Source organism: Pinus tabuliformis, chromosome 9, assembly GCF_031772625.1.
Source record: "Pinus tabuliformis cultivar Carrire ecotype Pingquan chromosome 9, CPIR1, whole genome shotgun sequence".
Taxonomy (NCBI): Eukaryota; Viridiplantae; Streptophyta; class Pinopsida; order Pinales; family Pinaceae; genus Pinus; species Pinus tabuliformis.
Window position 1 is genome coordinate 1,637,382,874 of NC_142307.1, and position 72,089 is coordinate 1,637,454,962.

Sequence of the window (72,089 nt, forward strand, 5' to 3'; positions counted from 1 at the left end):
TTATTGGTAATATAAATTGATAAAATAAATAAATAAAAAGAAAATATTATTAAAACCCTAGTCAAATATAACCATAGAGTTAATAAGTTAATTATATATATAGATTAAATTTAAAAAAAAAAATATTAATTAAATAATATTAGACTTTTTCCTTTTCCTCCTCTCGTCAAATATAGTCGTTTCCTTCTAGCTGTTAGGTTGGCCTATCTCCCTATTTAACCTTCTTCTTGAAGATGAATCACACTTGTTGATTCGAAACACGTCCACCAAAAAATCTTCAATATAACTTCTTCTAAAAAAATATGTATACAAAACTAATTATGACTTATATAATTGATTTAATAATCAATGTTAATATTAAATTTTTATTATATTGATATAATAATTAATATTAATATTAAACTTTATTATATATATAATAATTATTGATATGGTTCATATAAGTTTATATTCATAACATTTATTAATGTAATTGGATATGTATTTGATGTGAAATTGTTAATATATATTTATCACATTTATTAATATAATTAAGCTGCTTTGGAAAATTTGATTAATTCAAAAATATTTTAAAATATTAAATTTATTTATTTAAAAATATATTAACAAATTTAAAAATATATTTGAATTATTTAAATATATATTTTAAATAAGAAAATTCAAAACTCAAAAACATATATCAAGTGGCAGGAAAAAATCAAATCTCAGAAGTCAACGACGATTTCGGAAAATAATATCACTGCTATAAACTATATTTATAATGAAATGTTTATCGTAAAGTGCCCCAGCAATAGAAGAGTGCGATATGGGACGAGATCAAAATCTAAATTAAGAATTTCATATTTGGGAGCTATAATTTTCGGGCCAAATTTCTTCCAATGCTGAAAACTGTAATATGGAGAATATAAATTGACATTTAAACAATTCTTTCTAATAGATTATGCCCATTTTCAGCTCATATAATTGGTTTTGCTCGTTTTTCAAAGGCATTATCCGCGACGACAAAGTGAACTCGATTTTGATTTTCGCAGTCGAGCCACATTATTTATCAGCTGAACGCTCTATTGAAAGTGCTAGGCTTATTGAAAGTTGATTATAAAAAATAATTAGGTGTATAGATTTAATCAAATGAGGTTTATGTCATATTATATGAGATTTTTATTTTTTTTTCCTTTCAATTAAATTGGTAGTTTATTTTTTCTTCCCAGCTTTTATGTTCTTTACCCTTTTGTCTTGTTTCATTTCGTCTTTCTTAACTTTTTTTAACTATCTTTTTTCCACCTTTCTTCTTCATTAACTACCTTTTTCTTTTCACTAAACTTTGGTTTCTTCAAAGTCTATTTCTTCACCACTTGTCAAGGCAACACTCTCACATATCTCTTCGACCCAATATCAACAACTACCTACTATGCTCCAATCACTACATATAACTTTGATTTCTTTTATATATAAAGTGGTTGTCACATTCATAAGTATTACATAATTTTACACACAAAGATATCACATGCAATTATACTCATATAATTAAAGATTTGACAACATAACGTAAACACTAAAGAGCCAACATAAAGAACATCCCATGCAATTGAAGCAAACCATATTAGTGAAAGATTGTCATTTGGAAAATCGAGCCAACCTAGAACTGATTAGTTCACCCTCGAGCCGAGATTTCTTGCCATGGATCAACTACCTCTTGTTGATCTCCTTAACGGGTATTTAATACCCGCATTCATGATATGGTTTCCTTTAGCGACATCCCTCTTTTATGGATCTTTTTATCCATTTGCGTAGCATTTTCCCAAAAAATCTTGCCTTTCTCTCGTGTGAGGCTTTTCCCATAAAAGCTTATCTTTCTCTTTTGCCAGGCTTTTATGTTTTTCTTAAACTTAGCATCTTTCTCCAACTAAGTAACTTAATGGATATTTATCTCCCGTCCATTAAGTTTATCTAGAATTTCATCTAGAAGTCTTATCATGAAAGAATTATCCATTCCCATTCACTAATGGAATTTCATTTGGCAACAATCTCATATCTTGGTGTCTCATTTTCAAGGCGATTAAATTATATTTATTTATTTAATCATAAGGTATTTACTTTCATTGTTACGCCTTATACCTAGATTTTTTGTTACAACTTAGCCTTAGCTTAGTTTTGGCATAATAGAAACAGAATGTTCCATAAAACGGAGGGGTTTTACATACTTCCCCCCTTAAATTTACATCGTCCTCATTGTATTACTCCATATTACAATGTATTTCCTCGTTTACAAGTAGTTGTTTCTGAATTTACAGGTTCCCATGGCTTTTCCACCTGAATCAGATCTTTCGATATATAGGTTACAAATAAGTTCTACTAGCAAATATCCTTCCATTGCTACCTGTAACATTTGTTTCACTCAATTTTGTGAGAGACTTCAGATGCAGAAACTCAATTTTTGTTTACCACAGTTAATGTCATAATTTGATATAACATTACTACTATTGGAGTAACTACGGATTAATGTTTCCCGCCATTTAACTATGATTCCTCATTTTCAATTTCATTGTATTTAAATAATAGGAAGAAACATTTGTTCTTACAATGCATTTGTGTTCTTGCCGAACACTTGCTTCATGCAGTTTCCTTGCATTAGTCACAACAAGTCAAACTATCATATTTAGCCAATCAACCTGTATAAAATATCACATCGAGTTAGCTCAAAACATAACCATCAAAATCGTAAACCATATGTACCCATCATAACTCCAATCATAGATAATATGCAATCATTATGGATTAGAATTGTAAATCATATGTATACTAGAACTGAAACAAAATATCGATACTTATCCTTTAATCAATCCTTAGTTTCCACCTTTTTCTTGCCTCTGTATACACTCTAGATTGGTTTCCACATGAGGGAATCACCTAGTGCGTTCTCCTCAACCATGTGTACAACTCACACAAAGTGTGCACCACACACATAGAGCTATACATGTCATCCAACGTCATGCAATACCTGCATCGAGACTAGTACCTTATGTACTACAGGTACACAATACTACCTATACAATGCGTACACAATACTCAATGTCCATAGCCTCATATGCACGACATATACATGATCCACATGTTTTCAAGAATGTTAGTATTATTATCATAACATCAAGTCAATGTCAAAATTTCTTTTATTTATTCACACTACCTTTAGGCAAGTCAGACCATGCTCAGTTTTTCGATTGGAGAATAACAAATTCATGGACCTATTCATCTTCTACAACTAGAGCATAACTAAAAAAAATTATGTGGATGTATTCAAACACTTTTATTTAACTAATCCTTTTCATGTATCTTGTGGTTGCAGGAAATATCAGTAAGATGATAACATAGATGTAATTATGCATAATACAACTTTACAATCCCAATAGCTTTGAGTATTCAAATTGAATTTTCCCCTTAGACAAGGTTTTAATAAAATCGGAATATGACCTCCACTTAATCATAAACCAGACTATCGACCATGATAATTAGTCTAGTATGGACTTCAATGTTATATTTTATGCCTAATAATAACCTTAACTTTGTTTTTAGCCAAGAAAATAATTGTTTGTTATGCCAAAGTACTCCACACATAAATTGGTTATTTCATATGATTTCTTGTTTTCTCTTTTTAACACTACTTCCAAAAATTTGTTGGCCATTAATAATTCAATGTATATTCCACACCAATGGAACAATAAATATGAAAGTACATACACCTCCCATACATGAGTCATAAAGGAGGGTTACCATAATCCCACATTGGCAAATTGCTTAATTTCCAGGGTACTATGTGTGCCAGGGTGTGAACCTAGGCCATTAACATACCTTAATACTAGATTATGATCTGGTAGAATATAAATTATTTCTTGGAAACAAAATCAATTATGAGATTCTTTAAAATTAATAGTTTATGCAATAATTGTGATATTGTCATATTCAAAACCAAATAACACTATCATTGCAATATGACAGGTAGACTTCTCCCATATTCCTTGATAGAAATAGTGGTACAAAATATACATTTCAGATTGAACGATCGTCAATTTATTTGAATATATTTCTAGATAACTTCTTATCGAACCAATTATCCTTGTGCACAACGATCTCGATTACCAGTACCACTTAGCCATCAATATGGTGAAGTCATCCTATTAATTTAGACACGAGGTATGGCATGGTTTGTTATCCTCTCTCTTGTCTTACTTGATGCATGTATTATTTTACTACTGGCATAAGATCCTTAGATCACCATAAGTTTCATCAATGCAGAACCTTTTGGTTTACCAAAATTTTGTTAATTAATTTGGTCCAGTTATGCTCCGAATCTAGTGTATACTTTTTGTTAGTCATCTCTAAATTACTCTATTTATCCTTCAGGTGCATCTAGCACCACCATACCTAATATGTTTTTCATTTCATAAAGCATGTATATACTTTGTTTATATATAGTAGACGCACAGATGATTTTTATCTTATCACTTCGAATAAGAAGTACATTTGTAATATCTACAATCATTTTACTCAAAGAATCCTCTTCTTGCTACAGATTTGAAAGGTTCCCATTTGTGAGATATTAATAGAACCCCATCTATATCTAGATGGATATGCACATCAAGTTTGTGAAGTTTGAGGTTGCATACTCTGAGTTTCAATAATTTACACATTGAAAATTGAGAAAACATGAGAATGTGTCCTTGATATTGTATTAAATATTTTCTTTCTACTGTTAATTGAGAGGCACTAGGAGCTGCTTTTACGTTCCCATTATGTATTTACACTAGATGTACTTTTGGGTGTCATTCCTATTGACCTTCTTACTAGAGATAAATTATTAATGTATGATGTCTTCTCCAACATGCATATGGTGAGTTGTATTGCATGTGTTCACAGTCTTCAGAAATGTGACCCCAATTCAGTCTATATTGGAAATATAATTTGTGCCTCTTACATATCTCAGTTGCAATTATTGCAATATTTCTTTATTCAAGAAGAACCCTGTAGGTTCCAAACTATGCATGTTGCTACTGAATATCTAAATAATGACCTCGTAAGAATTTTTTCCCTCCACTAGTGTATATTTGGAGGATTTTCCCCATAAGGGTGAATTACACCATTCAACGAGTGGAAAAACCACCTCTAACAATGAACTACATCATTAGATGTAGATGCATTAACTAACACAAAAATATTAAATTCAAAGACAATTTTAAAAATACATAGTCGCATACCACATAAAGAGACCTCTCTTTCATGAGCTTAACGATATATCATGGGAATCTTCATGAATAGATACAATTTAAAGGAAACCTTCAGAATTAGTTCTAGGATGGAAACCAATCAAGTAACCATAAATTATTGCTAATATTGATAGAATGTCATGAACTTCTTTCGTATGATCTATATAGATTCCACCTATATACTTTTATTTGATATTTTTGATATTTCCTCATGTCGGCCATGATCTATGGAAAGGCACTTGTCTATTTTATCTATTTTTGTTTTCCAGTTACCTCATAAGAGTTCAACATTTCTTCCCTTCATATTTCATCCTTTTTTAGGATCTCTATAAGCATAAACTTTATTCCATTATGTTATGTCCTTGATTATACTATGCATAGCAATCGTGCAACTCAAAATTTAATTTTAATATGAGGAGAGTAATATGATGATAGTATGTAAGAAGGGACCTATTGGAATGTATTTCCCCATAGGATTAAAACTTTCCTTATCCACCATTACTCATTTCAATACTTTCTTTCATATTCATAAGCCATGATGACCGCACCACTAAAACTCATCATCCAAACTCTCAATAATCACACCTCACAATTATTTCAAATATGTTCATTCATCAAGCTCGACTATGAGCATCTAAAGCTAGGTCTATCATGTGTAAGGATCTTTAACCAATTTTAAATCATGGTATAGAATCTTTGTGCGGTCACAAGAGCATTTGACAATAACTTAAGTTTTAGGAGAAACATCCACAACATATAATGAAATAAAAATTTATCTTCACATAATCCCCAACACTTAATAAGTAGGCACAATAAAACATTAACCACTTTATGGTTTACCAGTTTTACTTATTTAAAATAATCAATAGGTTAATTGTGATCATTTCTTTGCATTACTCTCTACTCCGTCACAATACTGCAAGGTTGTATGTTATATAACAATACTGCAAAATTGTTTGTTCCAATCTAACCTTACAGGATTTCTTCTCCCATAATGCTATTATAGCTATCCAACACGGTGTATGAAATACCATACTTCGACTTGAGAAATTCAAGTTAAAGTGCATGGATTAAGTCCAACTTGTTCTAAATAATGGAAATTAGCAATAATTTTGAGCCATCCATGCATGTAAGCATAGAAATACAACTCATTATAACCACACAAATGAGGCATACATGCGAGTCATACATATATGTAAGCACATGCATGTAATCACATCATGAGTTTGAGATAGTTTCCACTCATCGTTTGTAACATGAAGTATAAACATACATCCTTCAAGCATCATGTAAATTATTAACACCAAGGAGAAACTATTCATATACTAATGAGATGCTTTATGAAAAAAAAGCTCATATAATTATGCACACACACATACATAAGTTATTTAGTTGAGCAGCAATTAAAAACTAACCTTTTCGAGTAAGCTTGCTAATGTGTGCCCATCGTGTAGAAATGTATATTCTAATTCATATACTAATTTGGAAAGCATCTACATTTCCTAATCGAAATTGGATATTTGAATTGACCACTAGTTTTTTTCGTCACAAAATTCCTAAACATAACTTTTTAGGATCCTTTGCTATGAAAGTCTTTCTCGACACAAAAAAGACTCACACTGTTAGAGAACAAATTTCTAACTAAACTGGGAAACCAATCATGAGAAATGAACTCGATCTCGGTGTTAGAGTCAGTCTGTTCAGCCCTCTGTCAGAGATCAAAACCTCTTTTGTTGCATTTCATTTTAGATGTCTCATTCAGCTCGATCATCTGCATTCCATTAGGAGCATCGATCTTCTGACGGAAGGGTCTTCTCTCCATACTTCCCTCATGTCATGTACCTGCTGGTTCATGTCTGATCATCAAAGTTCATCAAATCAGTTTTACAGTCATTATGGATGGTCTTGTGGTCAGCCAAGAGTCATTTCAGTCATTAGGTCTAGGGTTTAGCAAATTTTGTCTTCAAAGTGTCCAATAATGCCAACAGGCACATGAGGATGTCCCTAATAAGTTTTCATTCCAAAATTTTCATTATCAATAATGCTTGAGAATGACGAAATCGTTAAATTTATTTTTTGTAATAAATATGTAATTTTTAAGGTTTTTCAAGTTCTACAGTTCTTCAGTGCAGCCCTGGTCATCCTTTTCCGAAATCCAAGGCCATCATCCCTGCAAAAAATTGCCAAGAGTTTCATCATTTCAGTCAAAAGTCAAAGGAAACAACAAAAAACAGAGTTTGTATTAGAAAGTGAAAAGTGCCAAAGTGGAAACATTAGAAAGTGGGTTATTGAGATCAAAAATTTAAGTCCAATGGTTATACAAGATATTTTGGTGTCCAAACAATTCATTTGCACACAAGGAGACAGCAAGAAGTCAAGTTAGATTGTGGAAGGGCGGAATTGTGATTTTGAAGGCCGACTGTGTGTTGAATTGTTTGCGTGACGCATTGGGAGGTGGTCGCAACACACTAGGAGGTCGCGGCGCATAGAGCCACCATTCACAGTGTTAAATTGAACATGCGCGGCACATACAGCCTGTGCAGCGCACAGAGTCGACAAGCAAAAATTTCATCACTACTTTCAAAAATTTCAAACCAACTCAGTTTTCCTCACACCAAGTAAGTTTGTAAGGCTATGAATTTCTATTAGCTTGTGTTTGGTGTTGTTTGGAGGGAAGAATATGAAAATTTAAAAGTTGAAAACATAAACCCTCTCATTTTGATAAAAACTGCCTCTTAGGGTTTGAATTTGAGTGTTAAAATTTGATGTTGGTGCCAAGTATTTCAAATCTCATTCCTTTCCTATGGTTCCTTTCCCCTTCACTGTCATATTATCATTTGTCAATCCCTTATTCCCTAACATCCCAAATCACTTATTCCTATGCTCTATTATCCCTATTCTTAAACCCTACCATTCCCTATCACTCTCCTTCTCTCATTTCACTTATAAAATCCTCAAGTCCCCAAGTAGTCAAGTGACTGTCCTCACACTTTAAATCTCACTTGACAAACTCCATCATTCTCACTGCCCATTTTTTCCCACAGTCCCTCATTTGACTTTGGCACATTTGGCATTGAAAACAAAGGCACCAATTAGTCATTCTCAACAAAACAAACATACACCTTACTTGAAACATTATGGAAATAGAGACTGATTCATCATATGAACAAGACAATGATTCTACCACAGAGCTTCATGCACCGAGAAGGCCTTTTAAAGGAGGCAAACATGTTAGAGAAGATCCCACCTCTTTGACTGAATTGCAAGCCTACGCACTTGTCGTGGCATGTTTCCAACAACAGTCATGCTTTCAGTATTGTGAAATGATTGCTCAGATTCAACATCATCAGGAGTTGGCTCAGTTATTTGTTTTTCATTTGCATGATGGTAAGGTAACTCTTGCTGGTGTAAATTTCACCTTAACACCAGAGACCATTTCTCAAGCAACAGGAATACCGAATGTAGGTGAGGAGCGGAAAAAAATAATGCAGGTAGAAAAAGTACATTATGAACCATACATGAGGCCCAGCTATGTGAAACAGCTCAGCAGGGTGTTCCCATTCTGGTTTTTGAAAGAATCCTATGCACTGTTGATGAGACTCATTATTAGATACTTCAGTTGTGAGGGCCGTTTCCCACGCCTCTATGCATACCATATCAGATTGTTGATGCATTTCACGAGAGTGAAGATGATGAACATTCCATATTTCATGTGCTAAAACATCGAGAGGATGACTACTCTTGTGCAAAAGAAGAATCATGAACAACAGTACAATAGCACTTACCATTATGCGCTCATCAAGATCATTGTTGTATATCAGCTTGGCTTGCAGGGTATCACATGGGAAGACTTCATTTCCCATGAGTTCTTCATAGCTTTAGCATATCATCCAGAGGTTATCCATGATGCAGGCGAACCTTCACATCAGCATGGAGGTCGGGAGGCAAAGACTACTAGTGTGCCAACATATGTCACCTATCAGAGAGGCATGAGAGGATTATTTGTAGCAGCCCGCTCCACCTGGGATGGAAGGGGTCTCGTTGCCGTCATCAGTAGTACAGGTACAAGATAGAGGCAAGAATCCTATGCAGCATGAGGACCCTTCAAGAGACCTAGACACTGATTTCATACTCATTGATGATGATGTGAGCTCTCCTAGCTCAAAGCCGAGGGAGGTCATTCAGGAGCAGAAAGCCGAGATAGATGCATTGACCAACGAGTTGCAGAGAGCTCAATGGGTCGTAAAATATTTGGAGTAGCGAAAAAATCAACTAGACGATCAGCATACAGTCATGGAGTTACAAAAAGTTTGGCAAAACCGCCAAGCTGCCCAAAGGAGGAGGATAGAGTTCACTTCATTGGAGCAGGAGATAGAGGCTGATCGAGAGACTTGGCATGAGAGGGTCAATATTCATCTTGAGAAGTTGTTGGCGAAGGCAGAAAAGAACAAGGACATGCTCAGGCACATGAAAAATCATTATTGGGCACGAACTCATGTTTGCAAAGCGAGGATCAAAATCCTGAAGGCAAGACTAAAGAGAGCAATAAAATGACACAAAAGGCATGATAGGCTTTGAATCTTGGCTGAAGCTTCTTTGGCCGAGCATGATATTTGATGGTGCACCTTCAGTCCAAATTTCAACAAATTTGGAGAAAATTTTGTCAATTTTGAATTTTTTTGCTTCAAAACAGATTTTCCTGCCCAACGCGTAGCGCCACTTGGCACACGCTTATAATTGGGAGATCCTCTGGAGGAAAAATTTATATTTCTAGCTTTGTTATGAAAATTTATGCATGCTCATGAATTACCTAAGGATTTCATCAAGTTCTGGGTTGCCCAAAGGGTCAAAAACACACAAAAAATGACCTCTCTGCCACCTTTTGCACCCACAAGAAGCAGTGTTGGATTATTGGATTTTTGGAGTGGCAAATGGAAACCAAATCTAAAAATTATACTTGGGTTGTAAATTCTATGGGCAGGGCTTTCCAACGAGCTATCTTGAGCTCAATTTGGACTTCGAGAAGGGCCTCAAGGTCAGCCTCAAAGTTGTTCTACGCATACAAGTTTTGGGCGCAGCGCATAGAGAATTTTGGCCTATTTTTCACTCTTCAGCTCAGAATTTCGGCCAGTTTTGACTAGTTTTATTTTTTGATGTTACTCTTGATCTAACTTGATGTAATTTCATGACCATGATGTAATTTTGGCACATTTTTACTTGTCTTAGTAGATTCATTCACCAAAAGGTGAAATGTGAGTGAATGAATTAGTTTCCTACATACAGAGGCAAGTTGTTTCATTGCCTATTTTTCAGTTCCTTGTTTAGATATGGTTGAAACAGCTCCTAGAATGATGAGCTCGAACCTTAGAGGCATGGGAAGGAGTTAAGCTTGTCTATATCATGTAATTTCTCAGTCATTTTCAGGGTTGGACACTTGGGATTGCTTGACATTCCATTGTACATCTGATTTCTGCATTTTTGGCAAAGGAAAGACCAGGGTTTTGCAGCACTTTTTGGGATTCCTATGGCTCTGTGTTTTGATGGTTTTCATCTCTATGTAATTTGTGAGTTCACTGAAATTTATGTGCATCATTTTTTTTTCTCTTTGATTCTGAAATTAAACAAATGAGTGATAAAGGTAGAATTCATTAACTTACTGTGCTCTCACTGTTAGTTTTGTTTAATTTTCAATGTTTTCTTCAGTTTGAAGAGGATTATTGATACCCTCTTACCCTCTTCAGCTTCTCACCGGTCTGAACCCTCCATATTTACAAATCAAAGCATCAAAATGATTGCCTTTCTTGCCCCAATCAGAACTCTGCAAAATTTGCCTTCATCCCAGGACCCAAATTTGCCTTTCCCTTGATTCCAACAAAACCACCAAAAAATCAAGTCAAATCCTTGCACTTCATACCTAGCCTAACACCAGAAGATATTTCAGTCATCTCAAGCCCCAATCGATCATCATTTGCTGAGATTGACCCGGAGAGAGCCCTCTCCTGTCCTCGTAGGGCTAGCTACAAGGCTGAGCATGGTTTGATGTTGGCCCTAGATCCTACCTTTCTAGCCTGAGGTAAATCTAGGCTCTAACATAGTGATGACCATATCAGGGAACTAAATTATTTGTTTGTTGGTATTCTTCATTTTATAAACTACAGACGGAGCCTGAAGATTAGCTAGGTAGCCTTCGAAACGCTTTTTCTTTGCGTTAGTGCAAGTAGATAAACGCTACTTCAGTCAATCTCTAGTCTAGTGTTATAAACGAAGTATCTAACTTGCAAATCACCCTAGTATATCTGAGAATTCTAAGCTTTTGGATGATAAGTTTAGGATTTGATAGGCTGAACGAGTTGTTAATGTCCATTTGATTTCTTGAAATAATAACACACTGGCTTCCAGAAGACATACCAGAGCAAATCCGGATCCTGATCCTCCTCCTATCTATGAAAATCCCAATCTTATTCCAAGAATCGTTCGCCAAGGAAGTTCTATCATTCCCGTGTTCAAAGCTCAATCGTGTCCTGTTGGTTTTGAGTATCTTGAGGATCAAGAATTTGATGAGCAGTTTGAGTTGTCTTTGTTTGAAACCAAATCTGAAAGCATTGTCGCTTCCACTGTCTTAAATCCTGAGTTTGTTCGAAATCTTGAAACTGAAAGGGCCAATAAATCCATTGATGATTATATCCTGAATCGGCTCCAGACTTCAATTGTGGCTTCTAATATCTCTGATTTTTTAGAGACTGCTTCTACAACCCTTGGGTCATCCGCAATTGCATCTAGTTCAAGAATTCCCACCGAACCTCCTTTCATTCCTACCCTTCCCCCATAGCCTACTATCTCTGATCAAAAATCTGCAGTTGTATCGCCTCCATCTACTCCTTCTACTCCTAAAATAGCCAAGATTGCTTCACCCCTGCATACACCTCCTCATACTCCCCATACATCAGCTCCACCTACTCCCCAACATCACCAAGACCGATTGCAAATCCACCAAGAGCAACGGCTCATCGTTTTGCACCTCTTGTACTGCCTCAAAATTTGGATGATATGCCCGCCGACTACCAAAGCAAAATTCCTTTGTTTGATGGCACTCCTCATGGTATCACAACTCAGCAACATGTGGACAGAATGACGGATTTATTCGATCTTCATGAGATTGATGTAGAAAATTTAACCATGAGACTATTTGTACAAACATTTGGAGGTGAAGTAAGGAAATGGTTCAGGGCCTTGCCGGCTACAAGCGTCACTACATTGGCTGGTCTACAAAGACAATTCTTAAACCACTGGGAAGTGAAGAAAAATCCCCTTCAGATTCTTTCTGAGTACGAGCACATCAAATGGAATGCAGGTGATTCTATTTAAGGTTACTGCATAAGATTCAATTCAGTTTATAATGCAATCCCTGATCAACCTTGATAAATTTTCTGGATGGTTTTGACACTGATATGGCTTAACAATTAAGAGAAAGAGATCCAGCTACTTTAGAAGACATGCAGAAGATTGCAGTTAGCATTGAAGCAAACCTGCTCGCTAAGAGAGCTAGAGCAAGAGCTGAAAAGAAAGTCACAATAAAAGAAGAATCTTCTTCATCAGATCAAGTGCTTCAAAAGGGGGAACAGATGCTGGATAGACTAAAACTTGACAAGTCTGAACCATAGATTAGAAATCCTAACTTTCATGGCCAACAGCAACCTCAATATAGGATCAAACAAAGAGAGCAGCGAGCACAAGATCAAACAGTGTAGCAGCAAGTACAGACACCTCTCCAACAGAATGTTGTACTTGGTCTGGAATCAGAAGAGGAGGAGAATGTGATTGGAGAAGAAAATCATTTCTTTACGCCCGATGACATGCCAATTTACATCACTGAAGATGAGGAGTATTCCGAGAATCCAGCTGAATGAGGGGATGAAAATTTTATTTTGGCAAATAAGACAGTGCTTGAGGAAGAGTCTGATGATTACCAAAGAGGATACATGAATGCTTTTCAGCTCAACATCGGCAATATTCACTTCGAAATAGAGATATGCCTGTAAATCCAATTCAGAAAGGGAAGGAGGCAGCAGCCTCAAAGAATGATCCTCCTAATGTGCCAAAAAAGGGAAAAGAGATAGCTGATCCTAGCAGCAGCAAATCGACATCAGCAAGTGAAATACCAACCCAGCCAAATGTGTCAAAGGAGAAAACGGAAAAGAAGGATGTTCCAGCGAAAGAGGTAGAAAAAATTTTAGTTTTTAACTTAGAAAATGAAATTGCTAAGTTGAAAATATCCATTCCTTTGACCGAGTTGATGAAGAAAAGCAATTATAAAAGTCAGGTGTCTAAAATTTTGAGCTTAGATCCATCATCAGACATGGTAAATGTGGAGGATGACAGTCCCGAATTGATCTTTGGGCCAGCGTTGGAAGGTCAGTCCCAAGATAGTGATGTTTCTCCTTTCTATATCAGTCTCACGGTGCATGACTTTGTTTTACATAATGCTATGTTTGATTATGGAGATTCTCATAATCTTATGCTGAAAACCATCATGGAGAAATTGGGATTGGACATCACTAGAAAATACCATGACCTTTACTCTTTTGATTTCGATAGAGTAAGGTGCATCTGGCTTATCAAAGATTTGGATGTGGTGGTGGCGGATATACCTCCTAGATTTGGCATGCTTCTTTCCAAATCTTGGGGAGAAAATATTAAAGGGACAATGAAACTTGACTTCTCCTATGCTATGATTCCCGTGTTCGGTTAGATAAGGAAGTTATACCGGGAGCAGAAAATGAAGTACATGATCACTAGCAAGGAGAAACTGGTAAATCATCCGATCAACTATGTACATACTGATCTAGAGTCATTTGTTTTGTATTCAGATAGTTTTAATGATGTAAATAGCCAATTAGTGGAAGTAGAAGACATTCCTAAGATTACTAAAAATTTTAGAGAAGTCTTGAGACAAGAGCGGCAAAGACTTGATGGCACCACTGAAAAATCAGCAGTCCGCCACCAGCAACATAATGATGGACAACAAGGTAGAGAAAAAGAGTTTCAGCATTTGGAAGAGGATGAAACAGGCCTATGGAGTATGGAATTTGATGGTGTTGTAGGAAGAGAAGGTGCTGGCATTGGTATATGGATACACAGTCCAGTTTTCGCCCCAAACAAAGTGCCAAGCAATGTAAGGGTCTGCTCTTATAAATTAGCTTTTGACTATTCAAATAATGAGGCTGAATATGAAGCTTTGATTGCTGGTTTGAAAGTGCTTAGAAAATTAAATGCTAAGAGGATTTCAGTGTATGGCGACTCTGAGTTAGTCATCAAGCAAGTGAAAGGCGAGTATCAAGCAAAGCATCCTCGAATGCGGGCCTACCGAAATGCGGTGTTGGATATCTTGAAGGTATTTTCTGATTACACTATAACTTGTGTGCCCCGTGCTCAGAATGTCATTGCAGATTCACTTGCAATAGCAGCAAGCAATTTGAAGATTCTTATGAACTCAAACAATAAGTTTTAGATTCATGTGAAGCATCGCCCGGCTATGCCCGAAAATCAAACGTATTGGCAAGTGTTCGAAGAAGATGATGAGATCGATGAATTTCTGCAAAATAAAGGTAAATTTAAGGACATTTCTATTGATATGGAGAATGATGATGGTGATGAGAATATGGAAGTCAATCACATGGAAGTGTTGCAGCTCAAAGATAACATCATTCCAAAAGGTTTAATACCTTTACAGGAGCTCTTCGATCAAGACGACGTGGCTAAAAAACCGACCTTGCTGCCAACTGAAAAGGGAGTCGAAGATGTGAACATTGGATCAGCTGAACATCCCAAGATGGTAAAATTATCAAAGGTGCTTCCCCCATAGGTAAAGGAAAAATATATCAGTTTGTTATCCTCTTTTACTAATGTATTCACTTGGGGTTATTCAGATTTGAAAGCATATGACACAAGCATAATTCAGCATGTGATCCCGATCAAGCCAAATCAAAAGCCTTTTCACCAAAAGCTAAGAAGAATCAATCCAAAGCTGTTGCCCTCAATCGAAAAGGAGGTGAACAGGTTGTATAAAGCTGGTATCATAGTCCCTATCTGATTTTCAGATTGGATATCAAACTTGGTTCCCGTCCACAAGAAGACAAGTGAGATTCAGTTATGCATTGATTTTAGAAATCTGAACAAAGTCTCCTTGAGAGACAATTATCGATTTCCCAAGATGGATCACATACCTCAGCGAGTAGTTGGAGCATCATGGATGTCACTACTCTATGGTTATTCGGGTTATAACCAAATTTTGGTCCATGAGGATGATCGTGACAAGACAGCGTTCACCACTCCGTGGGGCACTTTTCATTATGCAAAGATGCCGTTTGGATTGAAAAATGCTGGTGCAACCTTTCAGCGGGTGATGGATATAGCATTTGCCAATGAAAAATATGTTTTTCTTGTTGTTTATCTTGATGACTTAACAGTTTTCTCCAATACAGATGAAGAGCACCTCTATCATTTGAAGATTGTCTTTCAGCGGTGTAGGAAGTATGGCATCTCGCTCAATCCAAAGAAAAGCTTGTTTGCCATGGATGAAGGCAAGCTTCTCGGGCATATAATCTCAAAGGAGGGCATCCGAATCGATCCAGCTCGGGTGGAGGCCATTCAAAAGATTGATCTCCCATGAAGTAAGAAAGAAATCCAATCCTTCAATGGTAAGATAAATTTCCTACGCCGCTTTGTTCCCAATCTTGCAGAACACTTAAGAGAGATCACAAATATGTTGAAAAAGGATAGTGTAGTAAGGTGGACAGAGGAAGCAGTTAAGTCTTTTAATTTGGTGAAATTAGCTCTTTCTTCAACTCCGGTTTTGATCAGCCCGGACTATACTCAGGATTTTATTTTGTTTTCCTTTGCCTCGGATCATACTATGGCAGCGGTCTTGATGCAGAAGAGAGACCAGCTCGAAAAACCGATTGCATTCTTCAGTAGAACCATAAGGGATGCAGCATTAAAGTATAATATTATTGAAAAACAGGCCCTTGCATTGGTAAAAGCATTGAAAGATTTTCGGGTTTATATTTTGCATTCTCACATCCTTGCCTATGTTCCTAATGCTGCTGTCAAAGATGTCCTAGTGCAAACAGATCCAGAGGGAAGGAGAGGCAAATGGATTGCTGCCTTGCTGGAATACGATGTAGAAATCAAACCGACAAAGCTCATTAAAGGACAGGGGTTGGCAAAACTTATGGCTGAGTCAAATCTGCACGCCTTGGACATTAATTTAATTGCTGCTATGTCCAAGGAAGATGAAGAAAATCTACCCACTCAGGTATCAGAAATTTTCCTCCTTTCTCCTTGGTATTCAGACATTGTTTTTGTGCTTCAAAATTTGTCATCACCTCCCAGAATGGCCAAGAACAAAAGTAGAACATTGAAGTTGAAGGCTGCTAAGTTTTGTATTTTGAATTCTGCACTTTATTGGAAAGATCCTGGTGGTGTTTTGTTGAATTGTTTGGTGGAAGAAGAAGCGAAGCAGGTCATGGAGGATTTCCATAAAGGAGATTGCGGGGGTCACCTTTTTTGGAAAACAACGGCCAACAAGATTTTGAGAGCTAGATACTATTGGCCGACACTTTTTGCTGATGTGTATAAGACTGTCAAGAGCTGTCATAAATGTCAGATTTTTGAAGGAAGACAGAAATTGCAGCCTTTGCCACTTAAACCTATTGAGGTAAGCGCCCCTTTTCAGTAGTGGGGTTTGGATTTCATTGGTGAGATCCATCCTCCTTCCTCAGCTCAGCACAGGTGGATCCTCACAGCGACTGATTATTTCACGAAATGGATCGAAGCAATTCCCACCAGGCAGGCTACGGATGTGGTAATAATTTCATTCCTTGAGAATAACATTTTGTCTCGTTTTGGTTGCCCAAATAAGTTAATCACTGATAACGCAGTAGCTTTCAAATAAAAAAGGATGGTTGAGTTTTGTAATAAGTATCACATCACTTTGGGACACTCAACCGCTTATCATCCACAAGGCAATGGATTGGCAGAGTCTTCCAACAAATCTTTGGTTAACATCATTAAAAAGTTGCTGGAAATAAATAAGAAAGGTTGGCATAAGAAATTAGTTAATGCACTTTGGGCAGACCGAGTGAGTCAGAAGAAATCCATTGGTATGTCCCCCTTTGAGTTAGTATATGGAGTTGACACAGTGTTCCCTACCTCTCTCGCAGCTCCGGTAGTCAAACTTCTTCAGGAAGCTGGCAGTGAAGAAGATCATATGCAGCAAAGATTAAATCAAATGATTCATTTGCAACAAATGAGAGAAGAGGTTTTCCAAAACACATTCAAGCTATAGGAGAGAATTAAGAAAATCTATGACAGAAAAGCAAAGGCGGACAAGTTCCAATTGGAGGACGTGGTGCTGAAATGGGATGCAAGGAATGAGGAAAAGGGTAAGCACGGTAAGTTCGAGAATCTCTGGAAAGGTCCCTTCAAAATTGCTGCATATCGGGGTCAGAATGATTTTCTTCTGAAGGAGATGAACAGGGAAGACTATCTAGGAGGGCTGGTCAATGGTCGGCTGCTCAAGCGGTATAATTTTTGAGATGTTTTCTGTTGATTACATTGTCATTGTATATACCATTTTATTTCAGTTTCATTGCAAGAGTGTGCTGTGATCTTTTCTTCAGTTTGGGGCCCGAAGTGAAGGCTATAATTCTGAAGAATGATTTCAGCTTTGGTTTGAGTGTGTCGAGTCATGTTTTTAAGTCATTTTGGTTTCAAAAGTCAGTTTGAGTCAAATTTCAGTCAATAAATGAGTCAAAAGTCTTGTGTCAGTTTGTTAAGTTATCGACTCCATAGCCCAATGGACGAAGGCACTGTCTATCTCTCCCAGAGATCTGTAGTTCTTGGCACCTCCAAGGAGCTACCATCCCCATTGGAGCCACTGTTAGAGTCGGTCTGTTCAGCCCTCCGTCAGAGATCAAAACCTCTTTTGTTGCATTTCATTTTAGGTGTCTCATTCAGCTCAATCATCTGCATTCCATTAGGAGCATCGATCTTCTGACGAAAGGGTCTTGTCTCCATACTTCCCTCATGTCATGTACTTGCTGGTTCGTGTTTGATCATCAAAGTTCATCAAATCAATTTTACAGTCATTATGGATGGTTTTTTGGTCAGCGAAGAGTCATTTCAGTCATTAGGTCTAGGGTTTCACAAATTTTGTCTTCAAAGTCTCCAATAATGACAACAGGCACATGAGGATGTCCCTAATAAGTTTTCATTCCAAAATTTTCATTATCAATAAAGCTTGAGAATGATTCTTCTTCAAAACTCTGTTTTGAAGAAGAAATCATTAAATTTATTTTTTGTAATAAATATGTAATTTTTCAGGTTTTTCAAGTTCTACAGTTCTTCAGTGCAGCCTTGGTCATCCTTTGCCGAAATCCAAGGCCATCATCCCGGCAAAAAATTGCCAAGAGTTTCATCATTTTAGTCAAAAGTCAAAGGAAACAACAAAAAACAGAGTTTGTATTAGAAAGTGAAAAGTGCCAAAGTGGAAACATTAGAAAGTGGGTTATTGAGATCAAAAATTTAATTCCAATGGTTATACAAGATATTTTGGTGTCCAAACAATTCATTTGCACACAAGCGGACAACAAGAAGTCAAGTTAGATTGTGGAAGGGTGGAATTGTGATTTTGAAGGCAGACTGTGTGTTGAATTGCTTGTACGACGCATTGGGAGGTGGTCGCGGCACACTGGGAGGTCACGGCGCATAGAGCCACCATTCACAGTGTTAAATTGAATGTGCACAGTGCATACAGCCTGTGCGGCACACTGGGTTGTGCACGCGGCGCACAGGGCCGACAAGCAAAAATTTCATCACTGCTTCCAAAAATTTCAAACCAACTCAGTTTTCCTCGCGCCAAGTAAGTTTGTAAGGCTGTGAATTGCTATTAGCTTGTGTTTGGTGTTGTTTGGAGGGAAGAATATGAAAATTTAAAAGTTGAAAACATAAACCCTCTCATTTTGATAAAAACTGCCTCTTAGGGTTTGAATTTGAGTGTTAAAATTTGACATTGGTGCCAAGTATTTCAAATCTCATTCCTTTCCTATGGTTCCTTTCCCCTTCACTGTCATATTATCATTTGTCAATCCCTTATTCCCTAACATCCCAAATCACTTATTCCTAAGTTCTATTATCCCTATTCCTAAACCCTACCATTCCCTATCACTCTCCTTCTCTCATTTCACTTATAAAATCCTCAAGTCCCCAAGCAGTCAAGTGACTATCCTCACGCTTTAAATCTCACTTGACAAACTCCATCATTCTCACTGCCCATTTTTTCCCACAGTCCCTCATTTGACTTTGGAACATTTGACATTGAAAACAAAGGCACCAATTAGTCATTCTCAACAAAAAAAACATACACCTTACTTGAAACATTATGGAAATGGAGACTGATTCATCATATGAACAAGACAGTGATTCTACCACAGAGCTTCATGCACCGAGAAGGCCTCGTAAAGGAGGCAAACATTTTAGAGAAGAGCCCACCTCTTTGACTGAACTGAAAGCCTGCCCACTCGCCATGGCATGTTTCCAACAACAGTCATGCTCTCAGTATTGCAAAATGATTGCTCAGATTCAGCATCATCAGGAGTTGGCTTGGTTATTTGTTTTTCATTTGCATGATGGTCAGGTAACTCTTGCTGGTGTAAATTTCACCTTAACACTAGAGACCATTTCTCAAGCAACAGGAATACTGAATGTAGGTGAGGAGTGGAACAAAAGAATGCATGTAGAAAAAGTACATTATGAACCATACATCAGGCCTAGCTATGTGAAACAGCTCAGCAGGGTGTTCCCATTCCAGTTTTTGAAAGAATCCTATGCACCGTTGATGAGACTCATTATCAGATACTTCAGTTGTGAGGGCCGCTTCTCATGCCTCTATGCATACCATATCAGATTGTTGATGCATTTCACGAGAGTGAAGATGATGAACATTCCATATTTCATGTGCCGAAACATTGAGAGGATGACTACTCTTGTGCAAAAGAAGACTCCTGAACAACAGTACAATAGCATTTACCATTATGCGCTCATCAAGATCATTGTTGTATATCAGCTTGGCTTGCAGGGTATCACATGGGAAGACTTCATTTCCCGTGAGTTCTTCACAGCTTCAGCAGCTCATCAAGAGGTTGTCCATGATGCAGGTGAACCTTCACATTAGCATGGAGGTCGGGAGGCAGAGACTACTAGTGTGCCGACATATGTCACCTATCAGAGAGGCATGAGAGGATTGTTTGCAGCAGCCCGACGAGTACTATCTCCACCTGGGGTGGAAGGGGTCTCATTGCCGTCATCAGTAGTACAGGTACAGGATAGAGGCAAGAAGCCTATGTAGCATGAGGGCCCTTCAGGAGGCCTAGACACTGATTTCATACTCATCGATGATGATGTGAGCTCTCCTAGCTCAAAGCTGAGGGAGGTCATTCAGGAGCAGAAAGCCGAGATAGATGCATTGACCAACAAGTTGCAGAGAGCTCAATGGGTCATAAACTATTTGGAGCAGTGAAACAAACAACTGGAGGATCAGCATACAGTCATGGAGTTACAAAACATTCGGCAAAACCGCCAAGCTGCCCAAAGGAGGAGGATAGAGTTCACTTCATTGGAGCAGGAGATAGAGGCTGATCGAGAGACTTGGCTTGAGAGGGTCAATATTCATCTTGAGAAGCTGTTGGCGAAGGCAAACAAAGATAAGGACATGCTCAGGCACATGAAAAATCATTATTGGACGCGAACTCATGTTTGTAAAGCGAGGATCAAAATCCTGAAGGCAAGACTAAGGAGAGCAATAAAATGATGTAAAAGGCATGATAGGCTCTGAAGCTTGGCCAAAGCTTCTTTTGCCAAGCATGATACTTGATGATGGACCTTCAGTCCAAATTTCAACAAATTTGGAGAAAATTTTGTCAATTTTTAATTTTTTGGCTTCAAAACAGATTTTCCTGCCCAATGCGTAGCGCCACTTGGCGCGCGCTTATAATTGGGAGATCCTCTGGAGAAAACATTTATATTTTTGGTTTTTTTATGAAAAGTTATGCATTCTCGTGAATTACCGAAGGATTTCATCAAGTTCTGGGTTGCCTAAAGGGTCAAAAACACACAAAAAATGACCTCTCTGCCACCTTTTGCACCCATAGGAAGCAGTGTTGGGAGATTGGATTTTTGGAGAGGTAAATGGACACCAAATCCAGAAATTCCACTTGGGTTGGAAGGCAGACGGGCGTGGCTTTCAAACGGGCTATCTTGAGATCAATTTGGACTTCGGGAAGGGCCCCAAAATCAGCCTCAAAGTTGTGCTACGCATACGGGTTTTGGGCGCGGCGCATAGAGAATTTTGGCCTATTTTTCACTCTTCAGCTTAGAATTTCAGCCAGTTTTGACTAGTTTTACTTTTTGATGTTACTCTTGATCTAACTTGGTATAATTTCATGACCATGATGTAATTTTGGCACATTTTTACTTGTCTTAGTAGATTCATTCACTAAAAGGTGAAATGTGAGTGAATGAATCAGTTTCTTGACATATAGAGGCAAGTTGTTTCATTGGCTATTTTTCAGTTCCTTGTTTAGATATGGTTGAAATAGCTCCTAGAATGATGAGCTCGACCGCTAGAGGCATGGGAAGGAGTTAAGCTTGTCTATATCATTTCATTTCTCAGTCATTTTCAGGGTTGGACACTTGGGATTGCTTGACATTCCATTGTACATCTGATTTTTGCATTTTTGGCAAAGGAAAGACCAAGGTTTTACAACACTTTTTGGGATTCTTGTGGCTCTTTGCTTTTATGGTGTTCTTCTCTATGTAATTTGTGAGTTCACTGAAATTTATGTGCATCATTTTATTTTCTCTTTGCTTCTGAAATTAAACAAATGAATGATAAACGTAGAATTCATTAGCTTACTGTGCTCTGCCTGTTAGTTTTGTTTAATTTTCAATGTTTTCTTCAGTTTGAAGAGGATTCTTGACACCCTCTTGCCCTCTTCATCTTCTCAGTAGTCTAAACCCTCCATCTTTACAAATCAAAGCATCAAAATGACTGCCTTTCTTACCCCAATCAGAACTTTGCAAAACTGGCCTTCATCCCCGGACCCAAATTTGTCTTTCCCTTGATTCCAACAAAACCCCTAAAAATCAAATCAAATCCTTGCACTAACACCAGAAGATATTTCAGTCATCTCAAGCCCAAATCGATCATCATTTGCTGAGATTGACTCGGAGAGAGCCCTCTCCTGTCCTCATAGGGCTAGCTATGAGGCTGAGCGTGGTTTGATGTTGGCCCTGGATCCTACCTTTCTAGCCTGAGGTAAATCTAGGCTCTAACACTCGATACATGGAATATAGAGAATTCCTTTTATGGTGATAGTTCCGAAAAACTATGACAAACTCTCGCTTGAAGATAAAACTCTCCATGGGGCTCCCATAGTTGTTGCAATCCCACAAATCTCTACCATGCGCTAGCAAGATGATGTGACTTTGTACATGAGAAATTTAATGAGAAGCAAAGTGGCTTGTAAAATTTAATCCACGATAATGGACATGATTGAAAAATCTTCACAAAAGGCAATGTGAGTGATTGAAAAATTCAACACAGGAAATGTGGGTGCAAGTTAAAAAAAAATGGAACACATCTAGCCAAGCCAATACGACACATAAATTAGATATTCAGTTACCCCCATGATGAACACCATCCATCTCTGGTCCTGGTGGAACGAACTCATCTACAGAAGAACTTGAATGGGTTGTTTAACGAATAGATACTCTACATGTTTTCCTTACAAAAGAGGGGTTAAACCTGGTGTTGATAAATCAGATGGATATATGGGTTTTTAAAATGATATTGCCAATCCCAATTATACAATGTAAAGATAATATAAAGATACAATACAAGGTCAACTGGAAAACTAGAAAACCATTCTCCAAATAGAATGTGTTGATGGCATGATAACATGGATAAAAATTATCCACTAAATGCTTTTTTGACCATGTACATAAGGATAACCATTTTCCAATAGGTATTCTCATTATCAAAACATCTCCAACTCAGTGAATAAATAAAGGGGAAAAAATGTTGTAGATAGAGAAGGAAAACAACATCATTACTGTGATGTTCTCTAATTGGGAAAGTGTGGTCATGCCTTAAAGCTACCAATAACACATACTTTATAAACTACCATAATTGGGCATGTGACATCATTTAATGGCACGAGTTTTTAACCGATATCCAAGGCATTAATTCAATTGAAAAGAAATTGATAAGGTGTTACTCTCTCTCAAACTGGGGATAGTTAAATTGAGAATGTGGGACTGGGAGGCACAGTTGTACTGTCATCACGTTCGAATCTTAACCATTCCCATGGGATGTTATAAACTGTGTCGACCAGTATGACAATGTGGTTGTATGTGATCATGCTTCGCATGACCATACCCACAATATTTTACCCAGCCCTACGTGTGCCTTTATGAATGCCTGGCTCCAGTAACACAATAGTGTTGATCGTCCCGCTCCCACTTAGAAACAAGACTCTGAGATGGCAAGCTTGGTAGAAAACACATGTTTTTCATTTCTTGATGTTAAAAGTTTCATACTAATAGATGTTATAGTTGTGAGATCTACCAATTGAAAACAAGAACTTGGAACCTGTACTAGAGCCAGCCCCCGATAGCATTCTACTTTGAGAGCCTAGAGTCACAACAATTTTAAGAATACCACATAATCTAGATTGAACATGCTTGAACTTGAGAATCTAGAAATACATGAAATTGTTGGCATTTAAGTAATAGTTAAGAAGGGAAAGGGTTTCCTTTAAGTAGTGTCTAAAACCGAGGCCAATATCCTTTTTAACCAATGATAATCCCTTGGTTGCTGCTCCTCGTTTTGTTTTCTAACATAGGATTTACATGTTATATATCTATATCTTTTATGTTGATCGTTGAAATACAAGATATCAATCAGCCTTCAAGTTTAACCATGCACATATTTTTCATAACACTTTGACCATCACTATTCTTTGGCGATTCATTCAAACAATAATCCTTTACTGGTTCTGAAACTCACTCCATCAAACCTTGTAATGGGAATTAAGATATGTATTTTAACTTTGTGTGTGTGTGTGTGTGTGTGTGTGTGTGTGTGTGTGTGTGTGTGTATAGATATAGATATACATATATAGACACACACACACACACACACACACACACACATATATATATAGTGGCTACAGTGGATCAAACGATGTGGAGTTTTAGGTTTAATTAATACATTTATTTACTACATTCCAAATCAACCCTTCAATAATTACTATGCATACATTACATCCCAGAGGAAAGAATCAACCATGGGCATTCAACATTATAAGAATATGCATTTTTATTTGATTCCCTTGATGACCAAAACAGGCATTAATGCATTCCATATAAATCACAACTTCATATTCAATGGGTAAGCTAGCACCCACCATGCATATGCTGTCACAAATACTTTGTAGGTAGTATTGCCATATATGATTATCGTAGTCCTAATTTCATAGTCGAAGGTATTACTGACATATATATTATGCAATACGAATCATAGTGAATAATGTGTGATAGCTAAAACGATCCTCAATTGATTCAATTCAACCCATGATCCATAATGCATAGCATAGTTAACCTTAGCCACATGTTATACAATTGCAAACCTTAAAGACATAATTACAACCCATAAAGTGAGTCACATATTTTTCTTTGAACATATTGATGCCACATGGAGAATGCAAACCACATAGATCATTGAACTTGTAGCCTTCATGACATAGAGGCTAGGGTTAATTATTCCCTTACAAATAAATATCTAGTAATCTAAATCAGGGTTTCAGACTATTTTTTTTTAAGTAACCTTTTATGCAATTATAAACACACATAGTTACATACTTGTCAAGCAATATAGGATATTTCCTTATTTATTAAAATATCAAACTTTGCTATTTTCAAAATCCATAGCTTCAAAGAACCTCGGTTCAAAATTATCTTCAATTTCAAAGCCCTTCCTCGAATAAATCATTTTAAGATTTAGTTGCAACTTTTATAGCTTCTAAGGCCATAGGAAAACTCATTGGAATAGTTTTCTTCTAGCAATTTTATAACCAAACCCTTCAGTGAAATCTCTTATTCATTTAGGACCTAGTTAAGGACCTACAACTCATTCATATCTTACTGATGCAGGTTGACCCTTAGGCCAAAATAATTGAACTTAGAGCTCTGATACCATTTGTCACATACCTCTTTGAACCAATATCAACAACAACCTACAATGCTCTAATAACTACATCTAACTTTGATTTCTTTTATATATATAGTAGTTATCACATGCATGTTATTAAATCATTTTACACACAAAGATGTCACATGCAATTATACTCATATGCTTAAAATTATTACAAGATAACATAAATATTAAAGAACCAACATACAGAACAACCCATGCAATTGAAGCAAACCAGATTAGCGGAGACATTGTCACTTGGAAAATTGAGCACTGCTACCCAACCTAGCACTGACATCCTCCAGTTCACCCTTGAGCCCAGAGTTCTTGCAATGGATCAACTTCCTTTTGTTGATCTCCTCAATGGTTATTTAATACCTTGTTTGATGATATGGTTTCCTTTGGCATCATCTCACTTTTGTGGATCTTTTTAATCATTTGCCTAGGATTTTCTCATAAAAGCTCACCTTTCTCATCCAGGAGGGTTTTACCATAAAAGCTTGCCTTTCTCTCCCATGGGGATTTTATGATTTTCTTAAACTTAGCATATTTCTCCAATTAAGTTAATGGATATTTATTTCCATCCACTAATATTATGTATAATTTGATCTATAAGTCTTATCATGAAATAATTATCCATTCCCATTCACCAATGGAATTTCATTTGGAAAAAATATCATCACTTGGTGTCTCGTTTTCCAATATATTAAATTATCTTTATTTATTTAATCATAAAGTATTTATTTTCATTGTTACACCTTAGACCTATCTTTTATGTTACAACTCAGTCTTAGCTAAGGTCTCGCATGATAGAAACAAAATGTTACATACAATGGAGGTGTGTTACATACCCCCCCTTAAATTTACACCATCCTCGGTGTATTACTACATCTTACAATTTATTTCCTTATTTGTAGGTATTTGTTTATGAATTTACAATATCCCATGGCCTTGCCACCTAAATCAGATCTTCTAATATATAGGTTACAAATGAGTTCTACTAGCAAATCTCCTTCCATTGCTACCTGTAACATTTGTTTCAATCAATTTTGTGAGGGACTTCAGATGCAAAAAGTCAATTTTTGTTTACCATAGTTAATGTCATAATTTGATATAACAGTACTTCTATTGTAGTAACTACAAGTTAATGTTGCCTGCCATTGAACTATGATTCCTCATTTTCAATTTCATTGTATTTAAATAATAAGAAAAAATACATGTTCTTCCAATGCATTTGTGTTCTTGCCAAACACTTGCTTCCTGCAGTTTCCCTTCATTAGTCAGAATAAGTCAAACTAGCAAATTTAACCAATCAACATGTATAAAATATCACATCGGGTTAGCTCAAAACATAACCATAAAAATCATGAACCATATGTACCCATCATTACCCAAATCATAGATCACATGCAATCATTATGGATTAGAATTGTAAATCACATGGATACTAGAACTGAAACAAAATACTGATACTTATACTTTAATCAATCCTTACTTTCCACCTTTGCCTTGCCTCTATATGCACTCTGAATTGTTTGATGCACCAGGAAATAACCCAATTCCTTCTCCTCAACCATGTGTACATCACACCTGTTATCACTTGGATTGAACCTCAAGCTGAAGGAAGGCAATGCCAGGGTAACCACAAACCACGCTTAGCTAAGTAGCTAGCCCTACTAGGCCGGGAGAGGGCTCTCTCCGTAAGGATCTCAGCTAAGACGACTGGATTAGGAAAAGGATTTTAGGCTAGGTATAGTAGCACGAAATTTTGATTGGATTTTGAAGGGGTTTTGCCAGATCAGGAGGAGTTGGATAGTTTAGGTCTAGGGAATTAGGTCAAAATTACAGGGTGTTCAATGGGGCAAGGTAGGCATAAGTTTTAGCACTCTAGGGCCTAATGGGGTGAGGTGTTTAAGACTGATGAGAAGCTAAGAAGAGCATGTGAAAATGAAGGATCCTTCCTAGACTGTAGAAAACATGAAATGGTGAATGTTTTCCCAAAGCAAAGCACTGATGTAATGAATTCTGCCTATCAAACTTGAAAGCATTCACTTAGAAGTAATGAAATGATTAATGGAATACGCAAAACATACTAACATATGATCACGAAAGGAAAAACTGTACTAGGACTCCATACCACGTGGATCCCATAAAAATACTTGCAATTCTTATTAATCTCCTGCTAAACTGCTACAAAATGATGTACAATCAAGGTTTGAGCATCCTGCTGAGTCTAGTTCTCTACAATGAGAAAGAAGAAGAAGATATAGCCTTTTTTTCAACCTCATCCCATCCTCAGGGGTTGAATCCCTAAGATGAAGAGCTAATCTAACCAATACTGAACAAGAAACGGGAATATAGGCATCTTAACAACTTGCCTCTAAAAGTGAAAAACTGATTCATTTGAGCTCAAATTGACTTTAAAAAAAATAAATTTACCCTCTACTACTAATTATCCATCATATTTACATACCAAGTCATCATTTACAATGGTAAAACATCCTCTATGAGAGAAAATCCATGAACACAGTCAAAACTCAGAAAAATGGCCACCCTGTGCAAAATTTTCCCTGTCAAAAGCTCAATTTCCCAAGACTAGTCAAAATGTTCAGAATGGGGCTGCCAAAATGTAGAGAGTTGTTTCAATCAACATTTGGAGGTCTTCCTCAACTCCCAATTGAGCTCATGATAGCTCATTGTAAATCGATCTATGTCTAGTTATCATTTGACTCATCAAGCAAGTCATTGGTTCACTCGAGCTAGGAGAAAGCTTGATTTTCCCAAGGTCACTCTAGAAGTGCACCAACTCTCCTGAGGCAAATGATGATTTGGAGATTTCTCCCAAACCATGAGACCTGTGTACAAACTGAAGGAGCTTTTTCTTATTGGGTCTATGATGGACAAAAACATCTCTCCCTTTTGTCAAATTCATCTTTTCTTGCTCAGAAACATCATTTGAATAAAACCTATCCCGATGTGTGGCGCAAGGGATTTGTAGAAATGAAGGGAAATGAAGGGGATTAGGGGCTTATAATTTCTTGACAAAATTTTGGGAAGTATTGAGGGATGTTAGGAAGTACGGGAAAGTGGGATTTCAGGGATTGAGTGAGGGGAAGGGGTCCAAAAGGGCAAAACACATGACTAACCTAGAAAAGTGTTAAATTGTAGCAATAGGCTAGGGTTTGTGGGAAAATGATGAATTTTAGGGATATCGGTGATGGGAAGTGTTTAATAAGGTATATTAAGGATAGGGGAAGGTGTATGAGCATCAGCATACAAGTTTTTGTTGATGATTTGACCATCAGGGAAAAATTACCTTCAAAACCCTAGGAGAGGGAAATGGGCCTTACCTAAGCACAACTAAAGCACAATCAAGGTGTAAAATCACCCATTGGAACTTGAAATAATGATGACAACTCTTTGAATGATGGTACACTCAGCCGAATAGTGACATGGACCAATACTTGGAAAACTTAGGAAGGAGTGAAAACAATCCTAGACCTAATACCTAGTGACCAAATTTTACTTGAAGACTCATTGAAATGACAAAAGTTTGACATTGACACCCCAAGAACACTTTATAAGAGCATATTTTGATCACTCGTGGAAGGCTGCAAAGACTGACACTAACAACATCGATAGTGTGCATCACACACATACAACTATACACATCATCCAACATCATGCATTACTTGCATCCAGACCAATACCATTTGAAATACATGTACACAGTACTACCTGTACAACGTGTACACAATACTCAATGTCCATAGCCTCATATGCATGACATGTACATGATCCCTATGCTTTTTCCACAATTTTAGTATTATTATCATAACATTAGGTCAATATCAAAAGTTCCTTTATTTATTCACACTACCTTTAGGAAAGTCAAACCATGCTTGGTTTCTCGATTGGAGAATAAGAGATTCATGGACATGTTCAAATTGTATAACCAGAGAATACTTGATTTTTTTTATGTGAAAGCATTCAACTTCTTTTATTTAACTAATCCCTTTCATGTATCTTGTGGTTGCAGTAAATTTTAGCAAAATGATAACATAGATGTAATTATGCATAATACAACTTTACAATCCCAACAACTTTGAGTTTTGGGATTGAATTTGTCCCTTAGACAAGGTTTTAATAACAATGGAATATGACCTTTGCTTAATCATAAAGCAAACTATTGATGATGATAGTTAGTCTAGTATGGACTTCAATGTTATATTTGAAGTCTAATAACAACCTTAACTTTTACTTTAGCCAAGAAAATAATTGTTTGTATTATGAAACTAGCTCACAAAAAGATAGAAAATAAAGATCAACGCCTTAGAAATCAGCCTGTTCGAGGGGGAAACCTCCTTTACATTACAAAAATGAACAATTCTTGGATGATACAAATGACAAGACCTCCTTTCTATATATAGGAGTCTAAAGGTTCATAATATAATCAGAGCTGACATAACAGTAATAATGTAAGGGCACAACAATAACAATAGTGGGCTCCTATGGGGTACAATAATAACAATATGGGGACTACATGGGCACAATGATATAATAAGGGGGGTGCACTAATAACAATAAGAGGTTACACTAGTAGTATAGGGACCTAACATGCCCCTCTCTTTCAAAAAGTGTTATCGTCAATGCTTGAGTAGTTGTGGATGCTTCTGTATAAAATTTTCATCCTTTCCTGTGGAATCTTCAGTAAGTAAGTTCTTCCACTTGATGAGAGACTCTAAAATTGATTGATTTTGTAGCTGTCATTTTCTTGTTTCCCTGGCTGCTTTAGGTTCCAATATGATTTTTACTTCCTCGTCGAGTTCCGACAATATTGTTTGAACTGTGAGCTTGTCACTTATAACCTTCTTTAACAATGAAACATGGAAAATTGGGGCACTCGAGAAGATGCAAGAAGCTCCAATTTGTATGCCATAGTACCAATATTTTGCAACACCTTGTAAGGACCATAATAATTTGGTGATAATTTATTATCTTTCTTAGCTTCCTTGAGGGACATTTGTTTGTATGGTTGTAGTCGTAGAAATACTGAATCATCTACATCAAAACTACTTTCGCTGTTATATTGATTTGCCTATTGTTTCATTTGATTCTGCACCAAATTGAGTTCATCCTTTAAAAGTTGGAGAACCTGTTGTTGATGGTCGATATGATATTTCACTACTTGAACCTTCTTATTCTTGATATCTCCTTCTATATTGAGAATTTGAGGAGTGGTAATTCCTACCAATGGCTTACAAGATATGGACAGATTCATTGCTTCTTTCTCTGGGGTTGGTTCCTGGTGTGTATCCTCTTGTTTTGACATTTCCTTATCTTTTTCTTCCTCCTCTTCACAATATATGTAAAATAATTTCTTCTCAACACACTTAAGACCTTTAATGTATTTTTTATCACAACTGTAACAAAGCCCTTTTTCTCTTTTTTCTTCCAATTGTTGTGGTGTCAACCTTGTAGGTTGTGGAACGCTACAAGAAGCAACACATCCATCTTTATAGTTGTGAATGGTAGAATTCCTTGTTTCCATAATTTTTCTTTCCATTTTTCATGCTAACTTGTATGCCTTCTCCAATGAATCAGGTTCCCAAAGGTGAACCTCATGTTGGATGTTATCTTTTAAAGTCCCTGTGAAGACATCAATCCTCTGCTTCTCTAGAATATCATTCACCCTTATATTCAATTTTTGGAATTCCTCATTGTGCTCTACCATTAACCCTTTTGTTTGAGATTTATCAATTGGCTCAAGAAGGTGTTGCTCTTTGTCTCCTCTTAATGTGCTATCATTTCCTCCATGAAAATTGACTAGGTGACAAGTGCTTTACTAGAACAAAGCCCTCTATACCACACAAAATGATTTGGTTCTAAATATAAATATGCAATACGTACCTTTTGTAATAGTTTCTCATCATGTAGATCAAAATACTGCTTTATCTATAGTATCCATGTTACCGGATCCTTACCACCAAAATTCCTCATATCTCATTTTCTTTCTTTTAGGAGCTTGAACTTGAACGAATATAACTCTATAGTTTAAAATCTCCAAATTCTGAAATTATGACCTACAATATCCCTCTGTGTCCCCTTTCCAAATCCATAAGTTTGATCGAATTTGGATTCTCCAAGAAAGATTTATGCCCAATATCCCAAGATGACCTGATTACATAATTTTTCAGTAGAGCAAAGTTGTACGACATGCCATGTGTCACTATTTCGACCTTCAGATCTAACAAAGATACAAAGAATACTACAATCCGTTCCCTTTTTGTAACTTCTGATGAAATTTCAATCTGATGCTCAGACAAAAAATTGTGACAATTTTCCCAAGGTCACCTGTTTGGAAAGTAATTCGGGAGTCTGCAAAATCCCTAACTTCCTCAGATCATATATCCAAACATATAGTGAGCCAAGATATGAAATTTTGACGCGACCTTCAAAATGATTTCGTCTCAAATGGTTTTTTTGTTTAGCTTCTTAAACATCGGAGAAAATTTTTATAGCGAAAATTCCACGATGACCTGTTTCGAGCAGCGAAACCCTAGAATCCAAAGCTCTAATACCAAATGTTATGAAACCAGCTCACAAGAAGATAGAAAATAAATATCAACGCCTTAGAAATCAACCTCTTCAAGGGGGAAACCTCCTTTACATTAAACAAATGAAGAATTCTTGGATGATACAAATGACAAGACCTCATTTCTATATATAGGTGTCTAAGGGGTCATAATATAATCAAAGCCGACATAACAATAATAATGTAAGGGCACAAAAATAATAATAGTGGGCTTCTATGGGGCACAATAATAAAAGTATGGGGACTACATGGGCACAAAAATATAATAAGGCGGTTGCACTAATAACAATAAGCGGTTACACTAGTAGTATAGGGACCTCACAGTTTGGTACTCCAAAGTACTCCATGCATAAACTGGTTATGTCATATGATTTCATGATTTCTCTTTTTAACACTACTTCCAACACCTTGTTGGACATGAACAATTCAGTGTATATTCCAAGCAAATGGAACAATCAATATGCATGAACATACACCTCCCATACGTGAGTCATAAATGAGGGTTACCATGTTCTCACATTCCCAAATCTCTTAATTTCTAGGGTACGGGTGTGAACTTAGGTCATTAACATAACTTAACACTAGATCATGACCTGGTAGAATATAATTCATTTCTTGGAAACCAAATATATTATCAAATTCTTTAAAATAAATAATTTATGGAATAATTGTTATGTTGTCATATTCAAAACCAAACAACACTATCATTGCAATATGACAGGTAGACTTCTCCCATATTGCTTGATATAACTAGTGGTACAAAATATGCATTTCAGATTGTACAATTGTCAAGTTATTTCAATAGATTAACAAATAGAATTTTATCGAACCAATTGTCCTTGTACACAACAATCTTGATTGCTAGGACCACTTAGCCATCAATATGGTGAAGTCGTCTTATTAATTTAGCAACGAGCTATGGCATCATTTGCTATCCTCTCTCTTGTCTTGATTCATGTATTATTTTACTACTAACATAAGATCCTTATATCACCCTAAATTGTATTAATGCAAAACCTTTAGGTTTACCAAAATTTTGTTAATTAATTCGGACCAGTCATAGTCCTAATCTAGTTTATTCTTCTTGTTAGTCATTAGGTTGCTTCGAATTGCTCTATTTCTACTTCAAGTGCATCCAACACCACCATATCTAATCTATTTTTCATTTCGTAAAGCATGTATACTTTGTTTATATATAGTAGAAACACATAGTTCATTTTTATCTTATCACTTCCCGTAAGAAGTACATTTGTAATATTTAAAATCATTCTACTCGAAGCATCTTCTTCTTGTTGCATATTTCAAAGGTTCCCATTTGTAAAATATTAAAAGAACCCCATCTATATTTGGATGGATATGCACATCAAGGTTGTGAAGTTTGAGGTTGCATAATCCGAGTTGCAATAATTTACACATTGAAATTTGAGAGACCTTGATAATGTGTCCTTGATATTTTATTAAATATTGTCTTTCTACTATTAATCAAGAGGAACTAGGAGTTGCTTTTACACTCCCATTATGTGTTTACACTATATGTACCTTTGGGTATCAGTCATATTGACCTTCTTATTAGAGTCATAAATTATTAATGTATGATGTCTTCTCCAACATGCATATGGCAAGTTGTATTTCATGTGCACACACTCTATACAACTCTGACCCTAATTCAGTCTAGATTGGAAATATAATTTGCGCCTCTTACATATGTCAGTTACAATTATTGGAATATTGATTTATTCAAGAAGAGCCTTGTAGGTTCCAAACTATGCATATCTAATTAAGTATGCATGTTGCTACTAAATATCTAAATAATGACCTCGTAAGATTTTTGTTTCCCTCAGCTAGTGTATATTTGAAGGATTTCCCCCATAAGGGTGAATTACATTGTTCAACAAGTGGCAAAACCACCTCCAACAATGAACTACATCATTAGATGTAGATGCATTAACTAACACAAAAATATTAAATTGGAAGACAATTTTAAAAATACATAGTCTCATACCACATTTAGAGACCTCTCTTTCATGAGCTTAATGATATTTCATGGGAAACTTCATGAATAGATACAATTTAAAGAAAACCCTCAGAATTTGTTCTAGGATGGAAACCAATCAATTAACCATCAATTTCTGCTAATATTTATAGAATGTCATGAACTTCTTTCATATGATCTATATGGATTCCACCTATATACTTTTTTTTTTTTCTTTTTTTTTTTTATCTTTCGTCATGTTGGCCATGATCGATGGAAAGGAACTTGTCTATTTTATCTATTTTTGTTTTCCAGTTACCTCATGAGAGTTCAACATTTCTTCCCTTCATATTTCATCCTCTCTTAGGATCTCTAGAAGAATAAAGTGTATTCCATTAAGTTATGTCCTTGACTATACTATGCATAGCAATCCTGCAAATCATAATTTAATTTCAATATGAGCAAAGTAATATGATCAAAGTATCTAAGAAGAGATCTATTGGCATGTAGTTCCCCATAGGATTAACACTTTCCGTATACACCATTACTCCTTTCAACTCTTACTTTCATATTCATAAGACATGACGACCACACCACTAAAATTCATCATCCAAACTTTCAATAATCATACCTTACAAGTATTTCAAATTTCTTCATTCATCAAACTTGACTATGAGCATCTAAAGCTCTATATATCCACATTTCTTTCCTTCATATTTCATTCTTTTTTAGGATCTCGATAAGAATTCACTTTATTCCTTTAAGTTATGTCCTTGATTATACTCTGTATAGGAATCGTACAACTCGTAATTAAATTTTAATATGAGAAAAGTAATATGATGACAATATGTAAGAAGAGACCTATTTGTAGGTTTTCACCCTATACAGAAATTACCTGCATACGAATTCTAAAACATAGAAAATAAACAATGCAAGAGCATAACACATAAAACACATATACACAGAGATTTCCCCTGGATCCCAAAACCGGGACTACCAGCTTGATTTTTCATTATGTTCCTTTCAATCTTACAATACATTTTTATACATGACGAAGCATCCAGTACCATGGACCAAAAACCATCAAGTCCAAAACCATGGACCGAAAACCATTGGTAGGTTCGCCCAACCTAATATAGGGTCCAAAAAAAATTTTCCCAGGGTGCTGCCCCGGACCCCGTAGAGGGGAGCTACCCACCTCCTTCAAACCCCCCTATGACCGCCCCATTGCGCAATTGGCACAACGAAGGGGGGGCTCCGCCCCCCCTATAACCCCCCGGTTCACTACGTAGGTTAGTCATGAAAAGAATATAACACAACCGAACATTCTCCCACTTGTTGTTTTCTTTCCACCGGGGGCCACAGGAAAGCTTAGTCATTTTTCCAACCCTGAAATGCCCATTGTTTCTCTACACCAGGAGAACTTCTCAGAGCTCATAGATTTTGTCAATGCATCTGCAATATTCTTCAAAGTGTCCACCTTTACCAACAACACCTTTTTGTCTTCTATCGTATCCCTCACAAAGTGATACTGAAAATCAATGTGCTTTGTCTTTGAGTGGTAAGCAGGGTTCTTTGCCAAGAAGATTGCACTTTGGCTATCCCACTATATCCTTATAGCTTCCTATACTAACGCCATACTTGAGCACAATCTCTACAACCAAACTTCTTCCTTGCTTGCCTAAGTGGCTGCCATGTATTCTGCCTCTATAGTTGATAGTGCCACTACAAATTTTTTCTTACTCATCCAACTGATTGCAACTCCAAATAGGTTAAACACATACCCACTTTTAGATCTTCTCTGATCCAAATCTCCAGCCCAGTCTGCATCAACAAAGCCATGAATATCCAAAACTCTGTCCAATCCTGGTCTTCCTTGGTAGTACAAACCATAATCACTAGTGCCATGCAAATACCTGAAAACCCGCTTCACTACTAACCAATGCTCCTTCCCTGGTTTTAACATAAACTTGCTCAATAGTCCCATTGCATGTGCAATGTCTCGTCTAGTACAGACCATTGCATACATCAGGCTACCGACTACACTTGCATATGGAACACGGGACATATCCTCTTCCTCTTCTTATGTCTTGGGACACTATTCAGCAGATAAATTTACACCTACAGGAATAGGAACCTTCACCGGTTTACTATGCTGCATATTAAACCTCTACAGTATTTTCTCGACATACTTCCTTTGGTTTAACCAGAGCTTCCTCTTTGCCTGATCTCTTTTAATTTCCATGCCCAGGATATAGTTTGCAGCACCAAGATCTTTCATGTCGAATTTGGAGGACAATTGGGTCTTCAAATCCTGGATAATTTCTTTGTCATTTCCAACCAGCAACATATCATCCACATACAAGACCCAATAAATAACATGGTCACCAATTAATTTAAAATACACACAGTGATCTTCTTTACTTCTGGTGAAGATAAGTCCCCGTATAAATGTATCAAATTTATGATACCACATCCTTGGTGACTGTTTTAACCCATACAGAGACTTCTTTAACTTGCATACCAGTTCTTTCTTACCCTTCACCGCAAAGCCTTCAGGTTGCTTCATGTAGATCTCCTCTTCCAGATCCCCATCAAGAAATGTTGTCTTCACATCCATCTATTATACCTCAAAATCAAAAGCAGCAGCAATAGATAAAAGTAACCTAATAGAAGTTACCTTGGCAACAGGAGAAAAAATATCACCAAAATCAATTCCTGACACCTGGGAATAACCTTTTGCTACCAACCGAGCTTTGTATTTCTCCACCATTCCTTCTGCATTTTTCTTCTTCTTGAACACCCATTTGCTGCCAATTAGTTTCCTTCTAGCCAGCAACTCCACCAGATCCCAAGCCTCATTTTTGTGCAAAGATGCCATTTCATCAACCGTGGCCTCTTTCCAGAGTTTTTCATCCTCTGAATCCACTGCTTCCTCCACAGTTCTAGAATCATCATTAGTAATAGATAAATCAAAATTTGAACAAAAAGCAGATGGACTATACCTTTTTGGCTGCCTTATTTCTCAAGTTGATCTTCTTACACCAGGAGTTTGTGGCTCTTCATCTTCTGATTCCTCCTCTACTATAGAGTCTGATTCTTCCTCATTTAGCTCAAACTCTATCTTCTCAGGTTCCTTCGGTTGGACTTCATGTTTAATAACATATTTCACCTCTCTGAACACCACATCTCGATTGTACACAACCTTCCTTATTGTGGGGTTCCAAAGCTTATAACCCTTTAAACCATCCTTATACCCAATAAAGATGCATTTTTTAGATTTACTATCTAACTTGGTTCGTTTCTCCTTTGGAACATGTACATATGCATCTAATCCAAATACCCTTAGATGTGAAAGAGAGGGTTTCTTACCAGTCCATACCTCTTATGGAGTCTTATCCTCCAACGCTGATTAAGGTGATCTATTGACCAGGTAACATGATGTATCCACCACCTCTGCCCAGAATTCCTATCCTAACCTGGCACCATTGAGCATGCTTCTTGCCCTTTCCATCAACGTCTTGTTCATTCTTTCTGCAACTCCATTTTGCTAAGGTCTATATGGAGTAGTCTTCTGTCATGCTATACCACACTTCTTATAGAATTCTTCAAATTCCTTACTGCAAAACTCTCTATCGTTATCTCTCCTCAACACCTTTATCTTTTTCTCTGTCTAGTTTTCCACTAGAGCCTTAAATTCTTTAAACCTGTCAAAGACTTCAGATTTCTTCTTAAGGAAATATATCCATGTATTCCTTGAGAAGTCATCTATAAATGATACATAGTACACAAACTTTCCCAGTGATGGAACCTTCACAGGTCCAAACACATCACTATGCACAAGCTGTAATATATGTTTCGCCCTCTTACCACCATAGGGGAAACTCACCCGATTCTGCTTCCCATATACAAAATTTTCACAGAAATCAAAATCCAGAGAGATATTACTCATACCTTCTACCATACCTTTACCATGAAGTATTCGCAGGCCCTTCTCTCCTATATGTCCAAGCCTTTGATGCCATAGCATCGTCTTCTCTCCAGAGACCACTAGATTTTCTGCTCCACTTTTAGGAACCACAAAACTGTTTCATCCATCAACAACAATGCTACCTTGCAGCTTGTACAGAGTTCCACTCCGAACTCCCTGCATCAATACCAGTGCTCGCCAAACCATCTTGCAGGTATCCTTCTCGAACACTATTTTTACACCTACATCATCCAGCTTGCTTATAGAAATCAGATTTCTGGCTAATGTAGCAATATGCAGAACACCCAGAAGTGTTCTAACCCTTCCACCTTGCAAATTCAACTTTACTTTTCCACAACCAATGATTCTAGCCTTCTTATCATCCCCTAAGAAGACATCACCACCATCGTATTTCTCATACTCGTAGAACCACTCTTTGTGGGGGGTGAATTGAAAGGATGCACCTGAGTCAATCAACCATGCCTTATGATCTACATGTGTAGTTGAAGAAGCCAAGTACACATCCCCACCTTCATCTGAGGTGGTTTTCACCTCTGGAAAAGGAGCATCATCAGATCCCTTTCCTTTATCAGGAGCTTTAGATTTATAGTCCCTTTTGTAGTGCCCTTCTTTTCTGCACTTCCAGCACACCACCTTTATAGGTTTTCCTGGAGATTTGCATCTCCCTCTAGATTTAGATCTCCCACTCAATGACATATTTTTGTTTCTGTTCTGGGACCGTCCTCGTACAGACAAGGCATCACCATTCTGGCTCTCCATATTTTTCTGTCTCATCTCCTCCGTCAACAAGGAAGAGACTATTTCATCAAACTGCAAGGCAGTTGCATTTCTACCTATTGCAATAACCAGACTATCCCACGAATCTGGTACAAAACACAACAAAATGATGCACTTATCTTCATCTAAAATTTTAATATCAACAGATGCTAACTGACTTACCACAGTATCAAATGCATTCAGTGCTCTGTCATTGAGTCTCCATCTTTCATCCTCAGGTTATATAGCTTTTTCATCAGGAATAGTTTATTCACCAGAGACTTAGATTGGTACAAAGTCCCTAACTTGTCCCACAAAGCCTTCGTCGTAGCTTCCCCTGATACATTCAACAATACTAAATCTGAGACACACAATCATATTGTGCTCTTTGCCTTCCGATCCAACTTCTTCCATTCTTCATCAGACACTCCCGTTGGTTTAGTACCTAGATCTACCACAATCCGCTGATCTTTATCCACCAACATATCCTCCATCTTGAGTTTCCACAACTCAAAACTATAACCATTAAATTTCTAGATCTCTATCTTTCCAGTGCTCGCCATCTTATTTCACCACCAGAATCCATCTCGCAGATCTCCCACTGAACAGGGTTTACCACAGGACCGAGAAAAACCCCTCAGAAACAAAGGCGTCCCCTTGAAGCCAAAACAGCTCTGATACCAAATGTAGGTTTTAACCTTGTACAGAAATTACTTGAATACGAATTCTAAAACACATAAAATAAACAATGCGAGAGCATAACTCATAAAACACATATACATAGAGATTTTCCCCTGGATCCCAAAACCGGGACCACCAGCTTGATTTTTCATTATAGTCCTTTCAATGTTACAATACATATTTATACATGCCGAAGCATCCAATACCATGGACCGAAAACCATCGCGTCCAAAACCATGGACCGAAAACCATAGGTAGGTTCACCCAACCTAATATAGTGTCCAAAAAAAAATTCCCCGAGGTGCTGCCCCAAACCCTGTAGAGGGGGGCTACCCACCCCCCTCAAACCCCTCGGACAGGGGGGGTTGCCGCCCCCCCTGTGATCCCCCCCACTACGCAATCAGCGCAATGACGGGGGGCTTTGCCGCCCCTCTAACCCCCCGGTTCACTACGTGGGTTAGTCGTGGAAAGAATATAACACAATCCAACACTATTGCCATGTAGTTACCCATAGCATTCAAACTTTCCTTATCCACCATTACTCCTTTCAACACTTTCTTTCATATTCATAAGCCATGATGACCACACCACTAAAATTCTTCATCCAAGCTCTCAATAATCGTACCTTACAATTATTTCAAATTTTTTCATTCATCAAGCTCAGCTATGAGCATCTAAAGCTAGGTTTATCATGTGTAAGTATCTTAAATCAATTTTAAATCACGGTATAGAGTCTTTGTGCCCTCACAACAGCATTTGAAAAGAACTTAAGTTTTCAGAAAAAATTCCACAACATATAATGAAATAAAAATTTAATCTTCAAATAATTTCCAACACTTAATAAGTAGGCACAATAAAATAGTAACCACTTTATGGTTTACCACTTTTAGTTATTGAAAATAATCAACAAGTTAATTGTTGTCATTTCTTTGCATTACTCTATACTCTGTCACAAAACGGCAAGGTTTTATGTTATATAACAATATTGCAAAATTGTTTTTTCCAATCTAACCTTACAGGTTTTCTTCTCCCATAATTCTACTATAGCTATCCACCATGGTTTATTAAATACCATACTCAGACTTGAGAAATTCAAGTTAAAGTGCAAGGATTAAATCAACCTATTCATTCGCCAAACTCGACTATAACCGTCAAGCTTGAGTATCTTAAATTAATTTCTAAATCATTGTAATTAGTGAGAATTTTGAGCCATCCATGCATGTAAGCATACAAATGCAGCTCATTATAACCACACAAATGAGCCATACGTGTGAGCCACAGATATATGTAAGCACATGCATGTAATCACATAATGAGTTTGAGATAGTATCCACTCATCATGTGAAAAATGAAGGATAAACATACATCCTTCAAGCATCATGTAAATTATTAACTCCAAGGAGAAAGTATTCATATACTTATGAGATTCTTTATAAAAAAAATAGCTCATACAATTATGCGCACACACATACATAAGTTATTTAGTTGAGCTACAATTAAAAACTAACCTTCGCTAGCAAGCTTGCTAATTTTTTTCCATCATGCAAAAATGTATATTCTAATTCATATAATAATTTGGAAATCATTTACATTTCTCGATCTAAATTGGAGATTTGCATCGACCACTAGTTTTGTTCGTCACAAAATTCCAAAACATAACTTTTTAGGCTCCTTCATTATGAATGTCTTTCTTGACACAAAGAAAAACTCGCACTAGTAGAGAAAATATTTCTAACTAAACTGGGAAACCGATCATGAGAAACGAAATTGATTTGGGTTCATGGTAATGGACGTGATTGAAAATATCTTCACAAAAGGTGATGTGAGTAATTAAAAATTCAACACAGGCAATGTGGGTGCAACTTAAAAATGATGGAATGCATCTAGCATAGCCAACATGACACATAAATTAGACAGTGTGTTACCTTCATGATGAACCTCGTCCATCTCTGTTCCTGGTGGAATGAACTCATCTGTAGAAGAACCTGAATGAGTTGTTTACTGAATAGATAATCTACATGTTTTCCTTACAACAAAGGGGTCAAACCTGATGTTGATAACTCGGATGGATATAGGGGCTTTTTAAAACGATCTTGCCAATCCCAATTATACAACTTAAATATAATATAGAGCTACAATATAGGGTCAGCTGGAAAACTAGATAATCATTCTCCAAACAGAATGTGTTGATGGCATGACAACACAGATAAACATTATCCACTAAATTATTTTGTGAGCATGTATATAAGGATAAACATTATCCAACAGGTATGCTCATTATCGAAATGTCTCTATCTTAGTGAATAAAGCAAATGGAAAAAGCAGTATTGTAGATCGAGAAGGAAAATAACAACCTTATTGTGATGTTCTCAAATTGGGAAGGTGTGGTCGTGCCTTAAACCTACCAATAACACGTACCTTCTAAGCTACCATAACAGGGTTTGCCACCTTGCTTAATGGTGTGAGATTTTAGTAGATATCAGAGAATTAATTCAATTTGAAAAAAATTCATAATTTTTTACTCTTTCGAACATGGAATAGTGAGATTGAGAATGTGGGAATGGGAGGCACGGTTGTACTGTCATCAGGTTGGACGCTTAACCGTTCATGCGGGATGTTAGAAATTGTGTCCACCACTACAACAAAGCGGTTGTATGTGATCATGCTTCCCATGGCCATACCCACAAAATTTTAACTAGCCCTATGTGTATCCTTATTCCCTCGGGAATCACTGGCTCCAATAACACAACGTTTTTGACCATCCCACTCCCACTGAAAAGCTTGGTAGATAGCACACAGCTCACATTTCTTGATGTTGAAAAAATCATACTAATAGAGACTATAGTCGTGAGATCTTCCAGTTGAAAACAATAACTGTGAACATATACTGGAGGCAGTCCCCGATAACATTCTACTTTTAGAGCCCAGAGGCGCAACAATTTTAAGAATACCACATAATCCGGATTGAATAAGCTTGAATTTGAGAATCTAGACATACATGCAACTGTTGACATTTAAGTAATAGTTAAGAAGGGAAAGGATTTCCTTTAAGTAGTATCTAAAACCGAGGACAATAGCCTTTTTAACCATCGATAATCGCTTGGCCACTGCTCCTCATTTTATTTTCTCACACAGGCTTTACAGGTTATATACCTATATCGTTTATGTTGATATTTGAAAGATAATATATCAGTCGGTCTTCAAGCTTATCCACGCACATAATTTTCATAACACTTCGACCCTCACTATTCTTTAGTGATTCATACAAACAATAATCATTTACTGGTTCTAAAACTCGCTCCATCAAACCATGTAATGGTCATCAACATATGTATTTTAACTCTCTCTCTCTATATATAGTGGCTCCAATGGATCAAACGATGTGGACTTTTCGGTTCAATTGATACATTTATTTATTACATTCCAAATCAATCCTTCAACAAATACTATGCATGCATTACATCCCATAGGAAAGAATCAACCATGGACATTCAACATGATAACATTATGCATTTTTATTTCATTCCTTTGATGACCAAAACAAGCATTAATGCATTCCATACAAATCACAACTTCATATTCAATGGGTAAGTTGTCACCCACCATGCTTACGTTGTCATATATACACTGTAGCCAGTATTGCCATATATCATGATCGTAGCCCTACTGTCACAGTCGAAGGTATTACTAACATATATATTATGTAATACGAATCATAGCGAATAAGGTGTGATAGCTAGAATGATCCTCATTGGATTCAATTCAAGCCATCATGCGCAATCCGTAGCATAGTTAACCTTAGCCACAACATATACAATTGCGAACCTTAAAGACATAATTAAAACCCATAAAGTCAGTAACATATTTTTCTTTGAGCATAGTGATGCCACATGGAGAATGCAAACCACATAGATCATTGAACTTGTAGCCTTTAGGACACTAAGGCTAGTGTTAGTTATTCCATTAATAATAAATATATAGTAATCCAAATTAGGGTTTCAAACTACTTATGTTTTTAAGTGATCCTTTTGTGCAATTACAAACACGCATAGGTACATGCTTGTCAAGAAATATAGGATATTTAATTCTTCATTAAAATATAAAACTTTAGCTATTTTAAAAATCCATAACTTCAAACAACCTCGGTTCAAAATTACCTTTGATTTCAAATCCCTTTCCAAAATAAATCATTTTAATATTTAGTTGCAACCTTTATGGCTTCTAAGGCCTTAGGCACTACTCTATAACTCATTGGAATATTTTTCTTATACCAATTTTATAACCAAACCCTTCAGTGAAATCTTTTTTTTCTTTAGGCTCTAGTTAAGGACCTACAACGCATTCATATCTTACTGATGCGGGTTGACCCTCAGGCCAAAATATTTGATCTTAGAGCTTTGATACCATCTCTCACATACCTCCTTGTCCCAATATCAAAAACCACCTACAATGCTCCAATACCTACATCTAACTTTGATTTCTTTTATATATACACTAGTTGTCACATGCGTAAGTATCAAATAATTTTACACACAAAAATATCACATGAAATTATACTCCTATGATTAAATATTTGACAACATAACATAAAGAGTAAAGAGACAACATACAGAACATCCCATCGAATTGAAGAAAACCATATTAGCATAAATATTGTCACATGGAAAATCGAGAACCACCACCCAACCTAGAACTGACTTCCTCCAGTTCACCACCGAGCCTAGAGTTCTTGCCATGGATCAACTGCCTCTTGTTGATCTCCTTAATGGGTTTTTAATAGCCTCTTTCATGATATGGTTTTCTTTAGAGGTTTCCCCATTTTATGGATATTTTTGTCCATTTGCCTAGGATTTTTATGGAAAAGCTTGCTTTTCTCTCCCGCAAGGCTTTTCCCATAAAATCTTGCCTTTCTCTCCAGCAAGGCTTTTATTTCTTTCTTAAACTTAGCATCTTTCTCCAGATAAGTAACTTAATGGATATTTATCTCCCATCCATTAAACTTATCTAGAATGTGATCTAAAAGTCTTATCATGAAAGAATTATCCATTCCCATTCACCAATGGAATTTCATTTGGTAAGAATCCCATCTCTTGGTGTCTCGTTTTGCAAGCAGTTAAATTATTTTTATTTATTTAATCATAAAGTACTTCCTTTCATTGTTACACCTTAGACCTAGGTTTTCTGTTATAACTCATTCTTAGCTTAGGTTCATCGTGATAGCAACAAAATGTTACATAAAATGGAGGGGTGTTACAAACACTTAGTCCACTTGGTGTAGAATAGAGGGTCATGGAGTGTACTATTAAGTCACTTAGTGATGTGAAGGTCACTAGTTAGAAATTCTATAGGAAACAATCTAGCTATGTTAATGGTTGGTACGCCCAAGCTAGATGCGATTTGTGGATCCCCTGGGTCACAGTTTCTCAAGCCACGGGTCAAGCCTAATCTACTCACACAACTTTACAACAATAAAAAAAAAATATTTTAAATTCTTAAATTCATTTAATAAAAATATTTGAAATTTTATAAGAATACATAAAAAGAATACGTAACTTTAAAAAATAGAATCTTATAATTAAGTCGTAAAGTTTCCAATTAATTTGATAAACTATGTCTAATTAAGATAGCATAGAACCTAAATGAATAAAAAAAAATCAGGATATTAAGCAAATTTCATGGAAAACAAATTATGGTGACCAATGAACGCTTAACTAAATATGGAATAAATCAATGAAAAATGAATCGGGATAAAAATGTTAATTTTGATGAAAATCCAGCTATGGCGATCAATGCATTTAAAGAGTTAGAATCATGTCTAGCATATTTAACATAAATGTCATTTGAAATTTATTAATTTAAAGCAAAAAAGGTTCGGCCAATGAATTTTGAAATCATATGAGGAATGAAGATTCTCCCTTTCAAATGATCAAGAACAAATCCTATGTAAAATATGTAAGCCCCTCTCATTCTTCGATCTCTCATATATATATATATATATATATATATATATATATTTATAAGGTCTAACAAAAAATTATTTTTAAGCGGTGGTTGCATGATCCCTTCGAGAAGTAAGTCGATAGTGTTCATAACCGGTAAACTTCAAAGTGTTCCATTCACAAGAATTTATGCATGGGAGCTTTAAATACCTATAGGGTTTAGAGTATGATAATGAATCAAAATAAAAACTTCAACCAATATTCTAAATTATCAAAGTAATATTTACTTTTAATGATTTCCCAAAAAATAAGTTAAATATTCATCCCAGATGTTTGTAAGAGGAATTGATCATAGCCTACTAGATTTTAGTTTAGAAAAAAAAACAAGAGTCTTTTGTCCTCCTATACAGTTCAAACATTATATATTTTGAAAGGTGTTAATTATATCCAAAAAAAACCTCAATTTTGAGTCAATTTACGTTATAATACAAATTTTAAAATTCAAAATAAAATTATATTTCATTTTACAACCTAGTGAAAATCAATTAAATTTAAGTGGGAAACTATGCCAAATTAATTTAAGATTACAAGCATAAATTAGGATGAGATTTATTATTTAAGATTATTGTCAAGAATGAATTAAATCAAATCAAGTTTAATAAAAAAAATATTATTATTATTATTATTTTTAATGGGTATAAAGCATTGATATTACTTCAATTAAAACATGGTACAAAATAGTAGTTGGTCTGCCATATTGGAAACCAGACTACCTACAATAAAAGACTATCTTAATACCATTTTTTCAGGAAAACCATCAAGGTCTTCTATTTTTTATTCCAATTAAAAGACTTAAAAACTTACTACTGAGACTATAGTCCCTTTTAGGTCTTTCCTAGTTGGTATCACTCGTATGTCACATCCTTATCATTTAAATTTTTTTATTCCTTATATTTTTTAACAGAATAATAGTTCCTAAAGAAGCAATGATTGTAGGTTCTTTATTTTCTTCCCACCTAGGTACTTCGATACTTGCATTTCTTACTTGAAATTTTCCTCATGACTTATATTTTAATTGGCTCTATAATGTATATGATACCACCACGGTCACTACTTTTGCCTAGCATACTATCTAGTACAAAGACTAGGTTGGTATGCATGTTGTTAGGTTCCTATACCAATAGGAGTCATAATTTTGAATGACTAAGGTTAAACCTTGTAATATAGTACATACCTTTGCTTTCTACAAATGTTTCCCATATTAAAAAATTAAAAAATGTAAAGAGGGTATGTCCTAAAAGAAAATCAAAAGACTAAAAGAATAATAGAAGGTAAAAAAATGAAAATATGTGAACCCAAAAAATAAAAAGAGACCATAAAAGTGTGCAAGTCTAAATGCCACTACTATGTACTTTTGTGCATAATAATGATTGTGTGCAGCTTGTTATTCATGCCATAATCCATGTTAATCAAACTATTTAATGTTATTTATTTCATGCTTTGAATTTTATGTTTTTAGTTGGAGAATAAAATCTAACCAAACAGTTTAATCTTGGCAGATCAATAGATAGGTAGAGAAATAAAAGGAGCTCAGAAGCTTAATCTTAGCCCTTGGATAATATAAGGTTAGAAATAGATAGTTTGTTTTATAAAATAAAAGGTAGGATAAGGGTTTTCTAGCCTAAATTAACCCAAAGAAATGAAGAAAACATGTTAGGGTAAGAAATGGGTAAGTAGAAGAAAGGTTGCTGAACTACAAAGTTGATTGGATCAAAACACATGCATCATGCTTAGACACATAATTAAATATGTATGATCAGCGATGGAAGCAAAAACAAAGGTTTTCAAGTTAATGTGATTAACTCCCCCTCATGCATTTTCCCCTTACTTACTAATTTCCTATCTACAAGTATGTTCTAAGTACTTTAAATCCTTCAAGTCAAAGAGACTCAGAGCGTTTCTTTGACTTTTGGTGGGACCAGACCCTCGTCTTAATGACTTATGGACATCAAGTGTTAGAATCCCCTTCATTAAAGTCATCCCCATTCATTTCCCTAATAAAACCCTTTTTCCTAAGGGTAAACTTCATTTGCCTAGGAAAAGTAAAGCAACTCCATGATTAAATCCATTTTCATTCAAAAAGCCCACAAAAGACATCTTATCCTAAGTATTAAGTGTATGTAAATAAAGTGTGCAAATATTACATTGACATTTATACTTAAGGGTATATACACTCTGCCAATTTCATATTAATTTTTAATTTAATTATATAAATCCCAAATACCTTTTCTCGTATATTAATTAAATCCCTTATGTAATATCCCAACCCTTAGTTTTGATAAAAACTATAAAATTCCCCCATATCTTGACGAAACCCTCTTAATACACCCCTGTGCAATGAACCTAAACTAACCCCATGATTAACCCCGCAATAATTACAATTTGTCGTAATTAAAGACCCTGCCCCCCCCCCCCCCCCCAACCTACGCCCATTTCCTCCACGTTAGTCTGCCACCTGACTACCGTCTGATCATCTACACCCAAATCAATGGTGCGCAGCCATATCGGGCTCACCCGATGCCCAACCATTACCCGAAGTTAAACCTTCATTAAAACCTATCTGATCCCCTAACCCCATGATTAAAGTCTTAATTAATCACAAACTGCCAAAGATTAAAGTCTTGCCCCCCCCCCCCCCTGACTGGTTTATTTCATCTGCGCACGTCCATTGCTCTATTGTCATCTGATCACCATCCCCCTGATCTGACGGTCCATAGTCATATCGGCCACACCCAATGGCCAATCATTACCCATCCGATAAAGCGGTTTTCCCTGGCCCCCCGACTGTTACGTATCAATCGCTGGAGTAGATTGGGTGACCCCTCCCAAATACCGCTCGACCCTCATAAGCGGTGTGATAGCTTGGGAAACCACCTCCCTGCTCAACCCAATAAACTACCTACTATTCATAATATAAAAATTTCACACCAATTTACCCATTACTCGTTAAAGCCCTGAAAGCCCTCATTTTCATGCCTTTTACTCAATTACACATCGAAACCTATCAAACCCTTCTGGCACCACCCTCAGCCTTTGAGACATGGTTTCACCATGGATTCCCTCCTGAACACCTTCCGAACTCTGTCCACAGTTCTTCCCAGTTTCAGTACGGCCTCCGGTCACCTCCTCACAAACCTGTGTTTTATTAACAAATTGTTGCATTTTACAAGTAATTAGCAGCAGACCAGAGTTTGGATAAATAGTTTTTGTACCAGTTAGAAAAATTATTTACTCCAAGACTTGAAAAGAAATCTATTTAAAAACCTTCATTTAGAAGAAGGAAACATTTTTACATAGAACAAATAAAGAAGTCATTTTCACAGAGGCATTGACTGTTAAAACAAAGGAACTAGACAGAGCATACAGTCAGAAGACAAACAGATTAAACATACAGGAAGTTGATCAATATCCATTACCATATTCTGCTACATATAAAAAACTAAATAATTTACTGTTGGAATACACAATAAAAAGTTAATGTACAGTAAAAGTAAAAACACAATAAAGGATATTGACAGGTCGTCAATGTCAAAGAGTATTAGTGTCAAAGAGTATTAGATGAAATCCTAAAGTGACTAAAGCCTTCAACATGAAAGATCAAAACAACAAATAGCATAAAGGGCTGAAAGAAAACCATAAAGGCCAGCAATACCATAATAAATGGGACAGCATGAAATCAATTCAATAGTTGCCTCTATCTTATTGCAAGAAGATATTTTTATTTCCTAGATTAAATCTCAAGTTAGTTTGAGATATTTTCTAATAATTTTGTATAAATACTTCACAATTCAAAGTATGTAGGGTGGATTCTTAGACGTTTCTACAGAAGTTTGATCAAAAGACTCTAAAGCTATTGTATCATTGATTGAGCCAACAAGCTAGATTGATGAATAAAGACAAGATATTTCACAGGATTCATGTGTTGAGCGAAATGCAAACAAGTATTTTCTGATGTTGTTGTTATCTTTCTTAAAGTTTTTCCACAATATTTAATGTATTTCTGAACTTGAATGCTATAACTGGAACAATATCTCAGAATTTGTTTAGTTACACTATGTTTTAACAGTTATGCTTATAAATGTTTTCTATTAATGTCTAAGTTAAGGAATTCTTAATTTCTACTTAGATTAGGTTGTTTCTTGCTAATCCATATCAAAGGATTCTTAATTTCCCTTTTCTCTTGATTACTCTCTATTCCTCATTTAAATACCAGTCCGACAATTCTTAATTGCTCTCTCACCTTGATTAAAACCATTTCACCCCCCTGTCCCAAATACCTGCATTGTACTCTGCTAGCTTTCCCTTTGAACATTCCCTTTAGTGAGTTGATCCAGTTCTGTTGCCCTTCTGTTGACTCCATAGCCCAATGGTCTAAAGACATCATTCTATCCATCTACTTCAAGGATTCCACCATCCAATCTTCAATACAAATCAAAAACCCCCTGAACATTCATAACTAGCTTGAAATCCCAACAAACAAAGATAAATCACATAGAGAGAGCCCTCTCTGAGCCTAGGTTGGCTAGAGCCTATGCCCAAAAGTTGGTTTGTGGTTACCTCGGTCATTTTCTTTCTTTTAATAACTTCTAGAGAAAATTTTGAGTGATAACATAGTGGCAACCATACTGAGGAAAGCAACTCCTGAGTCCTAATAAAGCTTTAAGAAAATTCTAATTCTATATTTTGAGCCTCTTAAAGTTGTTTGTTAGAAGTTACTTTGAAAAAATCTCACAAAAACAATTGAAAATTTTGAAATTCTAACTTCTAGGAAGACCCATTTTACTAGGGCTATTCCAGATCCAAGCCCTACCCCAGTAGTTGATAATCCCAACATGATTTCAAGAAAATCTAAAAAAGAAGAAAGTTTAGTTAGCCAAATACCATTAGTTAAAGCTAATTCATGTCCTGTTGAGTGGGTATTTTTAGAATAACCTTTGATGTGCCATTTTATCTTTCATTATTTAGAACAAAATCTGAAAATGCAATCAATAAAACTGTTCTAGACCTTGATTTTATTGTAGACCTTAAAGTCCAAAAGGCCAACAAATCAATTGATGAGTGCATTCTGAAATCTCCACAATTATCCATTAATACTACCACTACCCCTGAGCTTTCTGAACAATTGTCCACTACTTTGAGTTCACCATTGCTCCCTTCAACTTCAACAATAATACCTTCTGAAGTCCATTCTTCACCACCATTCACACCTTCACACCCTCACCAACCTATCATTACTCATTCATCACCTACTAGTCCTGGTTCTTCACCCACTGCTCCATCATCTCCAAGTACCCCAACCCCACATCTCAGCCCCTCCCAACTTACCACAATGGAAAATAGATATGCCCCTCTTGTTTTACCTACCCAACTTGATGTTATGCCTGCAGATTATCAGAGTAAGATTTTCATGTTTGATGCTACTGGTCATTACACTACCCAGCAGCATGTAAACAAGATGTATGACGTTTTTGGACTACATGAAATAGATGAAGCTGATGTCTAGATGAGAATCTTTTCCCAAACTTTGACTAGTGATGTCAAGAAGTGGTTTAAATCCTTTCCTACCAACCACATTGCATACCTAGCAAATTTCCAAAGGTTGTTTATTGATAGGTGGGAAAAGAAAAAGAATCCCTTACAATTCCTTCTAGAATATGAGAATATTAGAAGAGGACCTAATGAAACTGTTCAAGATTACTGCACTAGATTCAATAATATATATAATGCAATCCCAGTTAACCTTAGACACCCACCCGAATTAGTGTTAATAAAGTTACCTGATGGTTTTGACACAGATATGGCATACCAACTTAGAGAGAGAAACCCCCCAACATTAGAAGAAATGCAAAGTGTAGCTGTTAGTGTAGAAGCTAATTTGTTAGCTAAAATGGCTAGAGTTAGAAATGAAAAGAGAGGAACTATTAAGGATGAAACTTCACCATGTGACATTAAAATAGATAGTTTAGCCAAAAGTATGGAAAGACTAATGGACAGAATAGAGAATGTTATCACCCTAAAAATTTTGCTTCTAAACTTTGGAAAGTTCGCCTTGTTTCTAGTCATATTCTTATAATAGGTTTTGAGTCATCTCACATGATTTTGAAGAAATTTTGAAATTAGCTACGAATCCACATTTTCATAGTGCAGAAAGTGTAAAAATCATGTTTTGCGCTACGAAATCACTGAACTAGGAGTTTTCGTAGCGCGCTACGAAACCCCTGAAAAACCCCGTTTCAGCATAAAAGACTTTGTTTTCTGCTTTTACTAGTCAACTTCCAGAAGGGTTCCTGAGCAGCTGAGAACTCAATTTTGAAAACTGAAAGAGGATTTTCTTCCTAACATACTGAACTACAAAAATATCTTTCAGTTTCTTCCAATTCATTCTGAGGTGGGAGGAATTTATGGTTAAACTTGTGCTATGAAACTGCTGAAAGTCAAGCTTTGTCTTCTGGTTTTAGCAGTCTTTTTCAAGATGAGTTTCTGGTCACAGGAAAAGGTATTTTGGAATTTTGAAGGAGGTTTCTCTTCATCAATTCTCCAGCTATAATGAACTATCTCAATTTCTTCATAAGTGCTTTCAGTTGAGAGATACTAAGCTTTCTTTGAAACCCTAATTTCAGAGAACGGATTTTCTTGTTTTACATGTGTTTTTCAAGGACAGATTTTGGATAGCTGGAGAAGTGTTTTAAAAGACCAAGAGAGGTTTCTGTTATATACATCATGGACTACAAAAAAATCCTTCAGTTTCATAAAATATGTCATGGATGAGAAGATAAAGGCTCTGTACCACGTGCCAATTTTCAAGGATCCTAAACCTAAAAACAGGGAAACATGTTTCCTAATTTCTAGGGTTTATCATCAGCAGTAATGTGACAACTTGGGAGGCTTCATCAAATTCGACCTCATGAGGTTGCAGCTGTCAAAGAATTCATTCAATCTTTAGTTAAGGTGGTTTAGTCATAACAAGGACTTGTACTCCTAATTGTATTAGGACTCTAGGACTGCTAGTTAGCTGTCATTTGTATTTAGTAGTTTGTTTTATGGTTAGAATAGGTGTCACTCATAGAAAATTGGAATTCTATTGATGAGGGATGAGGGAATCCATATTGTAAATGCTATATATGAAGCAAGAGGTTGGATTAGTAGGGGGTTGGAGACTTTTTGGCTCAGCTGTTGCTCTATGTGAAAACTGTGTATATTTTTAGCCTAATGTAGAATTTCTACTTAGACAACTCAAGGTTCATGAAGAGTTCTTGTATGTTCTTGTTTTGATGGCATCTTCCAATACTTACATTGCAGTGGTGTTTACTTATGATACTCAGAACCCATCAATGATGCTCTGACTTCCTTCATAGATAAACTAACTGTGTTTCACTGTTTTATATTTGCATTTCTGCACTTGAACTCTATAATGCCTTGACTTCCATGCTAGGTAGAATGTTTTGGCTTCACTACTCAGGATTCAAAGAGAGTTTTTAATGTCCTATTGTCTCATGGCTTTCCTCTTTCACTTACTTGTAGTGGTATGAATACATTTTACTTAGAACTCATCAATGATGCTCTAACTTCCTTCAGGTATTTATAAACTGTGTTTCCTTGCATTGTATCTTTGTTTTGTTGATGTATAAAAACTCTCTATGCCCTAACTTTCATGTTAAGCTTATCTTGTTGTGGTAATGAAAAATACTTTGACTCCATAGCCCAATGGTAGCCAGCCTTCGTCTTTCAACCTATAAACAAATAAAATCACAAACCATAGAGTTAGCCATCTATCCATATCTTTAATCAATATCATTAACCCTTTGAGAGAGCCCTCTCAGGCTGAGGAGGCTAAGCCTTAGCTAAAAGATTGGTTTGAAATAGTTACACTAAGATAATCTGATCAGCAGCCTATCAGGGTCCTATTTTGGTGATAACAGAGAACATGGAAAGGAATCCCCAATGGGATAACCAACAAGCACCTCTAGTTAGAAATCCAAATTTTCGAAAAAACCAAAACATTGGGAAAAATGGACCAGATCAGAACATAAGGCCTCATTTTCAAGAAAATTTGCGGAGACATCCCATTGAGAAGATCCAGAGAAAGATACATAAATTAACCTAATTGGAATAAATGATGAGGACACTATTTTTCTAACCGAAGATGAGCAGGAACTGTATATGCTGCAGGAATTACAAGTATAGTATGGGGAATCATTTGATTACAAATAGGGATATGATTTTGCCATCTTCGAAGCTCATAAATAGTATAACCTAAGAAGAAAAAACAATGTTGATGTCCCTCACCAAACCAAGAGAACAACACAAAATCAACCCAAGAAAATAAAAGAAGCCCCTATTTCAAAAATCCTCCAAATTCTCCCTAGGGAAAACCCAAAACCTTCTAGCCCCACAATTGTAGACATAACCTCTGATCAACCTTCTGTTGATCAACCATCCACTTCAATTCCACCTAAGGAACCATTGGACAAAGCTCAAAACATTAGATTTGAAAATCCACATAAGGAGGTTCCCAATAAAGGAAAAGAAGACAAGCCTACTCAAATCCATTTTGCAAAAATTCAAAACCTTCAAACAGAAAAAGTCTCTTTGCCATTCAATTTGGGAACAGAGATAGCAAAGCTAAATTTTTCAGTTCCTTTAGCATAACTAATCAAGAACGACACTTATAAATCATAGATAAACTAGACCTTAAACATTGCTGAAAATGTGGATCTAGTTAACTTGTTTGATGACCAACCAGAACTCATATTTGGTCCAGATGTTAATGGAAAACCATTAGAAGGAGGAGTTCCACCTTTTTACATTAGCCTTAGTATCCATGACAAAATTCTACATAATGCGATGTTGGATTCTCGGGCCTCCCACAACTTAATGCCCAAATCAGTAATGGAGAAATTAAACCTAGACATTACAAGGCCTTATAAAGACTTATTCTCATTTCACTCTAGTCAGGTAAAGTGTCTAGGCTTGATTAAAATCCTGTGTGTCACTTTAGTCCAATATCCTGCCAAAAGCAACCTTATGGATATTGTAGTTGCTGACATCCCACCAAAGTATGGCATGCTATTATCCAGATCATGGGGAGCCAAACTTCAGGGATCCTTCCAACTAGATATGTCATATGCAACAATCTTTATTTTTGGACAATCTAAGAAGCTGTACCGAGAAACCTTAATGAAATATATGGTAAGTAGACAGGATCAGCCTCAAAACTTTCCCATCTACTCCATACAATCAAATATCCATTCTTTTATCCTATATAATGTTGATCAAACACAGGAAAAACTTTTAGATAGTACTAATACAGAGCCAAAAGAAATTGTAGTTTCTACACAAAATGAAACTAACCAGACTACATAATTGTTCAATGAACAAGATGGTCAAATTGTTGTAAATGATGAAAAATTTGTTACATGAGATAGTGTAAATATTGATCATGAGATACTATGGCATTTAGAATTTCATGGATCAGTTAGTAGGTTAGGAGTAGGAGCAGGAGTGTGGATATATAATTTGGAAAATGATTACTCAGAAGGCCATGCATATAGATTGAATTTTAAATGTACCAATAATATGGTTGAGTATGAAGCATTAATTTTAGGTCTTAAGTTAGTTAGGAATCCAAGAGCTAAAAGAGTTTCTGTCATGGGAGACTCTAAATTAATTATAAAACAGATTGATGTTGTATATATGACAAAGGACCCTAGATTAAGTTGTTATAGGGCAACTATCGTAGAAATACTTAACACTTTCCTAGAAACAAAGCTTGCAGTAATCCCTAGAAAACAAAACATGCAAGCCCATAGTTCAGAAGTGTTTTCCAGCACCTGCAAATTGGCCTTCCAGCCCAACCATCGGTACATTGCTGAAGTCAGGCATAGACCTGCAATTCTAGACAATTTGAAGAATTGGCAAATATTTTCTGATGATAAATAGATAAATAACGTTTTACTTTCAGAAGAAGAGTTTGTAAATAACAATATATATACGGATACATCAATAGATCCTGACGCTACGGATGAGATAGAAATAAACGAGATAGAATGTGATGAACTAGATAGATTCAACCCAAACAAATTTACCAAATCAGATGTAAATAACTTAGAACAAATGGAGATTGATGAAATAATCAGTGAAGAAACCGAAGTAATTAATCTCATGGATAACTTCTTACCAAAGGGATTAACCCCTTTGGAATATTTATTTGATTCAAATGATGTTCCTAGGAAACCTAAAATGGAACCTTTAAGATCTGATATAGAGGAATGTAATATAGGCACCGATGAAATCCTAAATTGATCGAACTTTCAAAATCATTACCTCCAACTGAAAAAGTGAAATACATTGAGTTGTTGAAAGAATTTCGGGATGTCTTTGCTTGGAGTTATGAGGATCTCAAATCCTATGACACCAACATCATCCGGCACACAATTCCTATTAAAGAAAATCAAAAGCCTTTTAAACAAAAACTTATAAGGATTAATCTTGTCTTATTACGTGCAATTGAAAAAGAAATTCAGAGGATGTATGATGCCAAAATAATTGCACCAATCATATTTTCTGATTGGGTCTCAAACTTGGTGCCAACTAGAAAGAAAACTTGTGAGATCAGACTCTATGTGGATCTTAGAAACCTCAACAAAGTGTCACTAAAGGACAATTACCGTCTCCCCAAAATGGACCACATTTTACAAAGAGTAGTTGGATCAACTAGAATCTCATTGTTGGATGGGTTTTCTGGTTACAATCAAATCTTGGTTCATCCAGACGACTAACCTAAAACTGCCTTTACTAATCCTTGGGGCACATTTATGTATGTGAAAATGCCCTTTGGGCTAATGAATGCAGGAGCCACTTTCCAGAGGGCTATGGATATAACCTTTTCAAAAGAAATTCATGATTTCCTAGTGATATATCTAGATGATATTACTGTATTTTCAAAATCGGAAAATCAACATTTGGATCATCTAAGGCAAGTTTTTATTAAATGCAAGAAGTTTGGAATCTCCTTAAACCCGAAAAAGTCCTTGTTTCGGTTAGAAGAAGGAAATTTGTTAGGTCACATAATTTCAAAAGATGGTAAAAGAATAGACCTTGCTAGAATAGAAGCCATCTTGCAAATAAGACACCCTAGGAACATTAGAGAGTTACTGGCAGATTAATTAGATCACTAAACAACGTGCTGAAAAAAGACTCCACCATAAAATCGACCATTGAGGCTAAAAAATCCTTTGAAGACATTAAACTAGCCTTGACTAAAACACATGTGTTAATCAGTGCTAAATTTGACAGATATTTCATCTTTTTTTCCTTTGCTTCTGAGCATACAATTGCTGCAGTTCTAATGCAGAAAAATGACCAGGGCTATGAACATCCCATTGCTTTCTTCATAAAGGCCCTGAGAGATGCCCCCTTGAAATATAACATAATGGAAAAACAGGCCTTGGCTTTAGTCAAATCCATTAAGTATTTTAGGGTATACATCTTGTATTCTCACATAGTAGCCTACATTCCTAATTCAGTAGTCAAAGGCATCCTAACTCAGGATGGTCCTGATGGAAAGAGGGTAAAGTGGATTGCTACTATTTTAGAGTATGATATAGAAATAAAACCTACTAAGTTAATCAAGGGCCAAGGTTTAGCCAAGCTCATGGCTGAATCAAATTGTCAAGCCTTGGATATAAACTTTATTGCAGCAATAGATAATGAAATGGAGATGGAGACTCCACTAATCAGCCAGGCCTTTCTTGAATCACCTTGGTATAGTGATATTATTTACATTTTACTGAATTTACAAGCTCCTCCTAAATTATCTAGGACTAAAAGCAGGTTTTTGAAGATGAAATCCTTAAAATTTTGTATATTAGACAATGCTTTGTTTTGGAGAGATCATGAAAGTATTCTTCTCAATTTCTTATTAAAAGAGGAATTTGACAATGTTTTGGAAGAATTTCATGCAGATGACTATGGAGGACACCTTTACTGGAAGACCACTGTAGATAAAATACTTAGAGCTGTTTTCTACTGGCCTACCTTGTTTGTCGATGTCAAAAAATATGTGACCTCCTGTCACAAATGCCAAATCTTTGAGGGGAAGAAAAAACTCTTACCTTTACCCCTCAAGCCAATCTCTACAAAAATACGTTTTCAAAAATGGTGTTTAGACTTCATTGGTGAAATTCATCCACCCTCCTCTGCCCAGCACAAATGCATCCTCATAACCACAAACTACTTCACAAAATGGATAGAGGCCATACCTTCAAGGCAAGCCACAAATACTGTTATCATAACCTTCCTTGAAACCAATATGCTATCAAGATTTGGATGTCCAACTAAGCTCATTATTGATAATGCATCAGCCTTTAAATCCAAAAGAATGATAGATTTCTACAATAAATACCATATCGCCCTTGGCCATTCCACAACCTATTACCCTCAAGGTATTGGATTGGCAGAATCCTCAAACAAAAGCCTAGTAAACATCATCCAGAAGTTAGTAGAGGGCAATAAGAAAACTTGGAATAAAACGCTAGTCAATGCCTTATGGGCAGACAGATTGACTAATAAGAAATCAGTTGGTAATTCTCCCTATTAACTGCTTTATGGGATGGAAGTTGTCTTTCCATCCTCTTTGGGAGTACCAGTAATGAAGATACTTCAAGAATTGCAGGTTGAACCAAATAGTATCCAAAGAAGAATCAACCAAACTATTCATCTACAACAAACCAGAGAAGAGGTCTATGTTAGGTCTCAAGTTGTGCAGGAAAAGATTAAAAAGATTTTTGATAAGAGAACCAAGGCCAAAGATTTTTACATTGGTGACAAAGTGCTTAAGTGGGATTCAAGGAGGGAAGACAAAGGCAAACATGGGAAATTTGATTTCCTATGGAAAGGCCCCTATGTCATTTATGCTTATAGAGGAAATAATGCTTTCTTCTTGAGAGAAATTAATGGTACAGATGCAGAAGGTGGGCCAGTGAATGGTCGAATGCTAAAACATTACTTTGAACCAAGTTACTAATTTTCATTTCCCATTTGTACATATTTTATTTTCAAAAGTCTAGTTTGGATTGCATAGTGATCTTTGAAGTTGAAACCTGAAGAGAAGTCCCTAAGCTTTAAAATATTTACTATCATAAGTATCAATAATGCATATTCATAGAAGGACAATTTGCAAGGTAACATCGGCAACAATTCAAAGGCTACTGATCTTTAGAGTTCTTGACATTTCACTAGGAAATGCCATACCCAAGTGGAGCAACTGTTAGGTTCCTATACCAATAGGAGTCATAATTTTGAATGACTAATGTTAAGCCTTGTAATATTGTACATACCTTTTCTTTCTGCAAATGTTTTCCATATTAAAAAATTAAAAAATGTAAAGAGAGTATGTCCTAAAAGAAAATCAAAGGACAAAAAGAATAAGAGAAGGTTAAAAAATAAAAATATATGAACCCCAAAAACAAAAAGAGACCATGAAAGTGTGCAAGTCTAAATTACACTACTATGTACTTTTATGCATAATAATGATTGTGTGTAGCTTGTTATTCATGCCACAATCCATGGTAATCAAACTGTTTAATCTTGGTTATTTCATGCTTTGAATTTTATGTTTTTAGTTAGAGAATAAAATATGGCCAAACAGATTAATCTTGGAAGATGAATAGATAGGTAGAGAAATAAAAGGAGTTCATAAGCTTAATATGAGCCCTTGGATGATATAAGGTTAGAAATTGATAGTTTGTTTTATAAACAAAAAGTTAGGATAAGGGTTTGCTAGCCTAAATGCACCCAAAGAAATGAAGAAAACATGTTAGGGTAAGAAATGGGTAAGTAGAAGAAAGGTTGATGAACTACAAATTTGATTGGATCAAAACACATGCATCATGCTTAAACACATATTTGAATATGTATAATCAACTATGGAAGCAAAAACAAAGGTTTGCAAGTTAATGCGATTAACTCCACCTCATGCATTTTCCCCTTAATTACTAATTTCCTATCTACAAGTATGTTCTAAGTACTTTAAATCCTTCAAATCAAAGAGGATCAGAGCATTTCTCTGACTTTTCGTGGGACCAGACCCTTGGCTTAATGACTTATGGACATCAAGTGCTAGAATCCCTTTCATAAAAGTCATCCCGCTTCATTTCCCTAATAAAACCGCTTTTCCTAAGGATAAACTTCATTTGCCTAGGAAAAGTAAAGCAACTCCATGATTAAATCCCTTTTCACTCAAAAATCCCACAAAAAACATCTTAGCCTAAGTATTAAGTGTATGTAAATAAAGTGTGCAGATATTACATTGACATTTATACTTAAGGGTATATTCACTCCGCCAATTTCATATTAATTTTTAATTTAATTATATAAATCCAAAATATCTTTTCCCGTATATTAATTAAGTCCCCTATTTAATATCCTAACCCTTAGTTTTATAAAAACTATACAATTCCCCCATATCCCAACGAAACCCTCTTAATACATTCCTACGCTATGAACCTCAACTAACCCCATGATTAACCCCACAATAATCATAATTCGTCGTAATGAAAGCCCCTAGGCCCCCCCAAACCTCTGTCCATTTCCTCCACGCTAGTCTGCCACCTGACTACCGTCCGATCATTTGCACCCAAATCAAACGGTGCATAACGATATTGGGCCCACCCAATGCCCGACCTTTACCCAAAGTTAAACCTTGACTAAAACTCGTTCGATCCCCTAACCCTGTGATTAAAGTCTTAATTAATCACAAACTGTCGAAGATTAAAGTCCTGCACCACCCCCCCCCATGCCCCCCCCACCCCCCCCCGACACCTATGTTCATTTCATCCGCACACCTCCATCACCCGACTGCCATCCAATCACCATCCCCGTCATCTGATGGTCCACAGTCATATCGCCCGCACCTGATGGCTGATCATTACCTGCCCGATAAAGTGGTTTTCCTCTGCCCCCTGACTGCTATGTGTCAATCGTTGGAGTAGATTGGGTGACCCCTCCGAAATACCGGGTGACCCTCATAGGCGGTGTGATGGCCTTGGAAACCACCTTAGCGCTCAACCCGATAAACCACCTACTATTCATAATATAAAAATTTCGTGCCAATTTACCCATTACCCGTTAAAACCTTGAAAACCGTCATTTTCATGCCTTTTACTCAGTTACACAACGAAACCCATCAAACCTTTCTGGCACCACCCTAAGCCTCTGAGATATGATTTCACCATCGATTCCCTCCCGAACACCTTCCGGACTCTGTCCATAGTTCTTCCTAGTTTCAGTGCGGCCTCCGATCACCTCCTTGCAGACCTGTGTTTTATTAACAAATTGTTGTATTTTACAGGTGATTAGCAGAAGACCAGAGCTTGGATAAACATTTTTGGTACTAGTTAGAAAACTTGTTTACACCAAGACTCGAAAGGAAATCTATTTAAAAACCTTCATTCAGAAGAAGAAAATAGTTTTACACAGAACAAAGAAAGAAATCATTCACATAGAGACATTAACTGTTAAAACAAAGGAACCAAACAAAGAATACAGTCAAAAGACAAATAGATGAAACATACAGGAAGTTGATAAATATCCATTACCATATGTTGATACATATAAAAAACTAAATAATTTACTGTCTAAATACACAGTAGAAAGATAAAATATATAGTAAAAGTAAAAACACAGTAAAGGATATTGACAGGTCATCAAAGTCAAATAGTATCAGTGTCAAAAAGTATCAGATGAAAGCCTAAAGTGGGTAAAGCCTCCAGCGTGAAAGACCAAAACAACAAAGAACATAAAGGTCTAAAACCAAACCATAAAGGCAAACAGTACCACAATAAATGGGAAAGCATGAAAGTAATTCAATAGTTGTCTCTATCTTCTTGCAAGAAGATATTTTTATTTCCTAGATTAAATCTCAAGTTAGTTTGAGATATTTTGTAATGATTTTTGTATAAATAATTCACAAATTGAAGTATGTAGGGTGGATTCTTAGACATTTCTATAGAAGTTTGATCAAAAGACTATAAATCTATTGTATCATTGACTGAGCCAACAAGCTAGATTGATGAATAAAGACAAGATATTTCACAGGATTCATGTGTTGAGCGAAGTGCAGACAAGTATTTTCTCATGTTGTTGTTATCTTTCTTAATGTTTTTCCACAATCTTTAATGTATTTCTGAACCTGAATGCTATAAGTGGAACAATATCTCAGAATTTGTTTAATTACACTCTGTTTTAACAGTTATGCTTATAAATGTTTTCTACTGATATCTAAGTTAAGGAATTCTTAATTGCTTCTTAGTTTAGGTTGTTTCTTGCTAATTCAGATCAAAGGATTCTTAATTTCCCTTTTCTCTTTATTACCCTCTATTCCTCGTTTAAATCCTGGTCTGAGAATTCTTAATTTCTCTCTCGCCCTGATTAAAACCATTTCACCCTGTGGTCCAAAGACCTACACTTTACTATGCTATCTTTCCCTTTGAACATTCTCTTTAGTGAGTTGATCTAGTTCTGCTACCCTTCTATTGACTCCATTGCCCAATGGTCTAAAGACATCATTCTATCCATCTGCTTCAAGGATTCCACCATCCAATTTTCAATACAAATCAAAAACCCCTTGAGCATTCATAACTAGCCTGAAATCCCAAAAAACATAGATAAATCACATAGAGAGAGACCTCTCTGAGCCTAGGTTGGTTAGAGCCTATGCCCAAAAGCTGGTTTGTGGTTACCTCGGTCATTTTCTTTCTTTTAATAACTTCTAGAGAAAATTCTGAGTGATAACACATGTATCATACCATATTTCTTTGCACCTTAAATTATGTTTTACAATGTTTTTGCATAGTATCTGGACTACTCATGAAGTAACTTTTCATGTGAAATTCCCATGTGAAACAAATAACAACTTGATTTTTTTCTTATGCTTATACTGGGTGTTGTTCCTATGATGGTACTATGAATACACCTGGTAAATTTTAACTCACACCACTTTTGACATTCAAGTGATCATCATATGCCTTTGTACATGATTTTATCCAATGGTGGATATCACTCAACCTGCAACCAAGGGTTGTGATTGACTTAGTTTTTGCCTAACCCTAAGTTCTCGTCACCTGAGGTTCATTCTTTCTCTTCATTTTTCCCGTGTTGTAGGGCCTCACTGTAGGGATGGAGGGTTTCTTAACATTTATTATTTATTACAAAAGATACCCGTATCCCATACCACCTCGAGAGATCTCATTACATCACACATTCTTCACAGGATGTATCGAGGCAACTAACTTAGGTCAAAATTAGAAATTTCCCCCCTTTTTTTACTCCCTTTTCAGATTGAATTTGCGAAAATAGTGCATTAGTACTCTGCTCTAGGAAACTTTTTTGGGTGCTTTTTTTCTTTCTTTCAGTGGGAAATTAAGTAGCTTTTTCTAGGTTTTGCAGGGTTCGACGCCACTTGGTGGTTTCTAGAAATCAGAGAAAATTTTAAGAACCACCTTAAATTTATATGTATAATAAATGGGCGAATCCCCATGGTACATAGGAAAAATGGGAGTTGATTTTATCAATAATATAATATGTATATATAATTTTTTTGGTGAATCTCTCACCGAATTATATTATCTTGTAAAGTCATGGCAAATCTATCACTGAATTATAAAATCTTGTAAGATCTTGGCAAATCTTTCACTGAATAATAAAAAGTGAAGTCTTTGTGAATTTTTTGTTAAAGTATGAAACCATATATGATAATAGGAAAACATATTCATTAAATTGTAATATACTAACATACATGTTTCGAAAAAAGAAACATAATTTTCTCTTCTTACAAACAATGTTGTAAGTTTTGGTGGCCATGTTTGTCAAGGTTCTCACTATTCACTCTTTCATATCCTTCTATTAGTTTTGATAATATTATACAACAAATTTCTTGTAGGTGTTCATCTTGGCCACCAGTTATGTCAAGGTAGGAGAGATTAATCTTTTCTCTACAACTTTTGTCAAGCTACCACTTTTGTCAAGCTATCAAATTTCTTTCTTATTCCATAGAGTCCAACTACGAGATAAAAAAAACATATTTTGTACCACTTTTGTTAAGCTATCAAATTTCTTTCTTATTCCATAGACTCCAACTGCGAGATAAAATGAAAACACATTTTTTTTACCCCAACATGCCAACAAGTAGCAAGCGCCAACTATATAATATAAGAAAGTAGTAGGTATCCCAAAGGCTTGAAGGGGATCTAATGGAAAGAAGTGACCATTGTCAGAAGCCTTCCAATCAATATATTAATATATACATATAGATTTATTATTATTTTAATTGGAAATCTTCAAGTAAATAATAAAATTTAATTACGTCTCTCCCATTCTAAATTGCTTATTAGCATAATTCACTACCTTCATACGTCTTGCATCTTTTAACAACATTGTAACATGTGGATTAATTTCCCTTTTGGTGCACAATCTCCACCTTTTAGGACAATATGGTGCACTGGCCCAACCCCTACAGATCATTACGACAAATTAAGAAAAACAGAGAAGATGAAAGGTTGTAGAAATGAGCATATTTTTCAAGCACTGGCCCAACCCCTACAGATCATTACGACAAATTAAGAATAACAAAGAAGATGAAAAGTTGTACAAACCAGCATATTTTTCAAACAACTAATCCAGCATCAATACCTTAACTTTTTTATGAAGATATCATATTGAGAACGTTTGAAAAATGGTGGGAAATCTGGGCACTGACTATCTCTCTTCTACAAGGGTGATGTGGAAAGAGTGATAAGATTTCACTGTTTTGAATTTTTTTTTGTTAAATAAAAAAAACCAATATTAATGGAGATATTGGTATTTTTTACTAAATTTTGTGAAGTGACTAAATGTAGCTTTAACCATTCACCTTAAGATGTTTTTTATAATATAATTTCCTAAGTCTATTTAATATCTTCATTATCATAAAAACCAACCTATATCCATCTTAACTCCACTTCTACCACTCTTGGAGGGATGAAATCTATTTATCCCTCTCAGCACTTGGTAGACCCGGAATTAAGATGGATCTAAGCTGATATAATTTCCCCTTTAAATATTCTATGCTCACATGAATACCATGATATTACCATGGGTCAATACCATGGGTTATCATAAACCTGGAGCTTAAAAACTACTATTAGTAATTTATAAAAATTAATAAAATTAATAATTGATTTTTATTTTATTTTTTTATTTTAACCAAATTAAAATGTTTAAGTGACATTAAATTACAAGATCCATTTTTACCCTTGATCTACCAAGCCCGAGGATCAAATATTTTTTCACTCTATGCTAGTTTTCATATCATGATATTTGATCCTTACCAGGGCTTAGTAAATCTAGAGTAAAGATGGATCTATGTTGGTTTAATTCCCCCCTTTAAATAGCCTACATTCCACGTGAATACCATGGGTCAATACCATGTGCCATCCTTTTTTTTATTAATACTAATATTAGGGTTAATAATGGGTTAATAATGTTTTTTTGCATGGTATTAATAATAATTTGGCCCATGGTATTTGGCCCATAGTATTTGGCCCATAGGCTTCACCTAAATATAACACATTTTTTGAGTGTTCTTAAATATAATGTGACTTCTCGAGTAAATATAAAAAAAATGTTTTATTTATTTACCATACCTCTTGTTTATTTATATTTTTATTAATTTACCATACCTCTTTTATAAATATGGTATTTGGCTCATAGGATTCACTTAAATAAAACCTGTTTTTTGAGCCTTCTTAAATAGAAAGAGGGTTACAGACTAAATATAAAAATAGGTTTTATTTATTTACCATACCTCTAGGTTATTTATATTTATATTTATTTACCATACTCCACTTTATTTTATTTTTATTTATTTACATGTAAATATAAGGTGACTTATGGAGTAAATATAAAAAAATGTTTTCCATTATTCTTTATATGACTATGACTAAATAGATGCAAACTTGGAATATGGCAGGAACATTATTCAATCTTTAAATAAACATGAAAATAAGAGACTTGAATTTTTAAATAAAATGAATTATTCTTTTGTGACCATTTGTTCCAAAAAATAAGGTAATTTTCTTGAAATTAACCCCAATACCATGAAATACAGGAAAATAAAAGAAAAAACCTTTTTTACACCGAATGTGGAGGGTGAAATAGCTATCATAAATACGTGTTCTTGAAAATTAGGGCGAATGGAAGGTTGTAACTCGTGATTTCAAGGGATAAATTTACTTTTTTTACTCTCTCCCTTAAAATAAGGTGGGCTAACCTCCATACCTAATCTTTTTATAAAATAAATTTGAAGCAATTTGTAATAATGTAGTGTGATACAAAATATTCGCCCAATAAAAATATAAAACCCCTTAATTTCGCCCATAAAATTTTCCATGCTAGGAATACTCGTTTAGTTGCCGGTGTTAGTGAAGACTCATTTTCTTTGATGAATGAATGTATTCTCTTCTCCTTTGTAATTTTCTGTAGTTGTATTCAAATGCAACCTATTTTCTTTGTATCTTTGGTCTGAAGTTCATCCTTCTAGTATTCACTATTATTTTATTTCTATTCGATCATATGATTGTAGTTTCACCTGTTCGGTGTTCTGGTTTTTGTTAGACCAAACAATGCGTAGAGGAAATAAAAATAAACAAACATACATAGCACATTTAAAAATCACAAAACCATAACACACAGATTTAACGTGGTTCACCCAACCAATCTGGGCTACGTCCACCAGAACAGAGGCATTGGCAATCTTATTATTCAACAGGAGATTACAACAACTTTAATTCTACACACATACTCTCAGCTCACCCTATTTTCTCTACATTCTCTACACACACTCCCAATCCTCTACGGGATTACATTTCTTATAGCTGGAGTATAAAACTGAATCATAAATTCCCTCACAACAAATATAGGATGCATTAACTCTTCCTCAAAAAATACTGGAGCTAATATAGCAACTAATCCTATTGTTGTCACATAAATGAGATTTTTTCCAAAATTAATTAAAACCGAAAATCTCAGCAATCTCCACCTTGACAACAATTAACGACTCTACTTCTTCTTCAATGCAACCCTACTATGCTGTTGGATGTAGTCATATGCCAACTTTCCCACTAGCATTAAAGCACACTCGATTACGTTTTTTTTTAGGATATTTGATTTTCAATTATTATGGCTCAGCACTATGGTTCAATCCTAAGTGATTATAAGTCTTGTAGTTAAATTTCCCTATCTAGGTCATATTTTCTTAGGTGAATTGGGCGATGATTTGGTTGTAGTTACCTTTATACTTTTGAGGTTACAGATTCTTTAGATAAAAACAAGGGTGTACGCAACCTATGTAATGAGATTCCTTATACCTTCATGCATGCAACATTTCCTCTATAAACATGCTAATTCCTTCAAGGCCTAGCAATAACCATAGTTCACTCTCTACAGATATGAGAATTTTGGTTGTAGAAGTCACAGACTAAAGAAAATTTTAAAGTGATTTCTTTCTCCATCCAATATTGGAGTAATTCCTCCCTCATCAATATACATTTTTTTTAAGGTCGACCCAACATGTCGTGTATTCTTTTAGTTTCCATGGTGTATCCTCCCACTGCTAGTCATTTATGTAGTGAATTCATCCTAGGATGCAAGTAGTTTTAAGAACTGAATCTCGATGGCTCTATTTAATATATAGTTTTTCGACCTTGTACATGCTACTTGCTCGGAATCATGAAATTTTGACTTTGGTCCTTAGGTATATAAAAATCTATATCTAAATTTATAACGAGAGGGTTTTGAAACTCGATGGACAAATTTATTGTTTTTTTCTAAAATTCATAATGAAATGAAAATACTATTTTCTTTATGTATCACTATCTCTCTCTCTTTTCTAAATACGATTTAGACCATTAATTTAAATCACAATATTCATATTAATTCCAGCCACTCTTAATAATTCATGGTTTCATGGTGGTATGGAAATCCTACTTGATTATGTTTGTCTCTGTTTTATGGGTAGCATTTTTTTTTTTTTCCTTTTGTTGTGTTGACCCATTATAACCACAATTCCTATCATAACTTGGTATTATTTTTACCAATGGTGATTGTTATACTCTAATTTACATCAATCTGGAAATATTAACTACAGAATACTGGAGTCGCATATAACATATTAGTTATAAGGTAGTATATGAGTTTAATGTAGCTTAAATTTCTTAATAAGACACAAATTTCCCTATCTACCTACACGCTATAACGATTTATTTCTATGTTCTAGTATTGTGCAATTGATATTCATTTTGGTGTTTAATGAAACTAATACCATGCTACCGTCAAACATCTTCTTAAGGTTAGTTATCTAAATATTTAATAGACATACCTTCCCTTTCTTATAATTAAATTCTCGATAATTTCCATCGTTTTTTTTCTCTAAACATTTCTAATGTTTAAATATTCATTTCTCTGTGCTACATGCATTGAGTCTTTTACTCTGGTTCTCATTCTACGAGAACTATACTAACACCCTTATAATAGTTCTACCTTTGTGCACATCCCTGAGAGGTCTTGTTACCATAGATATGATTGCATACCTATAATTCTTGGTATAATCAGTTACTCATAGTTATGAAAGAAAATAGAGAATTCATATTCTAGTTTACTTGTCCTATTTACATATAGCCATAATATATCTATATATGTGTGTGTGTTTGTAGAAAATAATGTATATTCACAAGCTCATGCAATGTACTAAATCAGAGGACAAGAGTCTATTTCGACTTCCAACTAGCGAAAGCCAATAGATTGATTGAAAAAATATGAAAAAGAAGAAGATAAATCAATGCCACATAACACAAGATATATATGGGAAATTCCACTGCTCAAAACCCCCTTATTTGTGTTGCATATATCATAAATATGAGTGAAGATAAAAAGCTTATTCTCACTAAAACAATTCCGCACAAGTATGATCAACTCTCTCAGCTCCCAAGCTAGCTCAATCCAAATTGTTAGACATTTCAATAGCTCTCGAAGAACTTAATCTCTTGCGTAATTCCTAAGATTAATAACCCATATTTAAAGGGAATTCATGCTTTCAAAACTACGCAATCCAAACATAGGATCAATCTCTGATGCATGCATGATATTTACACTCTAGCAAATAATACAACTGATAGTAAATTATCCCTGCACTCTAGTTTCAACTGGGTCTTTCTCAGAATTGACATGCATGAGATAACTAGACTGACACTTGTGGATGCACTAGTGCACCAACTGACTATTAACTCTTTATTAGTTCCTCAAACAATTTGGAACTCATTTAATCAAACTTTACTCACCAAACTGAGTGATCTAATTTCCAACTCAATTTAAACTCATACTGGACCCCTAAAACATAGGGAGAACATATACATGACTACAAAAATACTTCCAACTCTAAATTCCTAAGCTAATTAAGTTAATTAAACTTAATTAACTATTTACAATTTGTTATGAGAATAGAAATCGATTTTTAATTCTTAGTTTCATTCAAGAACAAATTAAACTGGAATTTCTTGTTGCCATTTCTCAACTATATATATATATATATATATATATATATATATATATATATATATATATATATATATATATTGTACCTTCTTTGTTACTCAAAGTTTCCTCACAATTGCATGACACTTTAATCTTGTCTAGAAGTCTACAACAAATTCCAATGTTCTCATTTACAGTTATTAGACATATAAACATGATGCATATACCAAACAGAATTGTATACCAGTGTAAAACTATCTCGATTTTATTATTGTTAACTTTACACAACAAAAATCCTTCATCATCCATAAATGAAACAAGCTCAACAATATTATGAATTAACTTTCATCACAATTAAAGGAACATAACCAAAGTTCTAATCACACTTGTGCTAGGGAAATTACTCAGAGGTTAAACATGTTCTTCTCGACCATAAATTGACTCCACCAATTCTCCCTGAGCTAAGATTTTTTTGTGACTAGAATCAACAACCTCATTGATTCTGGGGTGGTTCATTTTATAAGTTCTCTTCCCCAGCAGATTTTAGCAGTGTCCCACTTTTTGGTCTGTCAAATGATTTGCCTAGGCCTTTTGTGTGTGTTTTTTCTTTCAAGCCTGCCTTTTTCTCTCACATCGTATTAAATCCATATTTTTTTAGTATGATCTTTCTCTCCCATCATATTAAATCCATATTTTTTCTAATTATTTTCTCCTAGGGATTTTTAGGAGATTGTTTAGGGAATATTCATCTTGGATTTAACCATCAAGCATTGTTTCCAATAGACAAGAAATCTTCTAACTCTAGTGTTCTTTCCCTGATTAATTTCCACATTTTATTTATTAATAATAATTAATCAATTACATCAAAATAATTAAATTTATAACCTCATCACAAAAGTTTAACCATGGCTTTCCTAGCCACCAAATCTAAAAATAGTCAATGTATAAAATAGTCAACATTAACATAGAAAACAAAGGGGTGTTACATCTTCTCCTCCTTTTTATTAAACACCATACTACGTGTTGGATGTCCAATTATTTTCCTTTTGGAACAATGTTGGAAATGCCTCCCACATTTTTTCTTCCATATCCGATGTGGCCCCCTCGGGTGTAAAGTGCTTCTAATGCACCTTAACCTAAGTGGTGGATCAATTCTGCAACAAAACCTCTCTTTGATTTAACATGTGAAGAGGTTATGCGAGGAAATATCTTTTTGGTTGCACATGTATTATGTTTCAATCAATTACATGAGAATTATCACAGACATATTTTTTTAACAAAGATACATGAAAAACATATTTTACTTTTGTTTGGCTAGTAAATGCCTACTGATATGCTATTAGTCCAACCTTCTTCAAAATTTCAAAAGGCCCATAAAATCGTGATGCTAATTTAGCACAGCTCCCAATCCTCATGGTTCTTTTCCTTAGTTTAACTCTTATGTATACAAGCTCTCTGACCTTAAACTCCTTGTGGGTTCTTCTTTGGTCAGCATAACATTTGTGTCTATCCTCAGTAGTTTTTAACTTTTATCTGAGTTTTTTTTTCTCAACTCGTTCCATTTCTTGTAATACATTTGGTCCTAAGATTGCCCCATCTTCTGACTAACTCCATCTAATAGGTTTGTAGCATGTCCTTCCATTAATAGATTCAAAGGGTCTCACTTTATAGAAGCTTGATAATTATTGTTATAGGAAAATTATACTAGATGTAAGAAGTATTCCCACTTAGTAGGTATGTCCATGACATACATTCTTAACATGTCCTCTAGAATATGGTTTGTTCTTTTCATTTTTCCAATAGTTTGGGGGTGATAAGTTGTACTAAAATTAAGTTGAGTCCCCATTCCTCCAAACATACCCTTCCAAAATTTAGAAGTGAATTTGGCATCCCTATCATATATTACCAATTTTGGTACCCCATGCAATAAGAAATTTTCCTTCATAAAGATGTTTGCAATCCGAGTTTTCCCAAATGTAGATTGTACTGGTATAAAGTAAGCTTCCTTACACAAATTGTCTACAACCACCATGATGGAGTTATTTTGTCATCTTATTCTTAGAAGTCCTGTAATAAAGTCTAAAGAAATCACTTCCCATTTCCATTGTATAATGGGTAGTGGATTCAATAGTCCAACTGGGTACTAGTGTTCTACGTTCACTTGCTAACATTCCAGACATTTGGAAAAATATTCTAGCACCTCCTTTTTCATGCCAAGCCAATAAAACCTTTTTCTTAGAGCAATAATCATTTTTTGATAACTGAGCTATCCAACATATGACTTCTTGTGATTGTCATTTAATATCAACTGCTTTAAATCACTTACATTCGGAACATACAGTCTATTTCTGTACGTTAATTTTTTTTCTAAATTTTCAGCATATCCTAGAACTTATACTTGTTGTAATCTTTCGTAAATTTCCACGTAAATATGATCCCCCCTGTATTGAATTTCTGTTCTGCTCAACAACATCTATAGTGGTGCTCCTAATAAAAATTTGCATAAGTGTATTTTAATTCCTACTTAAAGCATCTGCTAGTTTATTTTCCTTACCCTTAATATGTTTTATGTTGAATTAAAATTCGCTAAGAAAATCCATCCACCTAGCTTGTCTAGCATTAAGACCTACTTGGCTGAAAAGTGTTTTAAGCTAATGTGATGTATCACCAATATAAACTTTTTACCCAACAAGTAGTGTCTCCAGATTTTTAAAGCATGTATTGTAACAACCAACTCTAATTCATATAATGCATAATTATTTTCATGTGGCTTTAGTTTCCTATATTGATAAGCCATTATACAATTATATAGCATTAAGACTCCACCTAAACCCTCCAAACCATGCATACAACAAATTCCTTTTACAGATCTGCAATTCTCAAAATAAGCGTTATTATCAATAATTGTTAAATTTTGTCAAAAATTTGCTAACACTTGGTTTTCCACTCAAATTTTATTCCTTT